General features: G+C 39.7%; 3 protein-coding genes across 3 annotated transcripts; all 3 read left to right on the plus strand.

The window, feature by feature from the left end:
• Positions 1–11,422: 11,422 nt before the first annotated feature.
• rgmb (repulsive guidance molecule BMP co-receptor b) lies at positions 11,423–23,639 on the plus strand. Its single transcript, XM_028033433.1, has 3 exons — positions 11,423–11,951; positions 17,392–17,933; positions 21,054–23,639. The coding sequence occupies exons 1-3, from the start codon at positions 11,834–11,836 to the stop codon at positions 21,810–21,812; spliced, it is 1,419 nt and encodes a 472-aa protein (XP_027889234.1). The 5' UTR covers positions 11,423–11,833; the 3' UTR covers positions 21,813–23,639.
• Positions 23,640–28,322: 4,683 nt separating this feature from the next.
• On the plus strand, positions 28,323–37,382 carry erap2 (endoplasmic reticulum aminopeptidase 2). The gene is made up of 22 exons (XM_028033429.1): positions 28,323–28,431; positions 28,652–28,729; positions 29,937–30,295; positions 30,406–30,592; positions 30,667–30,836; positions 30,915–31,053; positions 31,131–31,265; positions 31,363–31,483; positions 31,567–31,721; positions 31,831–31,944; positions 32,031–32,162; positions 32,456–32,587; positions 33,614–33,682; positions 33,761–33,936; positions 34,038–34,117; positions 34,204–34,387; positions 34,476–34,632; positions 34,717–34,901; positions 35,590–35,751; positions 36,274–36,414; positions 36,629–36,710; positions 37,002–37,382. The coding sequence occupies exons 3-22, from the start codon at positions 30,126–30,128 to the stop codon at positions 37,146–37,148; spliced, it is 2,838 nt and encodes a 945-aa protein (XP_027889230.1). The 5' UTR covers positions 28,323–28,431; positions 28,652–28,729; positions 29,937–30,125; the 3' UTR covers positions 37,149–37,382.
• Positions 37,383–37,783: 401 nt separating this feature from the next.
• Positions 37,784–56,020, plus strand: lnpep (leucyl/cystinyl aminopeptidase). The gene is made up of 22 exons (XM_028033428.1): positions 37,784–38,191; positions 40,462–40,556; positions 41,701–41,903; positions 43,156–43,267; positions 43,350–43,607; positions 43,696–43,886; positions 44,056–44,194; positions 45,804–45,938; positions 46,073–46,193; positions 46,285–46,436; positions 46,522–46,635; positions 46,729–46,860; positions 47,685–47,819; positions 48,651–48,805; positions 48,881–48,969; positions 49,054–49,237; positions 49,915–50,071; positions 50,268–50,452; positions 51,436–51,597; positions 52,293–52,433; positions 52,546–52,627; positions 53,327–56,020. The coding sequence occupies exons 1-22, from the start codon at positions 38,164–38,166 to the stop codon at positions 53,456–53,458; spliced, it is 3,102 nt and encodes a 1,033-aa protein (XP_027889229.1). The 5' UTR covers positions 37,784–38,163; the 3' UTR covers positions 53,459–56,020.
• The last annotated feature ends 881 nt before the right edge of the window (positions 56,021–56,901 follow it).

The raw sequence follows: 56,901 nt of genomic DNA on the forward strand, positions 1-56,901 counted from the left end.
TTAATCCACCTTCTGTTGGTCTATCAGATGAAATAATTGTATGTGTTTATGGAACCAAAAAAATCAATATGCATGTTTTGTGCTGAACAGATGACGGTGAAGAGGAAATGTAATATTCCTCTAAAACATACGTGTTCACATATGTTATTTTCCGCCTTTTTCTGACTTTGTGAGAACACACACACGAACACGCACACACAATGCGCCCGAGGCCGTCATGGTCAACGTTTATGGATCTCCAGTGAGACATGAACACATGGAACAGTCATCAAGCTTCCAGCTGCTGGTGTGGAGCTCCTCTCCATCTCCCTCTGAGATCCTTTCTGGGATGAGAGGCTGCATCTGGGGGCTGCCTCTTGGCTCTCTGGCCTGCTTCCTGTAAAGAAGGCCTTCTATTCATCGACAGAAAGCTCTCTGTGCGCTTGTGTCTTCATGCCTTAAAGTCTCCATGTGTCCTAGTGTGTGCAAAGCGAGCGCGTCTTTTGAGCGAGAAGGCAGAGACAGAGCTGTGAGAACAGCTGCGGACTCAGACGGTTATTCTGTCTGCCTCCTAAACGCTGGGATTTACACACCGCCCAGAGCCCAGACACACAGCACTCCATGCCAAGGGGAACATGCATATGCATGCAATCATGTGCACACATTCACACAAAAGCCCTTTCCTGCTTGCACAGCTTGCATCATAGATTTCAGATTGTTTCATCATCTGCTAGTCATTTTTCATCCTAAGCTTTTCACCTTAAACAAACAAATACCAGGCTGATTTATTCAGACAGGGCAAGAAGAAGAAGAAGTGTTTGTTGTGTACAAACTGATTTCCCCAGTTCAAGCTTTTACCTGTGATAACATGGTGTTTGCTGTTACTGATCGCTGAACAACGTTTCAGGAGCTTTTTATCCCAGTGAGGATTGTTTCTGTCTACAGTAAGCAGGAGAAACGTTCTGGCTTCCCACTAAGCCCAGTGCACATTATTAGATGATAACAGGAAAAGGCTTTTCTGGATATTTGAATTTTCTTAATAAATCTGTATATTGGAAAAACTAAAAACCTATTTTGATTATTTGCTTTTTACAAAAAGAGTACTCTAAAGATTTTACAAATCCCAAACTGTGTTTTAAAGTTTTAAAATCTATAATCACTAAGAATATTACCGTCTACATTTGTCAAGTCCATCATCTCATTTTCGAAGGTTTCTTACAGAATTAGACAATTAGAAAATGTCTTAAACAATTTTCTCCTTGCTATTATATTGTTAATAAAACTTACATTGTTCATAAAACATTCAGTGGTATTTAGACAAGATAAATGTCTAATTCAAGGCTTGGGATCCTTTGTTTTGCTAAGCGCACAACTAAATGCTGAATACATTAATTCCTGAGGAAGCTGTTTGGAGATATGCCACCTGCTGTCTTCACAGTGTGATTCCAAATCCCTCTGTCCCGACTGTGCTACCTGTCAGCAGACAGAGCTCCTTACACCTGCAGCCATTCACGCTAATGTGCGTATGTTTATGTATGTTTGTGTGTGCTCACAAAAGAACTGTGCAGGCATATTTACGGGCAGCGTTTTAGACAAGCTTAATGAATCTCCTGAGAGCAACAACCTGCCAACTTTCTCATGTTCGTTCTTGTCTTCATTGTTCTCACACTCTGTTCTCAGCTGTACATCAGCCTAAACCATGCCACTCCTCTCAATGCAACATTTCTTCCACCTTGTTCATAACTCTCTGGTGTTTGTGTCCATGTTCAGTGTCACTTAAAGTTCTGCTGGGTGTTCTTTAGAATGTGAAAGTTCTCCTCTTTGTTTCCATAATGAATATCAGTTTTTCTCAAATTCTGCAGTTGTCTGCTGATTAGGTAATTCGACTCAGTACAGACTCCAGCTTGCCCCATTACTTGATGAAGTGTCCTTGGGAAGGATTCAGCACTCAAGGTTTCACCAACTCTGCAAATTGCTACAAGACTTTTAAATGAGTGGATGCGGTGTGGACATGTGCTTCGAATATATAAATGTAGTTTTCAGTGATTCACTGGGATCTTGTTCTGTGACTCACAGCAATTTATAGTTGGTCTCTTTTATAGGCACATAATTGGTTTTGGGTCCAAGATTCAGCTTTTACAATGCATAAGTCTGGTAAAAACTCCTGCATTACATGGCATGATTGAGTATTGTACTGGTATGATGTGGCACAGTGTAGTAGGGCATCGTTTAGTGTTGTGTGCCATTTTATGCTTTAGCATACTGGGGTAGGGTATTGTTTGGTACCGTTGATGTCTCATGGCACTGTTTGGCTAGATTTGGAATGCCTTCGTGTCTTGTGGCATAGTATGGCTTTGTTGGTATTCAGGTTGACTGACTGCCTTCTGCAATTATTTTTACAAACTATCTTTACTGGATAATACACCAAAGTTTTAGTTGCTTTGGTGTAATTTAAAGCTATTTGATAGAAATAACTTCTGCTGACTTATGTAGAAGCCCTCAGTGAGGATCTATTAGCAACCTGCAGTGTTGTTGTTAAAAGTACTAGCTAAATGTTTCATGATATAACAGCACCGCAACTACTTTGATAAGTTTACCAATACTTTAAGCAAGTGTGGTAATTTTGGTGCATAAATGAAGTGAAATTAAGTGCTTTTAATCGGATCAGATAATGCCAATCTGATTTTTATGCAGAAACATTAAACAACAGCGTATCATCCCAGCAGCTGCGCTGGTGAGATACAGAATCTTCTTCTAGTGAAAAGTCTTTAATTATACTTACCCATTTTAAATTAGTCATGCCTCAGCTCAGCTTGTCTTTCCAAAATCCATTACCTATGCCTGAGGAGGCCTTGTTAGGTTACAATGGATTGCTAATTACACGGCATTATGATACTTTGCTGTAATCAGAGTAATTAGGGAAATAAAAATCTACATGAGGTCTACATGATCGAGGAAGCAGAACAACCACGTCTGAGAACAACAACACAGTCAACTGTGAGCTTAAAAAATTCCCGTTAACGGTGAATGTCCCCCCGCCCCAACAGACAGCTTGTGTTTATTTACATGCAGGTTTCAAAGTTGTGACAGAGTGCACTGAGTGTGAGGAATGAAGCGTTTCACACTTATCTGGCTTTTGCACTTCAAATGAGATTGACACGGTGCAGGCGTCTAAAACACAACCATTAGATCTATAATGACTTTGTAGCCTAGTCCCAACAGAGAGACGACACACACACACACACACACACACACACATGCACGCACACGCCCACACACACACTCAGACAAAAATCATCCCAGCCCCCCAAAATCGTCTCTGTATTATGCATTCCACCCATCTGCCTCTCCGTGAGCGCTCTATCCCAAGGGGAAGAGATGGGAGGAGAGCGGGAGGAAAAGAGAGGAAGGCACTCACAGCTGGATTTGGGAAGGATGGGGGGAGATTGGCGTTCAACCCCTCTCTGTGTCTGCCTCCCAATCTGTATGTCTGTCAGGTTTTCAAGTTGAAGGAATGCAAGGAGCTCACCTGTGTTTGTGTTTCTTCTTTACAGACAGGTATGAGCATATGGCTGTGGCGTATGAGTGATTTATAGTTACCTATAGCTTCTGTGAATATGTGTGTGTGGACAAAGCTATGTGTTTACTCCCCGAAGGAGGCAGGAGCAGAAGATGTAAGCTAACCATCTGTAGGTTAAAAACACCCACAAGGCTTAAGGGGGTGCACATGTGTGTGCTTGCTTTAAAGGAAGAACAATAAAAAAAGTAACCAACTTTAATTCGTATGGGTAATTGAGGTGTTTGTACCACTGGATGAGAGTAGAGATTCAAAGAAAGCAGAATCACAATGATGTTCCTGTTGTGTGAACCCTGAAGAGGTTCACACATAAAAAAAAAACGTGTTTTTCATCACTAGATGATTGTTGATAAAATCACAAGACTTTGGTTCCTTGAAGCTGGCAGTGAGTGACAAAACAAGTTTGAGTACAGAGCGAGCTGGAGGCGAGAAGGGAGAAGTTTTTTTTGTCTTGCAGCTGCCAAACATTCAGCCTGAACCAAACCAAACTGCAACCCCATGATCCTCATCTGCCCTATTACATCCTTCAGCTGTTTCCGTCTTACAGCTCTGTGTGTGCAAATGCGGACGTGTGTGTGTGTGTGTTTGCTCAGGGAAAACAAAGGCCTCGTTGTGACTGCGCTGTCAGATGCAGCTGTGTACGCTTCAGATGTTTCTACACAAAGGATTAAGTGAAAGACGAGTGAAGTCTTGAGGTCTACAAAACAGGACTGATGCAGAGTTTAATAAAATAAATAACTGTGTCCATAAAGTCTTTTAATCTCACTCTGTGGTCAGAGCACTGCTCCAGCAAATCATCAGTTTATTTTCTTTGTCAAAAAGCAAACCCGCCGCATGCTAAAAAAGGAAAGTGTCTCTGGGGACCAAGGATACTTTCCATGTCAGGTGTTTCTGATGCTGTTGCAACTTAAAGCCACATAATTTGAATAAAAATGAGCATTGAAGTGTTCATTATTGGACGCGTGACTAATAGAAGAAATCAAATGCCGATACACTGCTTCAGCAAGATGAAGAAATAATTTAATTTAAGCTATTTGATTTTATTAACACTCTTTTTTTTTTTACTTGGTACCTTCCAAGTACCAGGTTGGACTCTTTGTTGCTTTTCTGTTTCTCACAACAGATTCAGAAGCATTTACTCAGAAATTTTTCTCTAAACCTATAAGATAATGGCTTCCCTCAAAATCTGAATTTTTTTTTAGATTGTTATTGTACCGAAGCAAAAACTATCATTCAGTTGCTGAAACTGTCATTTGCACACCCAGAATATGCAACTTTAAATCCCAAACGTGCTTGATTAATTTGAGGTCTGTTGACTGTGGGGGCCATAGGAGAACAAAGAACCCATTCACATGTTGCATTGTTTGGCAATAATCACCATCAATGCTCAAAGTCACATAAAATTGTTTTTCTTCCCCCTCCTGATGCTCATTTTGAACATCAACAAATTGTTTTCAGCAGGTTTTGGATGTTTAAATACATTGAGGTGTGATTAAACACATATTTGAACAGGAGTATGTTTTAATGTATGTTTCTTAAAAATTGAACGATCAATATCAACCAGGTAGGCATTGTTTGTTTGTGGTTTCTGTGACTTAAAGCTGCTTTATGTGCCTGCTGTATTAAAATCTCATTATTGAGTTGCTGCTTTGATCTGTTGGGACTTTAGACTTCTTTATGTCCTATGGTGTTGAGCACCATAGGATCCTATTGCCTCACTGTGGATCAGGGTTGTTCAAACACACCCCACAGATGTTTGATAGGATTCACATCTGGGAAGTACGGAGGTCGAGTCCAGGCCCTCTGCTATTTTTCCATGGTCAAATCTTTAAGCAGTTCGATGCAGAACATTGTTCTTCGGTCATTTGCACATTGCACTGCAATGCATTTTAAATGTCTTAAAACAATTTCAAACAGGGGCGTAAATCCCGGAGGGAATCCCGGGGGGAGAAGATTGGGGGGGAACCCCAGCCCCCCAATCTTGGAAAAGTCTAGAATTGTCCCTCCCAAATAAATTATTGAAAAACGTTTGCATTTAAATAATATCAATATAAAAAGGCAAAACAAACAAAGAACGAACTAAATCTGCCATTTATCTCAGAAAAAAATATATATTTTTTTAAGTCCCCCCCTACCAGTATTAGAACAATGGTTCAGTCCAAAGTGTGGGCGGAGCAACAGCAGCGCTGAGGAGCTAGCTGTTAGCTGTGGCTCTGCAGCACAAACATAAAACCCTCCAGTAAGTAAATACTTATAGCAAAAGACATGCAAACCTTTTATTTACATTCACTGCTCTATAAGAAGAAACACATTAACAATAAAGATCAGACTGCAGTTTGTTATTTCATTACTTTGGCTGAATCTTGATAAGCTGCCTCATTAGCAAAACTGCTACACTGCTTTATAGACCCAAGTTTTTTTTTGTCAAAGGTAGCAAACATCTCATTCATATTTAACTCTTTAACTTTTAGTTAATTAGAAGAGTTTGAAACAGGAGGGACGGGCTGAGCAAGTGGCCGACAGCTCTGTGTGTGGGAGCCGAGAACAGATAGATAAAAAAAAGAAAGCTATGACTTTATTTCTCACTGTCTTCAATGTAGAGCCTTTAAAACCACAAAATGAAATCTGAATATTTTTCTATATAAACCCTGGTGCTTTAAGTGTTATGTTTAAGTTATAATAACCCCCCCTCCCGCCCCCCAGATATTCATGTCTATCTACCTGCTGTTTCTCAGTCATCCAGGACATGGTAAAACAAAAAAAAAGCTTAAAAATAAAGCAACTTAAGTTATAATTTAAACACCCCATAACTTGTATTGAGAGGAATTACAATAAATCAATGTTTATGAGGAATTTTATTAAGAGTAGTTTCTCAATAAAGCTTTTTTATTTAGAACGTTACATTTTTTGTAAACGTGTAGCAGAGATTAGATCAGTCAGACTGAACAAAACTCATATCTAAGCAACATTTGAATTTTAGTTTTACTTCTCAACAGGTTGCTTACTTAGAAAAACACATTTGATGTGCATTACTAGCTAATCAGTTTTGGTCCTGCAGCTTAAATGTGGTTTAAAAAGTTTTTAAATTTTACGTTACATTTCACTGTAACCTTGCTGACCCCCCCCAAATTGGTCTTCAGAAATGTTCCTGTTTATGGTCCCCCCCATTAGTGAGATGGGATTTACGCCTTGTTTTCAAACCTAAAAATGTAAAATACAGCTGAAGTAGCAACACTGATGCAACATGTACGAATAAAAGGGGAAAAAGCTGTGTAAACTGTGGTGTGTGTGTTTTGTTACGGTCTTTGAGGGTGACGGAGAAACATTATTGTGATAATCTATGTTTCTCACACGGATATGAGTTCTCTAAAGACCTTAATCATTTTTATTTTTTTAGTTTTCCCTTTCTGGAACGCGAACACGGGTGACGCGAATCCAATGGAGTAAATGTTTGAGGACACAGGATGGCGTGATAAGATCCACTCAGGTAAAACACAAGACAAGCTTGGTCCTAGAGAGCCATAGCTATCAAACAGGCTATTAAAGGATGTTGTTTCCACTCACATTACTGCGGGCTTTGATACTTTGATGTTATCTGTTTGATTATCGTCTTACATCAGGAATTTAACCCCACACACCTGCACTGCCTCCTTTTACTTTTACCACACGTGTTACTGTTCAGGTGGTTGAGTGCTCTGTTGTCTCACAACGAGAATGAAAAGATGGGCTGTGCAACTTAGCACAATATGTGGAGTTGTGTGAAATAGCAGACCTAAGAGCAAAGTGTTTTAGTATTTAATTTATTATTATAGTTTATTAACATGTGTCCTGCCTCTTCCAGTGGCTGGTCCTGAGTTTCTCAAAAGGGTTGGGGATGACCAACCTCTCCTTCTTATCAACTTATTGATGTGAAATATTGAAACTTGAGTCAATATTGATATTGACAATATTGATTGTCCACATTGTTCAGACGTTGTTGATGGAAAACTCTTAAAACACGAGAAGCTCTTCTCATTAAATCTTCCATTTTAAAGGTCTTTCAAAATTCCTGTTTAGATTTTTTCTGAACTTAGTTAATAGACTTTTTTCTTTTAGCAAATGGTCTTTTGCAAGAAAATTCTGCTTTTGCGATCCACTTTTTTTTTTTCAAACTAATGATGCAATACTGAATGAATCACTCCACCTTGTCCAAACTCAGCCTTTGATGTGTTTGCAACAATTCAAGCTGTTAACATTTGCACACCCACCACACACACTCAGACAACACACACACAGGTGCGTTGTGGAATTGTGCAAACTGTTGAGCGACAGTCTGTTTGGAGTAGGGGTGAAGTGAGGGGGTGAATACAGGTGGAGGAAGGAGGCAGAGGTGTGGAGGTGAAGACAAGCCCAACGTTCAGAAACAGACTGTGTGTCCGATGGCAGCAAATCAGCACGTGAGGTGATGCATAGGGAAGGGGGCTGTTGTTGGCATCCTCTGCTGCCTTGCCTCAGCTGTGTAAAACTGATTAGTTAAATTAGTACAGAGTATCGTATTAATCTTAATGAACAGGGCATCATTTGTTTTCTAGGTGTCTGTCCGTTTAAGCAGATGTGTGATCAGAATCAAATGTGAAATTAGTGCTGATTAATAGCACCATACATATGCATGTAATTGAATTAAATCCTTTGTGTTTAATGTGTGTGTGTGTGTGTGTGTGTGTGTGTGTGTGTGTGTGTGTGTGTGTGTGTGTGTGTGTGTGTGTGTGTGTGTGTGTGTGTGTGTGTGTGAAATGTTCACCTGTTTTTGTTGGGGGGGGTTCGGAAGTGAGCTACTCAGCTTGCTGACATTATGGAGAGAGAAAATGTCAATCTGTCGGATCATGGCTTGTTTAATGCAGGCCCCAATATTTGGTTTCCAGGATTTACAGCTGGCTGGCAAATTAAAGTTAAACAGCACTAAGTGTCTCAGCAGGGTGTCGGAGTGGACCACCAGGAAGCTCAGGCTGCTTTTACTCTGCTGGAAAGATGAACACATTTCTTTTATATGACACCCAAGTAGATCATTTATTGCCTTTACATGCTGTTGCTAAAACTAATGGATACTTTATCATATCTAAAATTTCCATGGGCTTGGTTGAAGGTAAGTACTTTTAAAAGATTACAAAGGAAAGACTTGTAATGACCTCTGCCACATGTGAAAAGTGAAATAATGTAGCATTACACCCAGTCTGACATACATTGGAAGGTGCGGTGCTGAAAGTTTTCAATATTTATCTGAATATATATCAAGCTGCTGTTTTGTCTGAGCAAAATGATTTTACTGCTAGCAATACCAGCAAGTCCAGGCAGATTCCTCAGACATTGTCATTGTCTGCCACATCAGCTCTTAGCTACTCAGACCCTCCTCAAGAAGACAACAATCTTCTTGGTTATGTTCTAGTACACTTTAAAAAAAACAAGAGCGATACAAATTTGGCCCGCCTGCACAGGTGGTTGACACAGATGGAGACTTTTTATTTTTAATTTGGGCAAAATGATTATCAACAAATTGCAATGGGAAATGACAAGTACGCACATTTTAGAGATCAATAAGTTAGATTAGGTCTGAAATACAGAGCCTAAAATTTCCAAACTCACTGACACATTAACTTGATGACTTTGTTTAAGTAATGGTTGATTCCCAATCAAAATACTGGGTCTTGTCCTCAACCCTGAGGTATAGGCCAAAGGTTTGTTGTTAGATTAACCAAAATAAATGATAGTGTGGATGTAAACAGTGTAATGGAAATTATTTTGTGGATAGGAACACATTGCTTAACACTATCTCTTGTCATTTTATTTATTCTACAAATTTTCCCAATTTTCTCATTAAAATGTCATAGTTATTAGTTATTTAATTAAAATAATACAAATAATAACCTGACATATGTTTTATTTAATATCATTCATACCTTGAATTATTCCAGATTTGTTTGAAAGTATACATGAACATAGGCATCATTTCTTTACACACTGACACACACATGCAGCCTTGTTTGCTGGTGAGATCAGAGAGTACTGCTGCAAACAGGAAGCAAATATAATCTAATAGAAGAGGCTGTTTGAGCTGCACACAGCATCTCCTCTGGCCACACTTACCGTGAAATCTCCATGAGCTTTAAAGTCACTCTGTGTGTGTGTTTATTTTTTTTTACTGACATGCAGGAAAAAAAAAAAAAAAAGAGTGACCAAATCCTTTGCCGGCAGTGATTTGAGTTAACATGCTGGTTGTGAGTCACATCAGAGTGAAACTAGTTGGATTTGGCTCACATAGACGCTCATAAACTATCAACTACAGAGAGGCTTTATTTACTGCAAAGACACAAGTTGAGCCAGGACGATAAAAGCAGAAAACAACCCTGAACGCACACACACGACACACAGAACCAACACAGATATGGACAATATATGGTGTGTAAAAGATTATCTAGGACTTCAGAAGTTCAGGGCTCCCTTTGATGCCTGACCTACTTTATATCCGTTAGTTGGGTAAGTTTTGGCACAATTTCAAACCTCTGTAATAAAAAAATAAATAAAACATTTCATAACATCCTAAAACACAGTGTGAAGTTATTCATTTATTCGTTAGAGGTAACAATAGTAAGGTAAAAGGTATTTCTGCATGTATTCAGTATCTGCAATGATCTCTGAGTGGTGTTTACACTGCCTGTGTGCCCTTTGGCAATCCTTTTGACTTGACTTTATGATTTATGAGGGGTGGCCATGTTGACTCTTTGGTGTCCCCGTCTCAAAGAACTTCTCTCATAGTGTGGATCATGAGGAGGAACATATTTTTTGTCTGCAATTTGTTCCAATATGGTTTAATCAACAAACAAAAGTATAAAAATATGTTCTTAGTGATTTAAAAGCAAACTGGTGAACTTATTTGACTCCATAAATGCATCAAAGCCTTAAAGCAGATTATTATTAAAATAGGAATAAATTATTTTAAATTAAACTCATCAGAGCTGAACCAAAGCACTGTACATCTATTATACAGATTGAGAAATAATTTAAGTTTTTAAAATTGTAACCTTGTGTACCTGGAGTAAAGAACATTATATTGCAATATTGAAGTAATCTGTCAAGACATCAGCCAGGATGTTAAAGATGGTAAAAAGGTCTTCATAATGAACAATTTCTCCATTACAGAGTACAATAATACCAAGATAGAAAGCAGCTTAAAGAAAACAAAATCTATTTCTACAAGTGGCCGTCACAAAGCCCTGATAAAATCTGAGGGCAAAGCAAAAAAGGTGTTTAGAAACAAACTTGGTCAGTTATGTTATGAGAAATGAGGCCAAGCTACTTCAAACTATTATGAGAGACTTTTGAAGATGCTGTTTTTATTTTCCAGTAGAACTTGGCACCTGCTCTCTTTGCCAAAACTACCTGCTTTAATGTCCAGGTGAGCCAACAAACTCACCTGACCTATAAACCACAGAGGGAATATGGAGAAGAAGAGGAGCAGCGCAGATATTGTACAAAAGATACATTTTGCAGTAGGTTGACATATTCTGTATTAAAAGTCTTGTTCTGTTATAAGAATATTAACAGAAATAGTCCTGAAATAAATCACTGGGTACCACTGAGTTTCAATATTCCAGTTGAAGAAATTAACTGTTCAATGATATTCCAAAATTATTGTAATACTGAAATCATCGATTGTCACTGTTAATACTGTGAGTCTTCTCTGCTAAAGTTGTCTCCTCTTGTCTCAGGGTAGGCGGGTTTTCCGCCAGCAGGGTTTGGTTGATTCTGTATTGATTTGTTGGAGAGCCAGAGGGGGAGGGGGGCGAGGAGGAAGAAGAGAAGGAGGAGAAAGTGAAAGGGGAGTGGAGTGGAGAGAGTGGAGGAGAAATCCCTGTTTGATGAGGGGAGGGAGAGATGTGATTGTTGGGTGTCGGAGAGGAGGGGAGAGCGATCATAATCAAAGAAAAAGTCGCACCGCCGAGCCAGCGAGCGCTCCTAAAACACGTGGAAGCTGGGAGAAAAGTACAAGTGTCGTCGGAGGAAAGTGACTTCGCACTTTGTTTTCTTTTTTTCTCCTTCAGCCTTCTCTTCCTTTCCCTCCTCCTCCGCCCTGCATTCCGCGGAGCAGCTGTGCTTTAATGCCCCTACGCACCCGAGAAGGAGAAGACGGAGAAAAGAGTGAGGAAGAAGAGACAGAAGAGGAGGTGAAGAGGCCTGGACACCACCCGTCCCCGCTCCCTGGGACTCTGTCCACTCTCCCCTCCTGGCCCTGCATGGACGGGGATGGGGAGAGCCGGATGCTGTTACCGCGGGGCTGAGCGCCTCGCGTCCCCGTCTGCGGTGCGCCGCTTCCGGCCGCTGCTGCTGCTGATCATCGGTCTCTGCTGCGGTGCTCACATAGGTAACTAACCCTCTCAAATCTTTAGGTCAAACCCGCGCCGAATCTGTCAATTTACACTTTACTTGCGCACTTCACTGTATTTTTAGGCAACTTTACATTATAGCACTTCATTTCAGTCCGCGCTTTATGAAGACTTCCGATAATTTATGAGTTATTAAGCGTTTGCAAGCGTTTTGCGTCGGGGCCCAGCAGTACTACTGCCTGACAAAGGCTCTCTCCAAAGCGGCAGTGCAGCAGTCTGAGCCCGGATCGAGTTTCTCCTCCTCTCTCCTGGGCCGTCATTCTCCTGTCTGCCCCTTAATGGCTCATGGAGGAGGGGAAGAGAAGGGGGAAACAGGGCTGCTACCTCTACTGCTGCCCATACATAACAGATGTATTGAAATCCAAGTTAACACTCAGACTGTAGTGTTGCTGGACATAAAGCAAAAAACACAACAAAGTGGTATTTAATTCTAACTGGATCATCTAGATTGGAGAAGAAAGCATTAAAAGTAATCAAAGATTCATTTAGTTTACCATTATTATATTTAAAGTTAATCTTTTATTGTGGAAAGTGTTTAACTTGCACATGTTTGAGCTGAGAATCAAATGTTCACCACAATCTAGCTTTTCGCCCAGCATTTTAATGTCTTTCTGTGTGTCTGCAGAGATTGTTTTGGCTATTTTTTGGCCAATCACACCTCCTGCATGTAGTTTAACACTGCTCGGCAGCGGGACAATCCCCCACTCTCTTTCTGCACACACACTCAGCCCTGTGGAGCACACAGAGCCCAGCTTGCTTGAAAACCCTCTCGGCACCTCCTGCCACACATGCCTCACCGGGAAAGAATGTGTATTATTTGGTTTAGTGAGACAAACAGAGCGGTTTATTTGCTAAAAGGTGTGAATAATGTTTTGTTTGTGTTATTTTTGTTGAGACATATGTCATCGGCTGACAGCTGTACGAGTGTTTGCACAGGAAAGCAATGAACGTCTGGATTAGTAGGAGCTTTTGTTGGCGGGGTTTAGGTGAGTGCGTGCTGGTAAAGAACGTGAGAGAGCGCTCACAACAAGGTGATCAATAAGCACTTCACAAGCTGTTCCTTCGGCCGAGAGAAAATCCCAGTAGATCAGTTTTTTATCTCATCTCTGCAGCTCAGAAAAGGTTAAGAGACAAAGAACAGATAAATAAATTTAAGTCTGGGTCTCCTGACCTCTGTCTGATGGTGGAGAAGCTGCCGGGATGCAGGGATCTGGTAACCTGAGGCCGGGCCAAGTGCAATAATAGAAGAAGTAAAGAAGAAAATTGAAAATAATAGAAATATAGGTATCATTCTGCAGAAGGTTCTGACTCCTATTGTGCCTTTGTTAGAAACTGTGTTGCAGGGGGATAACACAAACAAGCCTCTGAACATATGAGATCCTTACATAGAGGTTTCTTTATTCTCCTCTTAATAACATTTCTTTTCAGTATTCACCACCTTTACTGGCTTTAGCCTAAGTTCCTTATTTATATGCATAGATTGGCTTTTCTTTTGAAAGAACAGCTATGAATACCTAATAAGATTACGAGAATCCCCCGAGAACAAAGATAAGATAATTCTCTTTAATAAGTAACCGTAGATAGTCGGAACATATTTAATTATCACATGAAAATCTCCTTATGGAAACCCAGAATCCAACGACGGCGCTTCAGTGACTCATTTGGAACTGGTGCAAACTTTTCTTGAGAGGCTTCAGTCAATTGAGTTAATTGAATAAACAATAAAAGATGATTTTCCCTTCCGTTTATATTCATATTTATATTTGATCAAATATAATAAGGTAAAATTATGGTTCCAGAGTAAAGTGGGAAGTGTCTTTTATTAAGATTTATAGTGGAAAAGTGTTTGGAGTTGATCAGTCAGGCTTACCAGACCTGACTTTAAATGCCGTTGTTTTTACTAAAGGGCCGTTTTCAGGTCTAAAAGCTACACAAAAGATGTCTAAAGGCAGAAGTTTGAGCTGCAGAACAGTCTTCTTTGCAAGAAAAAAACCCCTTTAGCTTTTATTTATCATAGCTTCCAAACCTTAAACCATCTGAATGAGACTGAACTCCGTCCCCTTAGAGCCCTTGCAGCAGCGTTCGGGTGCTGCAGGTCTGATAGGAGGAGAAAGAAGGCAGGCGTTTGGACAGACACAATGCAGCCTCAGTGCTCAGACGGTCTGTGCAGCCTGCGCAGCCTGTGCGTGTACGTGCGGGCATATCTCAGGGTTGGTGTCAGTATTTAACAGGCAGGGGAGAGATTCTGAAGCCTGCTGTGAGTGGGGGCTTTGCATCTGTACCCTGATTTTTAAATTGCTTAAACTCGGAGCAGCACTGCCCTCACATGGTGGGACACAAGTGCTTCACACGTCCACAATCTGTGGAGATTGTGGACTTTGCTACTTATTAGGAATAATCTCTGTGTGAAACTGATGGAGGGTGCCTATTTTTGCCTGTTTTTTCTTCCTTTGCTCAGATATCAGAGTCATACCACCATTTTTTTTCTGATCACTGCTTGTGTTTGTGTGCAGCCGGCCCCCTCTCTCGCCTCCCTCTCCCTCTCTTTCTCTCCGGGCTAATCTAATAGGAGTACGCCGTGACTGATGCATTAGGTCTGGTCTCTAATCTCTCTCTGGCTCTAACTCTCCCTGTACATCTGATGATCAGTGATACAAAAGGCTGTTTTGACCCCCGTTCCACTTGGAAATGTGGAAACAGATATAAAATCATGGACAATTTCAGACCAAGAAATCAGTTCCCGATGGTGTGATGGTGAATTTTTGATCATGTGTTTATTCTTTTTAAAGTGAGGGTTACAAACACACAACTTATCGTAGTTTCCATAAATCATGACAATACATGGCATTCATTCCCCATGAACTTTTTCTCAGTTTGTCACGTTATGGCCGCAATCTTGAGTGTTTTATTGGAATATTTATGTGGCTGGCCAGCACAGATTAGCACCTAATTGTAAAGTAGAAGGAAAATGACACAACTATTAAACATATATGGTGTATCTGCACACGTAAAAAATGGACCATATTTTTCAGATTTCTGTTGAAAAATTGTCCAAAAACATGACTAACTGACATTTGGGCTCAAATAAATTCTTTTCAAGTTTCTAGATGAAGACATGGAAGGATAACTACCCCCAATGCTTGAATAATATCAAGTTTTCTGAAGTAGTCTAAATTAGACTTAGGTGTAGGCTTTGATTATGCCATCCTAACCCTGTATGTTTAGTGCCAGTGTAAGGTGAACTCGATGATATGCTTCCCAGATTAGTTAGTTCAAGTTTCTATCAACTTGCTGATTGTCTCCCGACAGCATAATCCTCCCTGCTCCATGTTTCAAGATGGCGATGATGAGTTCAAGGTGATGTTCAGTGTTGGACCCGAGGTCAATAAACTACATCTCTGTCTCCTCTGATAATAGCACATTTGTTGTGTGTTCTCCTTTAGCCTAGCGCAAAGTTCAAAACTGGCTTTTTATTGCTTTCTTTTAACGTCTTTCAAACTCCTACTTCAGGAAGAGCAGTGTGGTTTTCGTCCTGGTCGTGGAACACTGGACCAGCTCTACACCCTCAGCAGGGTCCTGGAGGGTGCATGGGAGTTCGCCCAACCAGTCTACATGTGTTTTGTGGACTTGGAGAAGGCGTTCGACCGTGTCCCTCGGGGAGCCCTGTGGGGGGTTCTCCGGGAGTATGGGGTACCGGGCCCTTTGATATGGGCTGTCAGGTCCCTGTATGACCGGTGTCAGAGTCTGGTCCGCATTGCCGGCAGTAAGTCGGGCTCGTTTCCGGTGAGAGTTGGACTCCGCCAGGGCTGCCCTTTGTCACCGATTCTGTTCATCACTTTCATGGACAGAATTTCTAGGCGCAGCCAAGGTGTTGAGGGGATCCGATTTGGTGGCCTCAGGATCTCATCTCTGCTTTTCGCAGACGATGTGGTCCTTTTGGCTTCATCAGATCGTGATCTGCAGCTCTCGCTGGATCGGTTCGCAGCCGAGTGTGAAGCGGCCGGGATGGGGATCAGTGCCTCCAAATCCGAGGCCATGGTCTTGAGCCGGAAAAGGGTAGAGTGCCTTCTCCGGGTCAGGGGGGGTGTCCTGCCCCAAGTGGAGGAGTTTAAGTATCTCGGGATCTTGTTCACGAATGGGGGAAGAAGGGAGCGGGAGATCGACAGGCGGATTGGCGCAGCGTCTGCTGTCAAGCGGGCGCTGTACCGGTCCGTCGTGGTGAAGAGAGAGCTGAGCCAAAAAGCGAAGCTCTCGATTTACCGGTCGATCTACGTTCCCACCCTCATCTATGGTCATGAGCTTTGGGTCATGACCGAAAGAACAAGATCGCGGATACAAGCGGCCGAAATGGGTTTTCTCCGTAGGGTGGCTGCGCTCTCCCTTAGAGATAGGGTGAGAAGCTCAGTCATCCGGGAGGGACTCAGAGTAGAGCCGCTGCTCCTTCACATCGAGAGGAGCCAGTTGAGGTGGCTTGGGCATCTGGTCAGGATGCCTCCTGGACGCCTCCCTGGTGAGGTGTTCCGGGCACGTCCCACCGGGAGGAGGCCCCGGGGAAGACCCAGGACACGCTGGAGGGACTATGTCTCTCGGCTGGCCTGGGAACGCCTCGGGATTCCCCCGGAGGAGCTGGAAGAAGTGGCTGGGGAGAGGGAAGTCTGGGCCTCCCTTCTGAAGCTGCTACCCCCGCGACCCGACCTCGGATAAGCGGAAGAAGATGGATGGATGGAAACTCCTACCTATGGCTCTATTTATGAAGTTCATAACTAATAGTTGTTCCCACCTGAGCTGTAGATCTCTGCAGCCCTTCCAGAGTTACCATGGGTTTCTTAGCTGGATGGTATCCTGTTCGATTTTTATTTGTAAATAGTTTACAGAAATCATGTTTCTTTCTTTTCCCCACTCAAAAGTAAACACTTCTTTTTGTTATTCTATCATATTTACATTATAATTTATGGTTAATGTGACAAAATGTGAAAAAGTTCTGGGGTTAGGAAATTTTTTTCAAATCTTTGTACATGCAGCTTACCAGCTCTTTCCTTCTCCATCTCTCTGTAAAACTGTTTTAAACTCTTCTTGGCTCTCCATGCAGTATTATCTCACTACTGGAATGAAGTTGCTTCATCGTTCCTGTCTGGGCGCTCTTTGGTTTATTACACTTTAGGTTTATTGCACTCACAAAGCGGCAGTACTGATTGATCAAGACTTTTAATTGGCTGCTGGTTCTTTTTCTTCTTTTATTGGGTTGGACTGTAACACCGTAGAGCTTTGCGAGTCTAAGATCAAAGACTCACACCAACCTTCATAAAAGATCAGGTTTAGATCTAAGTGATCAGACATTTATGGTTGGCTCGCTAATGCATACATATTCATTTTGTCTTTTAAAGGGTACCTCTGACTCTCTTTGTTTGTCCCGTTCAGGTCAGTGTCAAGTGGCTACCCCCCAGTGTCGGATCCAGAAGTGCACCACTGACTTTGTGTCCTTGACCTCCCACCTGACGCCCGCTGTGGATGGCTTTGACACCGAGTTCTGCAAGGCCCTGCGCGCGTACTCAGCCTGCACCCAGAGGACAGCCAAGGCCTGCCGGGGAAACCTGGTTTTCCACTCAGCCCTCCTGGGCATCTCAGACCTCATGAGTCAGAGGAGCTGCTCCAGAGATGGTCCAACTCCCTCAGCGCACCCCGAGATCCCCCTTGAGCCCTGCAACTATCACAGCCGCACCCAGCACACCCACACACACTCCCACTCCCACTCCCACTCTCACGGCCATGGTCACAGCCGCTCTCGGCCCGGGTACTTGTTCTGTGGGCTGTTTGGAGACCCGCATCTGAGAACATTTAAGGACAGCTTCCAGACCTGTAAGGTGGAGGGTGCGTGGCCTCTTATTGATAATGACTATCTGTCGGTGCAGGTCACTAATGTTCCTGTGGTTCCTGGTTCCAGTGCAACTGCAACCAACAAGGTGAGAAACTTTGAAAATACGACTATCTTGTGTGTTTTTCTTCAGATTTTTTTGTTCCTTTGACCATTAAATTTTAGATAGTTCTGATTTCTCCAGCAAATTTTTGTTCCAGCCTTCCTGTTATTAGCATTAATTATTTATATCAGGAGCAGACACAGTGTCACACTGTTTGTCGGAGAGAACAGTTTTGTAAAAGAGTGCTAAGAAATATTTGATGACAAAGACAAAGTGATTACAGGGTTAGTATTTTAAACTGTGTTTAGCATCTTCTGCTAGCACTGCGACATTAGCTGAGACTCCAAGAAGGGTTCCAACATTTCCAAGTGTTATATAAACAGACAGATGTTGAAATAATAATAATAAAAAAGATAAACAGAGCAACTTTTTCATAACACAATCTACTGATATTCTTGTTCGCTCTTTGGCTCTCTAGCAAACTAAATGAGTTTCAACTTCCTTTAAATTAGCATCTTACAACTTTGTGCTTTGTCTCAGGTAAAATAGGTACATTTGAATGTTCTCTCCTCAGTAGCAGTGCCAACACTGAAGAGTGTTAAGTACATAATACAGTCCATTAGAAAAAGATTGGATTTTTTATTTCCAGCTCAAACCCAACTCTACACATCTGTAATATCCTGGTATTTAGAGAAAAAATACTAAGAAAGTGAGGCAGACATAGTTTTTTACTGTGTGTTTGTTTTTATTTGTCAGGTTTCTTTGCCACACAATAAGAAATCTTATCAGTGGGAAACCAGAAAACACCCTTGCTCTAGTTAGCTCTCTTCCAGACTCCCTTTGTGTGTCTCTGGCTTCCACAGGCACACAGGTGCAAAGCAAGCGTCCTCGATCTTGTGACCGCCTCTTGTGACTGCAGCAGTGCAGCAAACCTAACTTGGTTAACGGCTACATATAGCCTGACCGCTAATTTGGCGGAATGAGATGCGTGAAAGGAGCCACTGTTTACTTACAAGCACATTTGGAAGCATTTGTGTGTCTATGTAAGGAAATATGGGCTCTATAAGTTCATAAGTAGCACTCCTTGCAGTCAGCTTACAGCTCTGTGTGTGTTAAAAGGTCCCTGTGCAACAGCAAAGATTTACATACACACATCTGTGCACAGCACTGCACGGAGGACGAGCTGCACAAGGTGATCTTTGTGGTGTTAAAGAAGCAATGTTGATGTTTCCCCTGATGATTTGCCCTCTCTAGCTTAGTGGATAGCTTTAATTATTAAAGCACATGCACACACACTTATTCGGTGTGTGTGCATACACTCGCGCATGCAGAGAGAGCAAAAAGCAGGTTTTTTACACTTCGCAGCTAAAGGTTTGACCTTGTGTCAGAGGTGGGGTGAGTTATTAGTCATGACTATTAGACTCGAACACACACACAAACACACATTTTCATATACACCCACATTAACAGCCCTCCAGGCTTAATGGGCTGCCAGGCCTCATTCCTCACGGCTGTCATGTGAACAAAGCAGCCATTCACCGGAACTATGATGCTGGAGCTAACCGTAATGCTCACACACCACACCCTGTATCCACCGCTGTGTCTGCACACCCCTGGAGCGTGTGTGTGCGCACGTGTGTGTGCGTGCATGTTCATGTGTCAGCATGTTTTTATAGCTGTGTCAAATTACAACTTGTTAGAAAGTCATCAAGTCGTTCCTGAAATATTGTGAGATGATTGTGGCTCACTGTCTATGGATTCGTTTTTCCTCATTTGAGTGATCAATGCCAAATCGAACCCAATATTTAGAATTTTTTTAGGTTTTGATTTGATTAGTTCAAAAATATTTTAAACTAATTTTATTCTGGAAAAAACTAATAAACAACAGACACAGACAAAAAAAAATTAAAGAAAGAGTTAGCAAATATGCACAAAATAAATCCTTGACAGTAACTACGCCCACAAATTTGACCTGATTCATGTTTATATTAAACAGGAAATTTAAATCTTTTCTTTTGCTTGATGCCAATCACTGCCAAGCTGGACGAGCTCAGGGTCAATTTGACCTTTGACCATTTTGTACGTATGCTCTGCTATCTTACTGCTTTATAGTTCCATTTTGTGTCTGTAAACCCCTGCTAATTTTTTATTTTAGTTACATAATTTCAGGAATTACAGAGTTAAATTGTGACTACAATGCTCAGTCTCAACACTCTCTAATCCTATTCATTTTTGACAGATTATGACCACAGATCAAACCAAACTCTAAACAATCTACTGCTGATTGATATTATGTACTTTTGGCAAACGGGCACATTTTCTAGTTGAAGCCTTTCAGTAAGTTACAGAAAATCAGTAAAGCTGGTACAATACGCTGCACCTGTTTTATTCAATTAACTTGGTTGGTGAAAAAGAACCAAAAAACGTGTCCAAAAACGGAAACAGTTGAAAAGACCTCTGGGTGGCATTTATTGTATTGTGTCGTAGCATATTGTAGCATATTGTAGCATATTGTAGCGCATTGTCTTGTATTGTATCGCATCGTTTATCATTTATCATTGATTGTGATTTTTTTTTAATCATTATAAGAATTAAGGTTTATTGTTGGCATGATAAATTTCAAATAAGGATGGTAAACAGAATAAATGAAGAACTGAGAGTATGATTGGAAATGTTATTTTTGCTATTTCCTCCACTATTAGTTCCATGAGAGTATCAATATGTTCAACATTATGGATAAATGCAGTTTCTGTGTAGAGTTCACTGATATAAATTATACTTTTTACAGCAAGTGGCGTCCTGGGGAAGCCTATTTCAAATGCGAATATTTTTCAAAAACAACATCAGTATTTGTGCTGCTATTAATGCCGTGCCATGCAGTCACAGCCATACAGTTATAAGTACCGTAATAAGTAAATAATATTTTTTTAAATCTTTATCACTATCAGAATAGTACCACAAAATATCATGATAATATTCTAAGTCCATATTGCCTACCTGCTCCCAACCACTGCTGTTGCAGAGCAGGTGGCCATACCAGAGAACTCAGATCAGTTACTAGTCACATCATAGAATAATTTGACAGGAATGACTCCTTCTTGAATTTATCACTCTGATTCTGAATCTTGACAGTGCAAACTATTTCCCTCCTGTTTCTCACTGTAGATCACCATCATCTTCAAGCCTTATGAGGGCTGCACAGACCAGAGGGTCTACCAAGCCGTCACAGACAGCCTCCCTGCTGCCTTTGATGACGGAACGGTGAGCAGCGGAGACCCCATCCACACCTCCTTCGGGGCTGACGGTGTGGCCGGGAAGGTCCGGGCTCTGTGGATCTCTGAACGCAGCCCTGGGCGCCACGTAGAGCTGCATGCTGGCTACATTGGTGTGACTGTAATCATTCGCCAGCTGGGGCGCTACCTGACATTGGCCGTGCGGATCCCAGAGGAGCTGGCTCAGGCCTATGATGACACCCAGGACCTGCAGCTCTGCCTGAACGGCTGCCCCAGCAGCGAGCGCATCGACCAGGCAGGACACCTCCCTTTGCCGCTTTCTCCACCTGCACTCGGCCTGCAGCAACAGCAGCTGCACCGGCCCAGCTACGCCTCACAGACGCAAGCATACCCCCATGGTGCCACACATGTTTTTGCCATGGACGGGGCAAAGGAGCGCTGCAGCGAGCAGCTGGAAGTCCTGGACATCTACTTCCACTCTTGTGTGTTTGATCTCCTGACTACTGGAGATGCTAACTTCACATTAGCTGCACACAGCGCCCAGAAGGACATGGAGAGCCTTCATCCACACCGGGACAGATGGAGGATATACCCCCGCGGCTCTGCAGCTTCTTACTTCCACTCAGACTCTCAGCTTATCAAAAAGCTCGCTCTGCTCCTGCTGTGTGCTCTGAGCGTTGTATTCATGTGAGAATGGCAGTCCCTGCGAGCCTGAATGCATGTAGGCCCGAGTATGTGCACTACAAAAGGAGCTTAGAGAGGATTTGGTTAGCTGAGCACTGATACTGAGCACTGACGCAGAAAAAAGCAGCACGGGGAAGCCTGGCAGTACTACCTGCATTTCACCTGGCAGAGTCCGAATCATCGAATGCAACTGACAATGAGAAAAATGTTTCCGTGTGGGTGAATCATCTGTAAATAGCTAATTTTTCTTCCTTAAGTGCACAGTGTGATCGTGTATAGATTGTTTTGTTTATGTAATTTTATGTGACTTTTTTTAAAATACCTCAGTCAGAGGAGGTTTGTTTTTAACAAAAGCACTTTATTTTAACATTTTTTACACAATGCCAGTCAGTGTTTGTTTTCTTTTTCACTGAAAACCAATAACTATTCAAGTATTGGTTGTTCCTTTTTTTTTGTTTGATTTTTTTTTTTGGCTCCTCTCAGAATGAATTGAATTCAAAGAGCTGCCATTGATGCTAAAATGAACCATTCTTCCAGCAGCTGATCTGGGTCAGTCAGCATCTCATCTAAAGTCATTTAATGTGAGCTTTTCTGTTGAATGTATTAGGTCTGTTGTTGCAGCAAACACCATCAGTACTACTTGTTTGTTATTTGATCCCAGCTGTGTGTGTGTGTGTGTGTGTGTTTGCAGGAGTTTTGGATGTTTTTTAACAGCTGATGAATGTTTGCTTTATTTTATGTGACTCACATTAGAGTTGTTTCAGCCTCTTTGCCAACATGTAATGATTTTAGTGTTTTGTTTAATCACACTACATAAAACAGCTTGTACTTTCCTGTAAGTAAGAACTTACCTTTCAGAACTTTCTTGGAACTTGCCAAGCACTTTCCCCAAAACTTTCCAAGCTCGAACTCAAAGTGTACTTTCTGGAACTTATTAGGCACCTACTTTCAACTTTCCTGTAGGATTCCAAGGATTTACCTGATACTTTCCTGCAATATTCTTGAAACCTACTGATTACTTTCCAAGAATTTGCAAGTTTATTTCTGAAACTTACTTTCACAACTTAGCTATATTATGAGGAGACTTCTTGGTATTCTCCAAATAACATCCAGAGTAAGTTTCAGAGAGCAAGCTCTGTGATTCTTGAGGTACTTGGTAGATTCCTGGAAAGGAACCAGTAATATTATTAAAAGTTCCAGTAAAGGCCCTATCATGTACCAGAGACAGACATATGTCACAGGAAAATACAGACTGCATTGCGCTGCGCTACCCGTTTTTGTTTTGATTTTTACCAAAGACAGATGGCATGTTATATGTACACATGAATCATGACTCCCCACCAAACCAGCACCTTCACCCCCCCTTTCTAAAACTTGGTACTGTAAACCAGTTAATCCTGCAGCAAGATGCTTCATATTGGGATAAAAGTAAAATACTGGAGGTATTTCAAGGATCTTCAGATCATGAAATGTGTCTGTGTAAGCACTGTGATGTGGGAATCAATGCCTTGTAGAATTTTCTGCCCCATCAAAAATGTAACGTTCTGTATATTTACTCCCAGTTTGATCCATCAGCTTTAGTTTTAGCCATTGTGTGAACTCCTTTCTTCATGTGAGTGTCGGTTTGGTGAAGAGTGACTGGTCAGTGTTGAAATTCCTTAACTTATTTATGAACGTAGTGTCCTGTAGAGGATGTTAAGCTCCATATTCTTGATGTTGGATAATTATTTAAATAAAATGTCAGATGTGATTGTGCTGCCACCTAGTGGTACTCCCTTGCTACGTCAGTGTGTTACTAAGAGCGCTCAAAAAACTAAAAGAAAGGAAGAAACAATGTGTGTGCTGGTCTTTTATTTAAATATGATAAAGTCAAAACAGTCATGCATTGTTTAATATTTATAAATTTGAACTATATAATCAGTAGCATAAGGCTGCTGAGCTGGTTGTTAATGTCATAATAAACAAAACCTCTGCAGTCCATGAGGTAAATGTGACAGATTTAGATTTAATGGCCAGTTTCTTCTGCAGTGCTGGAAGGGTAATGATCTAAAACACATTTTAAACATTAAATCACTGCTCATTAAACTGCAAGATATTGAATAAAACAGAATTATACAAAACGTAAAAACAATAACAAAGAAACACATACTAGACTAAGTCCAAAGTGATTTTCTTGAGTGGGATCTTAAGAGTCTAAGATCTCTACACTGTAAACATATAGCCAGTGCTACAATAGCTTAAAACTTAATCATGCTTTTGGAAAAATGCACAAACACAAGAGTACACCAAACATTTCAGACATATGTTTCCTGGTGTAATTTTTCCCAAATATAAAAATACATTGAATCTTTTGTAATTAAACCATCTGAAAGTTAAACAGAAATTCCATTCATTTCTATTCGTTAATTTTTAACATGTTCTTTTCATATCTTGTGACTTATTAAAACTAGACTCAGGAGCTCAACACATTTTGAAAAGTACACAAAAAAATGCAGGCATTAATCCACCTGTGTGAGGTTATGTTTTGATCAGATACCATCAGACTTGGCCTCACAAACAGGCTCTCGTTTCAACTGCCACAGTCAGAAACACCTGGGATGTGAAAAAAAAAAAATGAAAAAAGGCGCCACTACCGATTCAAAGCAGTAAACTCCTGAGGATTACTTCTTTTGTTTCTGTAGCTTTCCCCAAAACTCCCTGTAAACCGTCTTCGTGAAGTCAACCATAAAGGAATGGAACGCTCCTTTCTTCTTTAGGCGTAGAAATCATCTCAGAGTTGACAAAAGAAGAAGCTTCAGTTGCTCTGGTTTCTTTTCAGCATCACGTTCTGTATCCAAAGCTCTTCTTTTCCAAATATCTAAAAAAAATTGGAAACATTTTTGTTGAGATTTTTTTTCTCTCTTCATCTGGAAAAACAGATATAATTCACCAGGAACAGCTGGATTAACACAGAGACTTAGTGGCCTCTCTCTTCTCTTCATAAATAAAAATACTAGGTTTCATTTGCATTTTGAAAATTGGTAAATTTAAACTATTTATAAGTTCTAAAATAGTTAATATAGCCACTAACTCAATAACAGTGCTGCTGTTTTACCACATTTTTCTGAAAGAAATAAAATACAAAGGCTTTAACACCTATTATGATTAAAATAGCAAAAGAATGCAGTCTTAATCAAAAACTTAATTGGGATTACGTTGTAAACTGAAACTGAATCAATAAATTCAAGAAGGGTAAAAACCCTAAACTTCTTTTCTGAAAAAGGTTTTTAAAAAATGTTCCCAAGGTCTTTCACATCATACCTTTGACACCTACAGTAGCCTTTTAGAGGCAATAAATCACTCAATTTATTGCCTCTAAAATAAATTTGAAGTACAATGAAGTTTGGTTACAGTTGAATTAAACCATTGAAACTTTACATAAAAGGGCAAAACAAATTAAGATCCTAATTCAGAGACTTTATTTTAGTTCTTTTCAAAATTGACCAGACCAAATGAAACCCTGAAGTGGAGATACTCAATTGTTAAAATGGCTAAATGTTCAGAAATGAAGCTTATACTTTGGGATCGGATATCTTGAATCGCCATTTGTTACATGCAGTGGTGGCTGCATGTGGGATTTCCCCCCAGTTCAGGTTGCTGCTGAGCTCCAGCGGGTTAAGCAGGCCCAGCTGGTTTCACTCTGCCGCTTGATGAGCAGAGTATAAGGCTAGCTAGGAAACTGACTTTCAGGGCCTCTTGGCCAATTGGGCAGCATGTGTGCTGCAGCTTTGTGGTGCTGTGATTGAGGATTTTGTTGTTATTCTCCCCTTTCTTTCCTTTTAGGTTCTCATTTTCATCTTTGAGATTTTTCCGGATCCCCCTTAAAGAATAAAGCCTTTAATTTTACCCTCCTGGTTTTTGTCTCTTAATTTTTCCCTGGTCTATCTATTGTTACAGCCCCCCTCCAAAACCCCTAGACTGCCTTGGGGATGTAACACCATTGCTTTAATCTATTATGTCAAGGCAAAACTACCTGCCAGTGGCCCAGCTGCAGGAGTTGGGCATATTTGGATTTCACAGCAAAAAAAAATTAATTATAAATACATGAATGAATGGGTGCTGGGACCTTCTTGCATACAAAAGAACGTATTCCTCACTTTTAGATTACAAAAACCATCAAAATAATGAGTTTGGCCATTATTGAATTCACTGATTAAAAATTTCCACTCTTTTCCATTAAATGTGATGTACTTCTTATGAAGACTAATGTTATAGTGTCCTGTTTAATGACTCACTCTTACCACTTAACAACAAGATAAACAGTCATTAGTGCATCAAAGACTATTATCTTCATCAGAAGGAGCCGCATATACAGCACAACCACAGCGTTTGTCCTCACAGCAACATCTGGAGATCAAACCAGATGTAAACATGTTGAATCTGCTTAGCACACCAGCAAATTATCAGTGAGAACCTTTCACAATGCTTTACCTTCTCTCTCTTCATCACTGTCGCACATTTCATCTTCACCTTTAGGAATAAAAGATTTGGAAACTAACTCAAAGTGTTGTTGCACCAAGTTTATGACAAAATTCACTCAGAATTACCTGCTGAGGTGATGCAGTGTCTTTTTTTGGCTTTTGAGTGTTTCTTGCGGTGCACAGAGCAGCTGTAAGACGGCCAGTTGCTGGTGACAACCGTGATCATTGCCACAGCACTGTGGCCGCGATGCTTCCTGGTTACTGCGCCCTTGTATGGAGTGATGTTGGTGTACTCCTCATCAGAGGCTGACCTCCAGCTGATCTCCAGGTGACCTCTCCTGAAGTCACTCACCACACAGACCAGCAGGGTTAGGCCAAGCCTCTCACCTGAGAGATGGACTGGAGGGGCCAGAGAAGCCAGCACAGTACCCTCCACCCCTCCTGAGGCAGGAAAAGGTCACAAAGGTCAAAAAAAGTTAACTAAAACAAAACAAGGAAGATAAAGGAGGTTGCAAGAATGAGTGGCACAAGCTCAAAAAATTTCCCTTAATTGCAAAGATGAAGAAATTAATGAATTAATATTTTTCGTAGAGCAAAAATCAAAGGATTAAAAACAGGCAATGACAAACTAAATAAACTCAAAGCACTGAGGAAATACGAATAATTAAGAGTAAATTTATTTTAGGTGACATTTCTTTGAAGATCTGAGGAAACATAAATGGGCTAATAAGAAGAAAGACATATTAGAGGGAAAATCCTTCAGTGACAATGAACACAAAATCGAGATGCTCAGAAGCAAACTCCTGATAAAGAGCCTCACCAGTACAACAAGAGTGATAAAATGAGTAAATTAATCACAATAGAAAAAAATAGATACATACAAAAAACTGTGAAAAATTAGTAGAAATTCGAAGCAAGAGATACATAAAACTTCAGATATTATCGGACTAAGTGAAGGTTAAATTATGATTGTTTTATTTAAATAAGTAACGCTAAACACCAAGTCAAAATAGAGAAGTCTTAATTTTGCTTCATAAAACATCAGTGGCCGTTTCCCAACAATGTTGCCTCACCACAACTTTTTGTTCTTACTTTGGGATAACAACTCTATTAAATACATACAGCTGAATAATAATTTTGAAGCATCTTAAAATCGATTCCAAAAATGAACAATTAGTCAATGCAGACTTGAAAATTGGCGCAATGTGATACCGCTACACTTAATTGTGCATCAAACATTATTTCTAAAAATAAGATGCACAAAACACAGTTTTGAATTGGCTAAATAATGTAGCAGAAAGAGAGAACACTGTAATAAGCAGCAATACATATTTCTGCAAAAACACATCGTATATTTTTTTTGTTCACTACATAAATCAATCAATCAAATTTTATTTGTATAGCACATTTCAGCAGCAAAGCATTTCAAAGTGCTTTACATCATATCAAACACAGAAACACAATGCAACATAGAATCAATAATCAAAACACAACATTAAGTCAAGTTCCATCAATAAATTTGTAATTGATTACGTTTCAAATACAATCCTAAACAGGTGGGTTTTTAGTCGAGTTTGCATCCATAAAAGGTTTACCTGTTAAACTCCTAATGTGTTATATGGAACAAAATACCTATTATTCCCACTCACGCTCACAATCACAGTTTAAAACGATGTAGACAGCATTTTAATGGACTTCTGGCATAAAGAGGATAGTTAAAGGTCTTACCTGTCCATAGATAGATGATATGAAGATAAATGAGTCCTCTGGGTGGCTCAGTCATTTCTAACCTGTAGTCAACCTGACTTTTATGAGCCCTGGTCACTGCTTTCTGTAGGCGTGAGTTTGTGCGTGTTTGTGTGCCTTGTGTGCGGGTGCATTAAAAGAGGGCTTTGCCAGGAGCGTTGCATTGTGGGGGATTGGCATGTCTCATTGTTGTGACCTTATACTAACAATGGAAACTCCATTCACCATCCCAACACACCCACACCCACAAACCCCAACACCCAGAAATACAGACGGAGGAAAGGAGAAAGACAATATAACACAAGCTAAACATGTCAAGCGGTGTTAGGATTCATTAAGCTACAGCAAAGTGAGAAGAAGGCGTTAGGAATAATACTGAAACACCTGGTCAACCGCCTGCGTTTGGCTGTTACATCTGAGGTGAGATAATATCAGTAACACCTGCACACACACACACACCAGTCTGCAGAGCAACAAATATGAACACATAATTAATTTGGCTTCTTTCTACAACAATTTTTAATTTATAAGAAAACATTGTTGCCTATATCCTTACATCTAAAACTCCTCTATCTCTTCTCTCTCTCTCACACACACACACACACCCACACACTCATATAAGCAGTTCTTTTATTTTCAGTGGGCGGCATCTTAGAAGAGAAAGTGAAACTGAACAGCAGGAGCATCAAGGAAGCATGATGAAGCTAAACTGATCGAGGTAATGCTTCTTTTTTTGGTAATTCTACAAATCTCCTGCAGCAGGAGCAGAGACAAGTTCTAGCTCAATCCTAAAAATGTATTCAGGCTGTGGAAATATCAGAGGCTGTAACTGATAGCTTTAAATAGTAAGTTTGGTACAGTGCAGCTTTAAGTCTGTTCCGGCAGCTGCTGTCACCTTCTTCCCCCTTGCTCCGTCCTCTTCTTTGTTTCTGACCACATGGTTCGTTTTTGCTCACATGTTTGAATCTCTTAAAGGAAGAGACTGGCTATGGTCTGTTTTTCAGCCGAGCTCTATGTGCCATAATTAACTGAGCATGTGCTCAGTACGGCCCAGTTATTCTTAGCAGTTTTTTTCCACCTGCTCCAAGAGAATAATTTAGTCTACTTATTTTGGGCACTCAGACATTTGTTTCATAGCTACACAAGTGTCCAAAGTAAACAAAAATATCGAATTCTCATATGTTTATGGCACCATAGTTAAGTTATGTTTTGTTTATTTTTTTGTAATGTCACTTGAAGACAAATCAGGCCAAGTCACAGTCTTACACACAAAAAAATAGTTTGGTGCATTACAATTGCCTAATTTATTCAAACATAATCCAGTCCCATAGACCAATTTACGACACGGTCCAGGGCAGATCATAAAGTAATCCGAAGCAAATATGTGGAGATAATGGAGAGGAACATTATATTTTAGCAGGAAGTACTCTCCAGTAGAATAAAGTTCAACACAGAGCCATGCTCCATGTCTGACTGAGGGTTAAGGAGACAGGAACAAGATGCAAAAACAGAATGAGTGATTTTCTTTTGAAGGAAAGACTGTGTACAGTTAACGGCTGCAGTAGCTATGTAAATTTCTCTGACAAGGAAAGAAAGACAGCTAAACATGTAAACACTGAGCCAGGAGTTTTTTCTGCAGGAAGGAAAAACACAAAATCAATTCTGTTCTTTCTTTGGTGGAGCAGGAGCTCTGCCACAGTGTATCCTACTCTAGAACAGTTTGATACATTTTCCATAAACTTGTTCATAAATGTAGCTATTTATATCTATACAATCTGAATTTCAGTTCACTGAACCTCCTCTAAAATAGTCTGAAGTCCTCAGAGAAGAGAGGTTTGTTACGACAGTAAAATTAATATATGCACAGATACATTTTATTTCAAGAGACGTTTTTTACTTTTTCTTCCATTGTTTGTGTCTTTCAGGTTCAGGAGAAGAACCCCAGAGGATTGGCCATTTTATTTTCATTTCATCAACCATTGATGTTGGGTGGTCCTTCCTGTGGTTGACTCCATTGTTCGGGTTATGATTAAATGAGTTCAGAGCTAAGAGTCGACCTGTCAAACGGGTTGGCATCATTTTAATCAATTTCGTTCACAAACATTCCCTTAACAATGATTCCAGTCGGGCTTTTAGTGCTGCTGGCTTTCAATATTCATCTGGTTGGGTCTCAGGCCTCTCAGAGCTCACAGCAGGTAGCGAGTTCCCCCAGTCCCACGGCAGAACCATCTCCTCTGGGTGATGGTAATCTGTCCTTCCCCTGGAGCCGTCTTCGCCTGCCAAGGTAGGCTCTACATTTTTTTATCGCCACACTACAGAAACAGATGGGGAAAAAAACAAAACATCCGTATTTTGACTAACTCACTAATTAGCTGTCATGTTTCTGTGCCTCAGGTACATTGTTCCTCTTCACTACCACCTGCTTCTGCACCCCAACCTCACAACTCTCAGCTTCACTGGCACTGTGCAGATCCAGATCGATGTCCAGAACAATACAAACTGGGTTGTTCTACACAGCAAGGGTCTTCAAATCTCAAAGGCCACAATTTTAGACCAGAATCTTAATCATCTGTCTGATCAGGTAGTTGGAAATATAAGGGAGGATACATTTTATTTACTAACTCCTGTTGGCTTAACAATCTTCTGCTGTTTTAGGTTCTTCCAGTTCTTCACAACCCTTCCCACGAGCAAATAGGCATTTTTTCTCCACGGGTTCTCAGCAGCGGCCAGAAGTATTTCTTGTACATAGAGTTTGAAGCAGAGCTAGCAGAGGGATTTTACGGTTTCTATAAAAGCACCTACAGAACCAGTAAAGGCGAGACCAGGTGAGAATAGGTTTTCTGTTTCTCAGCATCATTGGAAAACGTAGCCAGGACACACTGTCTGCAACAATCTATTTTCAGATACCTAGCTTCCACTCACTTTGAACCCACAAGTGCTCGAATGGCATTTCCTTGTTTTGACGAACCGAGCTTCAAAGCCAATTTCTCTGTGAGGATTACAAGGAGCCCGGAGTATATTTCTCTCTCCAACATGCCAGTAGTGAGTGCTGAATCTTTGAAAAATGTTGCAGATGTTGATTGATGGATAAAAGACCTCAAAGTTCTCCTGGGTTTCAGATCAAGACAGTACAACTGAATGGTGACCTTCTTGAAGATCAGTTCGCCCCAAGCGTAACAATGAGCACGTACCTTGTAGCTTTCATCGTTTGTGACTTCAAGTCTGTCAGTGCAACAACTTCGTCTGGAGTGAAGGTCTTCATGATCCTCTACCCTGCTGTCACTTTTCTTTTTGCTTGAACTGTCTCAACCTTGAATTCTGGTTCAACAGTTGGTTTTGATTTCATTGTAGGTTTCCATCTATGCTGTGCCTGAGAAGTGGATGCAAACCCACTATGCTTTGGAGGTTGCTGTAAAAATGCTGGATTTCTATGAGGAGTACTTCAACATTCGTTATCCTTTGCCCAAACAAGGTAACCAATAATAATTCCTTTTCTTATTTCTTATGTATAATCTGTTACTTTTGTTCATTATTACATATTGTTTTCTCTTCCAGATTTGATTGCCATTCCAGATTTTCAGGTTGGTGCAATGGAGAACTGGGGCCTGACCACCTACAGAGAGACCAGTCTTCTCTATGATCCTCTCACATCCTCCATTTCTGATAAACTCTGGGTTACTATGGTTATTGGTCATGAACTTGCCCATCAGGTGAGAACATAAAAGTGCAGATCAATGATACAGAAGAATCATTGTCTAATGTTTCTTAGCTAGATTTGGACAAGGAATTTGAAATTAAATTTAGTGGTTTGCCCTGCAGTGGTTTGGGAACTTGGTGACCATGGACTGGTGGAACGATCTCTGGTTGAATGAAGGATTTGCCAGATACATGGAGTATATTTCAGTGGAGGCCACCTACCCAATTCTCAAAGTGGTAATATTTTAAATTCTTGACTAATAGACCACAATAGGTCCCTAAAAATAAGATTGATATTCATATTATCTAACTTCTTCTGGCAGGACGAGTATCTACTGCACACTTGTTTTGTAGCAATTGGTCTTGATTCTTTAAACTCTTCTCGGCCTATCTCGAGCCCAGCAGAGAGCCCTACTCAGATCGAAGAAATGTTTGACACCGTTTCCTATGACAAGGTACGATCTCTCTGTTTAGGTCACAATTCATAAGAGCCCAGAGTTGAGGATGTGGCAAACACAAAAATAACAAAGTAATAATTTTCATCACATATAGTTGCCTTAATTTGCAACTATTAAGGCAACTATTTTGAGTTAAAATGTTCAAATGATTTGAACATAACAGTAAAATTATTAACATGATTGTATTTGTTACAAAAACACTTTGTACATACTTTGAGAAAACAGAACATCCACACAATTTCAGGCTTGGCGTGTCATGAAATCTCATATTTAATGTCTAAACTCTTCAGGGAGCATGTGTCCTGCATATGCTGCGGCACTTCCTGACTGAGGAGGTGTTTCAGAGCGGGATAGTGCGATACCTTCGCAAGTTCAGCTATGGAAATGCCCAAAATCAGGATCTGTGGGACAGTCTATCTAACGTAAGGCGCCATGTTTTTTTTCTCTTTTATTCTGTGATCTTAAGGAACAGCTTGCTAAACAATCACCTTTATGAAGCAATGCTGTGTGTCTGTGTCATTTTATAGTTACAAGAGGACAAGTTTAGATTTGCAATTCTGCTTTTGCAGTTTTCTTCTTCATGTAGAAAAAATCATACATACATTCAATAGTTAGGATGAAATCCAAGGTACTGCTACCACTCATTTTTTTTGTTTACTAAAGCAAAGCACTTGATTAAACTACAAAAAAATAAAAAAAATTCTTAAGAAGATTGTGTGTCTCAACTGCACTGATGTTGCATTGTCTGTACATGGCATCAAAGTACAGCTTGATTTTGAAAAAAATGTGGAAAACACTGATGTAAATCAAAAACCATCTTGGATTTGCAAGTATTTAAGAAGAGTAGAAATTCCTTCTTTGGACTAGAATCTACTAGTTGTGAGCTAAATAGAAGCTCAAAAGTTAGCATCAGTGGTGATATTGAAATGCATTAAAGCAGGTGGCAACATGAACGTCTCTGAAGACATTAATAGTATGTGTGCCTTCAAAATATTTCTCATATTTACCAACTTCTCCCGACATTGTGGTAACTCTGGGTGTGAATTTGCATATAACATTTTCATCAACCAACAGAGGGACATATTTCAGTCTACATGATTTACAAATGTTATTTTTTATTTCAATTTCAGTGGCAGATTTTGTCATTAAAACAATACATTTTTCTGTTATAAATGGAAAAAAATCTTCCAGTGAAAGTGGCACTTTTTTAATCCATGTTAATAAATTACAGACTTAAAGCAAGCTCCTATATCTTGTTGAAGAGTTTCTTATAAGTTTTGTCTTATTGAAAGTGTACTAAGATATTTCCACTAGAAAGTAGACAAGCAAATACTTTAAGATTTTGTGTTATTGTAGTGTTTGCAAGACACTGGCAATGTTATTCAAATTATCTCCATCCAAAGTGAGATATGTCATAAAAAACAGAAATCTTCTCCATCATTTTCCAGACATGTTCAGAAGACTACTTCACCTCAAGCAAACACTGCTACAGCAGTGACCAGGCCTCCAAGAATGCAGTGAGTAAAACATCTTGATGTTACAACATTTACACAATATTGTGTTTGCTGGAACTGACAGTTTATGTCCTCCTACAGTATCTGTTTGCAGGGGAACACCTCAACCTGACAGCCATGATGAACACTTGGACTTTACAGAAAGGGATTCCTCTGGTTACTGTAACGAGGAAGGGGCCTCGACTGCTTCTTCGACAGGATCGATTTCTGAGGACAGTTCTTCCCTCTGATCCTCAGTGGCAAGCTGTACAACAAGGGTAACTTTATAACTATTTGTAGCTTAATGTGCTGTTCTCAGTTTGGGTTTATTTTGTAAAATGAACACAATTTGAGGTTTACATGCATTTTTTTTTAATAGGTTCCTTTGGCATATTCCTCTGACGTACAAGACTGATATTTCCAGCACCATCCACAGACATATGATGACTTCTCCCACAGGTAGGAGATAAAAAAGCATCCAATTTGAAATTCTGTTGGTTTTAATTTTACTTTGTAATTACTCAATACTTCCTCTTGTTATATAGACAGTGTACACATTGGAAAAGAAGCCAGCTGGGTGAAAATAAACTCAGATATGACCGGCTATTACGTGGTTCATTATGCTGATGATGGTTGGGATGTGATGGCTAAACTACTGCGGGAAAATCACACAGCTCTGAGCTACAAGGACAGGACTCACTTGATACACAATGCATTTCAGCTGGTCACGTAAGGAAGAAAGTTTGCACATTTTAAATAATAAAAATACTGTATGCTTGCAAAAAACTAAAAATGTTTGTTTTCTATCTTTGTAAAGAGCGGGGCATCTCCCACTTAATAAAGCTTTGGACCTGATTGGTTATCTACAAGTCGAGAAACACACAGTGCCTCTCCTCGAAGGACTGGCTTATCTGGAAGTTTTCTACCACATTATCGAGAAGAGAGATGAGCTCACTTTAACTAAAAACCTGGAAGTAAGAGAGCAAAACATAAAAGTATTTCCTAAACTTTGTCATCAAACATTATCTGAATGTGACTGTTTTCCTGTCTCTGAGCAGAAGTACATCCTGCAGTTTTTCCGTGCCGTCATCGACCAGCAGACATGGAGTGACAGCGGCACAGTGTCTGAGCGACGCCTGAGGTCGGAGGTCCTGTCTCTGGCTTGTCACCTGGAATACCCGCCCTGTCTGGAGCGTGCAAACCAACATTTCAAAGACTGGCTCCGTTCCAACGGAACATTAAAGTCTGTTTGAGTTGAACTATAACAAATGCTATTCTATACACACCACTCACTTTATTAAGAATTTCTCAGAGATTTTGGTCCATATTGACATGACACTTTATCACATTTGCTCTGGATTTGTGGGTTGCATAGGCCTATGCGTGATGTGAATCTCCTTTTCCACTACTAAAGGTGCTCTGTAGGAGTGAGATCTGGTGACTGCTGCGGCTCAGGGAGAACAGTGACCTTAATGTCATGTTGTTAGTTTGAGAGGTTTGAGGATGGTGACATGGTGCAGTATATGTGTTAAAGATGTATGGACAGCAACAATATTCAGGTTGGCAACCTTAATAGTCGACACAAGATAGAATGGAACATAAAATAACATGCTTTCATGTTGTTCATGACAAATTATGGCCCTAAAATCTGAACATTTCAGCTAAATCTAACACCCAATCTTTTATTGCCCAGTTTTGCATATAATTGCAGCCTCGGCTTCCTCTTCTTACCTGACTGGATTTGCACCTGTTAGGGTCACAGCTCCTCAATATTCACTGCTTCTGGGTTGATACGTTTGCATTCAAATATGGTACTCGGCAGATATTAGTATTAACAAGTGGCTGTTTGAGTTTCTTCTGCTTGACAATCATGTTAAATTCAAAGTCACTTCAGTCTCTAACTTAACTGTCTGTGCTTTTGTTCACTAAAGCTTACCTACAGATGTGGCAGAGACGGTGTTCTCAGTAGGAGCTCAGGATGACCATGGCTGGACCTCGCTCCTAAATACGTACAAGATTTCCCTCTCTGAAGCCCAGAAAAATATGATCCTCTTTGCTTTGGCAACGACCAAAGACACAGACAAGCTGCAAAGGTGCTGGATGGCTTTTTCTTGCTTTTTTTTTTAACTGATTGTGCTGCCATCATGTGGCAAAATAATTATGCCTATCACTGTGCATCTGCTTAGGTTTATATCAGTGGTCCCGAACCCTGGTTATCAGGGTCCACTGTCCTGCATGTCTTAGATGTGTTCCTGCTCCAGCACACCTGCCTCAAATGATTGAATTACCTCCTTAGCGGTGTGCCTTGTCTGCAGCAACAAGGAAACACCTAAAACCAGATTTTGAGGGTTGGTGTCCTACAGCTTTCAGATGTGTTTCTGCGTTAAAACACCTCAGCCAAATAATCAGATCACCAGGACTCCAGAGAACTAACTGCATGCCAAGGAGGTAATTCAGTCATTTGATTCAGGATATAGAATTTGGATTTGAAAACCCCTGACCTAAAACATGCAAGACAGTGGGCCCTGAGGACCAGGGAGCTCTGCTTTAGAATACACAAACGTTAAGTAAGGCTTGGTGTCATAAATGCTGGTCTTGTGTTATTTATTTTGCAGACTGCTGGCAATGGGTCTGGAAGGAGAAGTGATCCGATCACAGGACCTGTCTCGTGTTGTTTGGATGGTGGCCCGTAATCCGAAGGGACATTATCTCGCCTGGAACTTTGTCAAACAGAACTGGGACACATTGGTTGAAAAGTCAGTATGACTCATTTTCAAAACATGTGATGCCATCAAGGTGCCCCTCTTGTTTTTTTTTTTTAGGAACTGCTTGTTGCCCATCAAGCATCTCAGATGAATGATCTCTAAACCCGTCTGCAGTCCAGTCCATTATTTGCTGGAGCAGACCTGAGTTTATTAGTCTTAAGTTTTTGGATTTCTGAAACATTTCTCCTTTCTTTCTTATATACAGGTTTCAGTTAGGCTCCACCTGCATCAGGACCATGATTGTTGGGACCACAGGGCAGTTTTCATCTCCAGAGGAGCTCACTCAAGTAAATTATACCTTTGTGTATTATAGAATGCGATAGCTTTATTTTAAAGATTATTATTTTATTTTTTATTACTTTATGCAGATTTTAATGTTAAATTGACTTCAGATACAAAGCAATTCCAGTTAGAAATTGGTCATTCTGTGGGAAAGCATTTACTTGGACTGGTCCCTGCTGGAACTTGTTGAGTCTCTCTTGAGTATAATTCTTGTACCGGTACATAAATTAAGCTGAAAACTTGGTGTGAAGCTACTTATTTAAGTAATTTGTCTCTATATGTGTTTTGTCCCTTAGGTGCAGTTGTTTTTTGAATCCATCAAAGAGCAGGCTTCTCAGCTGAGAGCAACACAACTTGCCTTGGAAAATGTACAGAAGAATATTCGCTGGGTTCAGAGGAACTTGGAAACACTGAGAAACTGGCTGAACGAGCAGATGAAATGACAGCTATCTGGGGAGGAAAAAAAGCATAAAATATTTTGAGAATTTTTGTAAGTGAAACCTATATTTTAGGTAATGAAACAGTTTTGTAAATGGAAAATTGTAAATGTCTGGAATGATTTTTGTTAGAGTCATATGGTAGATGACAGGCTGTGGGTATCATGAACATTTTGTTGCCATTGTGTTTCAAAGAGAAAGCAAAGTTTAACAATTAGACAATAAATGGATTCACTACAACTTGTTGCATCTTTTTGTGTTGTTTTAACTGGGGTTTATTTTTTTAAAAGCAAAGGCACTCGAATTAAAGATGAAAACTATAAAAATAGTAATATTGAAAAAAAAAGCATAAAATAGGAATGCTATCAATTAATGTTCTGCTCAAAGATGAAAAATGATCACATTTATGTTAAATTGAGCATAAACAAGTGTAAAAACTATATTCTGTATTGATATTTAATTTTTACAATTACCTGCCTGCCACCAGAGGTAGATTGTTTCACAGTTTTGGTGGAAATGGTCGGTAACCCACTGTTTGTACTCAAACCCTGCAGATGCTAAACAAATGCATTGACCACTCTGGCACATTTGTATGTATGGCGTTCTAGCTCCGCCCCCTGATAGAATCATCCAATTAGATGTCAGCCCTGCAACTTGACGGAACGTCAACAACTGGTCAGGATAGCAGGAAAAGAGTCATTTAATCCAACTATAGCTAGCCTAACACGCAGAACTGAGGGTTGTTTTTGCGTTTTTAAGCAGCAAACTACAAAGACAAATCTATTCTGCTTACCCGTTTTCCTTAACAAGCCAACCATGATGGGTAAAGTTGGGAGCGGCTAACGTTAGCCGCCTGAATGCTGTTCAGCCTGTGACAGTGGGGGGAGGCTGCTGATACCGACTGTGAGCCTGCGGTGGGTTGTGGCTAGCCAGAAAACATCGCCTCGGTCGGACGTCCTTGAACGTCCAGAGTTTTCCCAGTTATTTCTGGACAAGAGGGAGTTTTTCCAGATAAACCACCATGGATTTGTTTGACAGTAACACTGCAGGTAAGAACGGAGGACGGTGAGTAGCAGCGTCTTTAGCTGCCACCAGCAGGCCAGATACTGACTGTCGGGTCAGTGTGTTGCGGTGACACGATGACAGCTACATTGACTGACTCTGCTGGATGCTAAGCAGATATATTTAGATATGATGAGCTAAACAACGTTGTGATTAGGATTTATAAGGTAGCTTATTGGGAAAAAAACAAACAGAAACTTGTTTTCCTGTTCAAAGTGAAAGCACTGCTGCGGTGTTTACTCCTGTATCTACTCAGGTTGAAGCCTATTAGTTTATAACTGGAAATGTTCTGTAAAGAGTTATAAAAGAGTTTCAACCCACTTATGTTGTCCCTGGGCGTTATTAAAGCAAACAGTACATCAGCTATAAAGCAAACTGTGAAGCAGTCAAATCACAGCAGTTCAACTTCCCTATTTTATCTCTAACAGATCTTAGTTGTGTTTGTCTCTTTTTTTGTTGTCGGTACAAGAGCAAACTTGTATTTCACAATCAGATTTTTGATCAGACAGTGAAAGAATGTCAAAACAAAACTCTAACTATATGGCTTTCCTCTACAGCATGTAGTGTTTATGTTGTGTACTCATGAGCAGAACATAGGAACAAACTGTAGCTACTGATCCATACGTAACTGTGGGTTTTTGCAAAAGTAACCATACCCTTCAAGGTTTTCTACATTTTGTCACTTTAAAACCATAATTTTTAACATATATTGGAGGTGATTTTATTTTAGAAATAAACACAATGTCGTGTGTTACTGTAGGGAAAGGAAACACCTCTCTGTATAGCTGCTTTCATCGTCTCATCAACTCTTAACCAACTTCCTTGTCTCAGCTGAATGCCCTACAGCATGATGTTGCTGCCACCAGTATGCTTTGCGAAACTATACAGTCATGTGTGTTGGTGTATTGCAAACCTCTCTCTTCTCCAAACAAAATGCATCATAGTTTGTGGTCATAATGTGGTAAAACGTTAAAGCACCATGAATACATTTGCTAGGTTTGACAGTAGGGTAAAGATGCTAAATGTTTTGAGTAACATGAAAGCCACAGTCAGCAATATGGGCCAATATTTCTGCCGCATATTTACATATTTCATTTAAATTAGTGATAAGAAGCCTATTCACTCCCTGTCACACTCTCACAAACATGTCTTTGTGGTTACATTTGTTGTATTTTACCGTGATAACGTAACAATACTGCAAAGGTGTTAAAAGTGATGGCATCCATAGCATAATGTGACTGACTGGCTATTATTTTTGTCATAAACTCTTCTGGACATTACACAGCACTGAACTACTTAGCTCCTTGCCTATTAATAGATGTTCATACCACAGCAGCGTGGTCCAGACAGAGCGACTGTGTTGAAGTCATGTCAGAAACACTATAACTAAGCAAACACAGACTCAGATAATACTGCTTTCACTTGCTTTGGCTGCTGACATATTTTTGTGGAGGAAAAAGCTGTGTTTGTCGTCATCAGCCTAAAGTGAACTGCGTGTCTTTAGAAGGTGTTTACACTTTCTGCTTTCCACTGGCATTCATCAGATATATAATACAATGCACTGCTCATCACCTACAAAAGCATGGCTAGATTGTCAGGACATAGTGCATAGTATCTTAGTTATGGAGTTATTGAATTAGGAAGCTGACCATGCTTCTGATTGTTTCACAAATTACTTTGGGAGTAAAGAGTCTGTCTGGCTGAAAATGGCATGCATTTAGTCAAACAAAGCTTTATTCTTTTCCTGTTGCTGAAGATGCATTTTGGTTTGAGGAAGTGAAAGTTTTTTTCTGTTCAGCCTTTGCACATGAAGCAACAGAGACGGTGAATCTATTGCTTGTGCTTCAGCAATCGAGGCGTAACTGCTGTACGCCTCTGTAGTCGCTCAATTTTGTGGCAGCTAAATAAACCACCTCGGTGAGATTTGTTCAATGATAGCCATCTTATTTATATGGGAACTAAAATGTCTGTGCAGGCTGACAAACCTGTTTTATTTAGCAGGGGGAAGAAAGGTAGAAAGTGTGCTAACAGGAAACTGTAAAAACGCAGAATCAAGTGTTTATATTAATACTGCATATACAGTATGTCACCATGTTATGAGAAAATTCGCCCCTCAAAGTCTGCAAACATAAACAGATCAAGCTCACTTTGTGCCGATGTAATTCAACATTTGTATTCTGCTCGGGTATACCTCTCACAAGCACAGCTCAATTTCCCGTTCGAGAATCACTTGTTTTCTTTTCTTTGTGCTTCACAGAACGAGCTAACCTGCCGAGGAACATGATCGAGAACAGCATGTTCGAAGAAGAGCCTGATGTGGTGGATCTGGCCAAAGACTCCAACACATTTCCAGTATGCCGGTTCATATTTTCATCATTGAAAACAGTTAAAATTGCACATTTCATAACATGATCTAGTTGTTACCAAACAGATGTGCTGGTGAATATGATGAATGTTTGTAACAATTTGCAGAACCAAACAGCATAATGCCCCCTCCTATTGTTTTTTTTTATGCATTTACACTGAAACTCGATCCTGTGTTGCCTTGCAAAAACTTTCATACTTCTAGTTTGTCACTTACAACAAACTAGATCATCAAAATATTTTCTTGGGATTTTACGTGAGAGACTAACACAAAGATGTGCGTTCTTGCAAAGCAGGATGAAAATGATACCAATGTTGCTTGTATTTCTTTTCAACCCCACCCACCCTCCGGGACAGTACTTTGCAGAACTATGTTTCACAGTAAGAGATGTAAATCTTTTAGACCCTAGAGAGTGAAGTTTTTCCCCTTTTTTGTTTGCAAAACAGCTTAAGCTCAATGAGTTTTGATTGGAGACGTCTGTGAAGATCAGTTTTTAGGTCTCTCCACTGATTCCTAATTGGATGTATTCTGTACTTTGACTAGGCCATTTTAATACAAGAATATGCTTTGATCTAAACTACAGTTAATGTTCTTCTCTCTGCTCTTTATTTCCAAGTCGTTTGCAGTATGCAACAAGCTTTATTCCAGGATCAGTTATCTAATGAAACCAATTTCTTTGTCCCTACTGAAGAAAGGCAGTCTCACAGCATGATGCTGCCACCACCAGAACTGTCGTATTTACACAGAGATTAAATTGCACACAGGTGGAGCCTCTTTTTTTTACACTGCTGGCATCTGAAGGCAACTGGTCGCACTGGATTTAATGTCAGTCAAAGTAAAGAGAACAGAAAACCTTTAGGATTTTTATTTGTTAAACTTTCTTAAAATCCATTCCTACTTTTCCTTCCACTTCATATTTATCGCTCATTATGCTGGTCTGTGACAGAATCCCAATAAAATAATGTGTAGTTTGTTGCTGTTATATGGAAAAAAATGAATAAATACACAACAAAGGCAACACCTGTAATTTAGTTATTATTTTTATGTGTCTGTGCCTGTTGTCTTTCCACTGATAGTTTACACTGAAAGGCATTTTTTTTCTGAATAATCACACAGTGATTTGTCCTGTAGACATTTCCCACTCTTGACCCGGATGAGGTGGCATATGAGCCTCGCAGCTCACGGTTGCTGGTGCGTGGCCTGGGAGAAAACGACATGGATGATGATGAAGAGGACTGCGAGTCTTCTGCACGTCTCCTAGGAATGTCCTTTATGAACCGCAGCTCTTCTCACAGGTCCAGCTCGTCCCCTTATGTCAGGCAATCTCCACCAAGGTAACACTCAGCTCTTTGCTGTTGATATCTTAAATAATTTCTTTAGATTTATTATCTTCTCTTAGGAGATAGTCACGGTTGGATCCTGGTATATGTCATTGTTAAGTGAATGTTCACTTCTTTTTCAAATATCTGTATTTGAAGTGATGGTTAGAGAAGCACGAAATGTAATTTTGTGTCCAATTTCTTGCAGCAGTTTCTTGCTGTCCAGGGATTTTTGCGGATTATGTCTTTATATACATGCCTAATATATAAGTGAAGATTCCCACTTCTGATCCGGACTTACTGTTTGAGATTACTTTATCTTCTACTAACTGCTTTTTTACGGAAAAAGGCTGTAATTCATACAGCTTAGTTTGAACACAGGCATTTTATTTGACTTGTTGGCAATTACTTCAATAAATAGAGATATTGATCATGAGTTTTCTGGCTGACACTGATTTCCTGCTTCTTTTGAAGTCTGATCTGCCTATGTCATTTGTTTGCTTAGCAAACACAAAGAGTGCCTCGAAGTGCATGCTGTTGGTTGATGCATTTATTTACCAAAAAGAGTGGGACTTCTTAGTTTTTATGCACTTATTGTCTTGGAAAGAATATTGAGACTTTCTAAAATTTAATCTGCCAATCATCAATCTGAGCCGATCGAGGAATAACTGTCAGACTCCGAGCTCTGAGTGATTTATTGGTGGGTCTCTAGTAATGAAGCTTACTGAATATAAATGGAGTTGAAGTTGGATCACTAAGGTGTTAAAGGAAAATTCTCCCAAGTAAACGTGTTATATTTTCTATTATAACAGTAATAAGTAGATTAGTAAGAAAATGCACGGTTTTGATTTAGCTTTCTTACAACAGGATCAAAACAACAAAGTGCTTAACAGTTAAAATATAAATAAATAAATCATGGAAAAATGTAAAGCATGTGATAAAGTTATCCCGTCATCAGGGCTTTAAAGGAGTAAAACATTGAAGTCAAGTGGATATAAACTAAATGGCGAGCCAATGTAAAATGGCTAAAACAGGATTTATATGCTGTCTGAAAAAATATTATGCATTATTAGGTTATTTATTAGGTTGACATAATATTTTTGTTGTCTTCCATGTGGGTCGTAAATTTTTACAGCTATTTTAAAGCGTTTAAGACATCTATGTAACTAAAACACTGTTCTACTTTGAAAAATTGCAATCATATGACATACATATATGCACTTCAGTTGATTAAAAAGGTAATATTGATATTTTTTTTTGTTTTCAGGTCATGTTCACGACCCTCAGCTCGTACAATGGTTGTGTGTGTGTTTCTCCTGGTGATCGTAGCCTCGTTGACCATGGTGCTGTACTTCCTACCTGGCTGCACCTTCACCAAGGTAGGGAGAATAACTCTTAAGCGGTATACACATTTACCTGTTTGACTCTCTGGCTCACTCTTTAACCTCTATCCTTCTACAGGCTGGTTGTCCTCAGCCAAATAAGACCACACCCCTGGAGCCAGTCTACCCTAATTCCACAAACGGAGAACTGTTTCCATGGGCTGAACTCCGACTGCCTCACAGCATACGACCTCTCAGCTATGACCTCACCTTCACCCCCGACCTTGACTCCATGACCTTTACTGGCAAAGCTGCCATTGAAATGTCTGTACTTCACAACACAAAGCGGATTGTGCTCCATGCTGCTAATCTCAACATTACCAAAGCTACGTTTAAGGTTGGGTTGAAAGGGGATTGGTTAAGTTATTAACTTTGGACTTTTCTCTTTCCGTCTTGTTGCTTATTGGACACGTCTTCTCTTCCAGCTGGGCAGCGGACAGGCCCGTGACGTGACTGTACTGGAGTACAAACCCCGACAGCAGATTGCTGTGAAGTTCCCGGAGGAGCTGAAAACAGACCAACAGTGTGTTTTGACATTTGAATACAATGCTAACCTCTCACACAGCTATGATGGTTTCTACAATAGCTCATACATTGATCAATACAGAAAGAAAAGGTAAATTTTATGAATAATATTTGTGTTAAATTTATTCGTGGAGGACATTTTGTTAATGTCTCTTGCTGGGACACTAATGAAGGCTATGAAGACAACAATAAAAAGCATGTTTGACTTTTCTTATTGATTCGAAAACTCATGCCTAATAACCTTCATCTTCTATTCATAGAGTTCTTGCAGCAACACAGTTTGAGCCACTTTCAGCCAGGAAGGCCTTCCCTTGTTTTGATGAGCCGTCTTTCAAAGCCACCTTCCTGATAAAAATCAACAGAAACCAAAGCTACATGAGTCTTTCCAACATGCCTAAGGTATTGTTCAATTAGTGATTTACCTGTAAGATAAAAAGGGTACAAGTAGAGTGCTCTGCTTCCATTAAAAGGAAGTGAAAAATGAGATCAGTAACTCAGATGAAAGTCTAAATTGAATAAGAATAAGAGGAATTTAACTTAAATGCAAAAATCTTCTTAAATTTACTAATTTAAAACAATTTGCTAAATAGTGTCAGTGCATTCTGTGTGTGATTCTGGTTCAATTTGAAGTAATTCATATTTATGTATAAAACATTTTTAATTAGAATTAAGTTGTTTGTTATAGTTTAAATATTTGTGTGCTTTCTGTCAAGGGAGAAATATTAAGAGTTTTAAAAATAAACCCAACCCTTGGCGTCATTTCTCATAACCCCACATGAAAAACTCTCTGCATCTTGCAGCACAGAAAAAAACCCCATAAAAATATAATCCAAATTAATCCTTTATTTTATACATGAGAACTTGTTGAAATTCTTCTTTTACCACCACCTACAGGTATGATTGCCTCAAATTGTTATCCTGCAAGAGTTTGACGTGTTCAGATGACTTTAGTTGGTTTGATAAATCCTGTAGTTTATGATCCCTCCATGTCCAGTTGTTCAATGTGTGATCCCTGATCTGTGAGTCATGAAACAAAAATCTGCACAAGCAGTGTGCTTGTTCAAAAGCCAATTATTTCTAAATCCGTGAAGACGGCAAAAGTTGTGTAGTTTCTCCATTTTTCCAGTTTGCTTGAAAAAATGACAACTTATATATTTTTTAGAGTTATAAATTATTACAACAGACAGAACTCAGTTTTGTGTTGCATATGTTTTGTTAAACTGCTTAAAAATCCTTTACAAGATCTACAATTAAAATCAGTGTTTATAGACTGTGTAGATAAACATAACCGTATTTTTCTCACTGTCTGACATTAACTCAAAATGTACTTTTCTTGTTTGAGAACATTTACAATTGCCAACATTTTTTATATTTGCTGAATGCCAGAATAACGAAAGACATAATTTACTACTTTGCTCAGGTGTAGGTATTTACATGCACTAGGATTACTATGTCTTCAAACAGTTTGGGAAAGCTGTTTAAAGCTGGTGAGAACAAGTACCAACATGGGCTGAAAGGCCACCTGGTGATTAAAGAGGCCATTACTCAAAACACAACATATAAAACAGATTAGTCATGGGAGACATGTCTCCTGGTGGGATAAATCAATAGTTTAAATGTTCCCATGAAACCCAATAACATTTGTTATATTTGAGGAAAAAGGGGGAAAAACCTGTGGCCATCATGTTTTGTGGGTGTTTTTTTTGCAGGAGTGACCAATGGGCTTCTCAACGTAGATGACATACTGATAACATTTTGTGGAAACCTTAAGGCAAAATTTTGGCACATCAGTCTGAAAGTAAAAGCCCAAGCCATACATCCGGCTGATGGATTGTACCAACTAAAATTTTTTTGTAGTGTGCACTACTGTCTATACAATAAATAGACAGATTTGCAGCTCCTCATGTGGACACAGTTTTTATTTCCTTACTTTCTGATTTTCAAAACCACCTTTATTTCCCTGCATGTTGGCCTTGTAGTTATTTAACTCTAGCACTCTGCGTTTCAGGCCAAAACCACACTTCTTTCCAGTGGCCTTGAGCAGGATGAGTTTGAGAAGACCAACGTCAACATGAGCACTTATCTGGTGGCCTTCATAGTTGCTAACTTCACCTCTGTCAGCAGCAGTGCTTCAGGAACAAATGTAGGTTTACAAATGGCCATGTTTGGCTGTGGGTTCAAACCATAATCATCAATAATTAATTTGAAAACATTGCTTTGGTGTTGTATTTTACTTTGTGTCTATTTGTGATGCATATCCACATCTGTTGGTTGTAGGTCTCTGTATATTCTGTGCCATATAAGAAAGAACAGACTGGCTTCGCTTTGGACACAGCTTCCAAACTGCTGCAATTTTACAACAAATTCTTTGAGATTGAATACCCACTAAAGAAACTAGGTGAGCAGAACCACTCACCTGTACAACGTTTATCTTTCTATACCTTTTTGTTATCATCTGTCACACTTTTGCTTCATTTCTGTTTTGTCAGACTTGGTGGCCATTCCTGACTTCCTGGCAGGAGCCATGGAGAACTGGGGGCTCATCACTTTCAGGGAGACCACCTTACTGCTGGACAACAACTCCTCCTCTTTCGAAAAACAAGTAGTAGCCTCTGTAATAGCCCATGAGATCGCTCATCAGGTAGTTATTTTTATTTATTTATTTTTTTTTGACACCAGGAGCAGAGTGTGATTATGTTTGGTTTGCTGGTCCATCTCTGTTTCAGTGGTTTGGAAACTTGGTAACCATGAGCTGGTGGAACGACCTGTGGCTCAACGAAGGCTTCGCCACCTACATGGAGTACATGTCACTGCAGGAAATAATGCCCAGTTTTGACACTGTAGGCTTGAACATTTGACCTCTGTGTACATAATATTTCTGGCGGATGAATTTGAGAACTTTTTCAATGAGTCTTGCTTGAATTGTTTTGCAGGGTTATTTATTCCTGACTGTGCGGTTCAGAGCCCTGGACAAAGATGCGCTAAACTCCTCCCACCCTGTGTCGACAGAGGTTAACACGCCAGAACAAATCGAGGAAATGTTTGACTCAGTCTCCTATGAAAAGGTACAGCTTTGAGTGTTATATAAAATACAAAAAGGTGTTTGACCAAGATTTCTTTGTCTTGCTTCCAAGAAGGGTTCACTTTTTTTTTGTTTTCTGTCACAGATGTTCTGATCTGTATTTGATTGGGCTTGCTAAATGTTTTTTTTGCTTTTTCTTTAACTAATTTTACACTTATTCTAAGTTCAGAACCTGATTATCAACAGAATAATATACATTTATTATGTTAGATCCTTAGGAATATACATGTTAATGTGTTTAGGGATTAATAATCTCTAATTACTCTGATAGGTCACTTCTATTACATTTAAAAGATAATAAAAGAAGTATCTCTCAAGTTTTTGCTGGATTATTTTCCAGTTTCTTGAAGAGATGTCTTTCACATATTATTCATCTGCTGTTGATGCTGGCTTTTTACCTTATGCTGATTCTTTGTCCTCCATTTGCCTGCTTTCCTATTTTTAAGCCAACTCATCACAATTTGCAATTATGTTTAATTACTTAAAAAACGTTAACAGGAAACAGGTTAAAAGCAGCCAAAGTTCAAAGAAAAACTATAAAAGATGTTTAAAAAGCACATAGAACTATTGAACAAGATAACTTTTAAAGATTACCAGAAAGCCTGGCTTCGTAAACGCAAAGTATAAAGATACATTAGGGTAGTTTATAACTTGTTTAGTTTACTAGAGACTCCGTGTTCTTTTGCCAAATATTCATATCCAATTTCTTAAGAGAAATTTCTCTGCTGGACCTCACAGTCAGCTGCAGCTGTGGCTAATGATCCATCTTGGTTTTAATTGTTGGTGTTTTGTGCCTCTGCTCTCCAGGGTGCTTCAATTCTCCTGATGCTGAATGCATCACTGCCAGAGGAGCAGCAGTTCAAAAAGGGCATTATTCGGTATCTGAAATCATTTAGTGGATTAAATACAGAAACGGTGGACCTTTGGAACAGCCTTACACAGGTATGCGTTTGCCTTTACATGGGGTCGATATGTGCACGGTTATTTAAATGATGTCTTAGTGGGTAATCGATTGACTCTTATCCTCAACATGCATGTCCAACATGGATACATCTAAATTTATTTCATTTTCAATGGATGCATTAACACTGAAAGCTCCTATTTCAGTTTGCAAACACAAGTAGTAGATTTTCTGCTGGATTTTAAACTGGTACTTCTGTCAATTTGCCTGCAGCTTTTTGTTTTTATCATTCTTAAGTTGATTAAATATTAACAAATGAGTTGCTTTTAGTGCTTAAAAAGAAAATAAGAATGAACAGGTTGGCCCTTAAAGAAAAACTGGAAGAGGAACATAAAAACCTCATCACTGCATCTCTGGTCAGAGATCTTTGTCATCACGTCTCTTCCATGCAGACCGAAAACAGTACTTTGTTTCCTGTAACAAGAACCCTTTTTTGTTAATTTTACCATTTGGAATAACTAGATTAGTTTCCCAGGAGCTTTACACTTTATATACAGTACATATGTTTGTCATATGAAATATTTGGTAATGACTTTTGCATAATATCTCTGAAGCTTTGAACTCTGAGCCATCAGTTCACTGATTAGGTGTCTGCAAGCGTAGCGTTTCCTTCCTGCTGCCTGTTCATCACATATTGATCTTTATCACCCAGTTTGGTTTGGTTTTAAACTAAAGCTGCATTAGAGGATCTTGAACTCTGTTAGCAGATGTTTGATTTTTCCTCTATATATTCACCAAAATCTTAATTATCATTCACCTGTAACACTTCAAATGACTCCTTCTGTCATTTTACTTATTTTCTGCATGTTGAGGTTTCCAACCCGCGTAAGAATATTTCTGAGATGATGAGTTTATGGACATCACAGAAAGGCTTCCCATTGGTCACTGTGAGTCGCAAAGGCGACATGGTGACCTTCTCCCAGGAGCCTTTTCTGCTCACATCTGACAACACCACAAAAGCACCCAGGTGGGTTTCATCAACACACTCATCAGTAAGACAAATGCAGCATGAAACCCAACGGTGCTGCGATCTCCGTTTCAGACAGTGGAATATTCCCATCACATTTGTGAACGACAGCTGTAGCTTGGCCCCGGCGTGCAGACAGATGTTCAATCTGAGTAAAAAGTCAGGTACAGTGCAACGCTTAACCCTGCCCTAACACTCTCTGTCACATTGTTTTGGACTCTGCAATGACAAATGTTTGTGTATCTCAGAAAGTTTAAAGGTACCAGAAAGCGTAAAGTGGCTAAAGTTGAACTACAAGAATACCGGCTTCTACATTGTTGACTATGGACAAGATGGTTGGAGTGCTATTCATGACGCTTTGTCCGAAAACATCAACGTTCTCACAGCTGAAGACCGAGCCTCGGTCATACATAACATCTTTGCTCTCTCCAGGTAAACATCTGAATATTGTTTTTTTACTTTGTGAGTGCACCAAAATAAATTATGACATCAAATAGTTAATTTGCTTCAGTAATTCAACTGGTGAAAATCATTGTCACAGAGGTGACCAATCTTTGCCCGTTTGGCTTTAACTGTTCACCTCAGCTCATCTAAATTATAGTTACTGATCAATCAAGTGCAGATAAACCTGGATCATTCAGACAGGCATTGTTACTTTTGGTAGGGAGGGTAGATGTCAAGTCTTAAATCAGCATCTCCATATACAGTAACTAACATTTCCTGGTAAATGCCTGCGCTGAATTTGGGCTTGATAAAACACAGCAGACCAACACCATCAGATGACTTGTCTTCCCAGATAAACACTAATTGTCAATTCCTCCAAATCTGTAACCTTGATTTACAAATTAAAATTTAATTTCATCTGATGATAAGAGGACTTTGAGCGCCTGAGCAACAGCCCAGTTTTTATTTTTTCTCCTGACCTCTGGTAAAACGTGTCTGCTGCTTTCTCTGGTTCAGAGTTGTGTTGATTCACTTGAATAAATTAACATTTCAGTGATGTTCTACATAGCTAACATGCATGCATAGTCTGTGATTAAATAAGCAATTTTACTCCAATATTTCACTTCAGTGTTCGACCTTTTCTCCCTGCTTTGTTTGGTCGTTAGACTGGGACGTGTCCCTTTTGTACGAGTATGCCAGCTGTTGAGCTTCATGCCTAACGAAACGGAGACGGCTCCTGTGACAGAAGCTCTGCTGCAGCTGAACAGCATCTACAGGCTGCTTGATAAAAGGCAGGAGTCTGACTTGGCAGCTCGAATGAAGGTACTTTGTAAATGAGTGCTTTGGAAAGTCAGTTGGTGTTTAAATTTAATCTAAACAGTAAAACTAATTTTTTTTATTGTCATCCTGAAATTTAAAGGATGAGCACTTTAAGTTATAAACTACATTACTTTTGTAAAATAAGTCCAAATGTTGCTGTGGAATAGAGTTATTTATTATTTTTTTCTCTATGCAACAGGATTACATTCAGCATCAATTTGGTTCTCTGATGGAAAGTCAAACCTGGGAGGAGGAGGAGAGTCTATCGAAACAGGAGCTGCGCTCAGCCCTCATCTCAACGGCCTGCGCTCTGAATGATGAAGGCTACGTTGCCAAAGCCAAATCCCTGTTCAAAAACTACACAGACTCCAATTTTACCAGCAAGTAAGTAAAGAACTCAGGAACTCGATCACGACAAGAAATGTGGTCGTGGTTTGTGATCGCTTCACAAAAAATACCTTAACATCCTTTTGCAAACAGAAACAGGCTTTTAATTTTGTAAGAGTTCAGAAAATGTGTAATGTTCAGAACAGAGGACCCGAAATTTCAGCCAGACAGAAAATCGAAAAGCAAAGGGTTTATTGATAATCAGGTGTGGGACAGGCGACCACCAGCACTAGGACAGGAACCCGAGGGCAGAGAACCAGGTTAGTGGATTTTAATCTTGGGTATCAAGGCTCAATAGAGAAAGCCACTAACCTTCTCAAGGTGCTGTAGAGAACACAGGAAGGTTCCTGGTTCCTCAGGAAAGTGGTGGTGAGCCATTTTCTCAGGGCTCGGTTGTAGAGAACAGAACACCTCTGCAAGATGGAGACTGAGCCAGAGGTTAAACACTGGTAGCAGGTTATGAGCTCAGGGGAAATCAGAATTCGGAGGTCAGGGGACAGAAACAGGTCAGGCATGTGAAGACAATCTCAGGCAGACAAACCCAGGGGCGAGGCAGAGGTCAAGAGGCAGAAACAGGGTCGGGTCCAGAAATCAGAAGCCAGTGAAGTATCCGACGTGGGCTAGGCAAGGCAGGGAAATCCAGGAGACAAGAAACGTGGTCGTGATCGTGGTTAGGCAAAGGAGGTAACGCTGGATATCTACTCACACTGAAGGCTTTCAAAAATCTGGCACCATCTGCCTGCCGGAGAGCTGACTAAAACTGCTGGTGAACAGGTGGATGACATGAGCCTGATTGTGCTGCAGCGCAGCAGCATGCAGGTCAACCAGATGAGCCTGATTGGAGAGGTGAAGGCTGAGGAGAAAAACAAAGCAGGCAGACGGGCCAGAATCATGACAAAATGTGTGTTAGTAGGAAGAGGAAAGCAAGAGTCCTAAAAATAAATATTCTAATGTTTGTGTTTTCATATTTACTTCTGTAGGATCCCAGGTGATTTGCAGCAAGCTGTGTTTACAGTGGCTGCTCAGTCAGACGACGGCTGGCAAACTTTGTTCACCTTGTACGCAACTACCACCAATGATGCGCAGAAGCGAAAGATACTAAAAGGCCTGGCATCCACTCAAGACCCACATCGTATTGCATGGTAAGGGTCTGTGTGATTTTATATATATTTAAGCTGAAGTTCACAGCAGTTCTTTAAAGTCTTGCACATTTTACTTTATAAACTTAGGCTTATTTGGATTTCATGTCATAGACCAACACAAAGTAGTGCATCATTCTTGAAGTGTAAAAGAAATGATTAATGGTTTTTAAAAATCTTTGCTTGAAAATCATTTTCCTTTTCTTTGATTCTGCTAAATAAAACCTAGTGCAGTCAAGTTGTATTTAGATGTCAACAAATTAGTAAATGGAATCACTCTGGTGGAGCTGCAGAGAACAAATCGGTTCACAACTATTGCTCTTCCACTCCACAAATCTGACCTTTATGGACAAATAATGAGAAAAACATTGAAATAAAGTCGAGTTTGGAGTTTGCCACAAGCCATGGACGCAACAAACATGAGGAAGGAGAAGGTCTTTTGGAAAGATGAAACCAAAACTGGACAGTTCGTTCTATATACAAAACAATACAGAACCAAGTCTACAGCAGTGACAAGAGAACCGGGTCAGAGTTGTCAAGGAGATAAAAAGAAACTCAGGCCAATCCTGGAAACAAAAGCTTTTTGCTTATTTTTATTCCTCTCCCAATATCCTTCTTTACAAACATCTTGTTGCATTGTGGAATCACTTAGGGTTGCATTGTTTGCTGCTAAAGTCTCTTTATTTTGATCTGTGCAGGATTCTCAAGGCCGGTCTGAGTGGGGATATCATCCAGACACAGGAGCTGCCTCTGATCATCAACACTGTGTGTAACGGATTTGCTGGCTATTTGTTTGCTTGGGATTTTATACAAGTAAACTGGGACCGCCTCATAGAGAAGTAAGTCTCATCAGATCCCTGTCTTAAAATACATCCCAGGATTAATTTACCTGCTAATTAAAGGATCTGGACTTCTGAGTATCATTATAGCTTCCTGTGCTTCTGGCTGCAGGTTTCCTGTAGGCTCCTTTGCCATTCAGACAATCGTCAAATCCACTACCTCCCAGTTCTCCACACAGGTGCATCTTGATCAGGTATGTAAATATTAGAGATGTACAATATGGTTTCATGAGATTGACAAACACAGATTAGCGCACAATTGTGAACCGGCTCTGTTCTGATACCCTGAGATAAAACTAAGTGTAGCTTATTGGCTTCACAAGTCACTTAATTAGTCATTTTTCTCTGGTGGGATCAGAGTTAAAAGGGAACCTGTAGATACTGCAAAATACTTGACTGGGGTGGAAGTTTAATGACCCAAAACACACAACCAGAGCTACAATGAAACTGTTTAGATCAAAGCAGATCCACGTTTAAGATTGGCCCAGTCAAAGCCCAGACTGATGTACATTTGGACTTTTATGGCAGTTGTTGTCTCCTTTTAATCTGACTGTGCTTTAGCTATTTTGCAAAGATGAATAGGTAAAAATGAGTAAAGATGTTTGTAGAATTATTTTCAAATTCAGTAAAAAGAAACACAAAAATACTTCCAGCAGTGTCTGATTTACAAAGTGTTGACTCACTGTGGCTAAATGCAGATTCACACCACACTCTTCAGGGGTTTTAATTGTTAAAACCATGTATGAGATGCAGTTCTACCCTACTTGTTATGTTGGTCTGAGTTTTGAGTTTGTAATGTGACAAGAACAAGAACAAAGGATATTCATACGTTAAAGTCTGTAAACCTGCTATGAATGATTAATAGTCCTTGGATCACTTTGTGTCTCTTGCAGGTTCAGGCGTTCTTCTCCAGCCTGAAGCAGCGCGGCTCTCAGATGAGGAGTGTGCAGGAGGCTCTGGAAACCATCAGGCTGAACAAACGGTGGATAGAAAACAACTTAGAAGCTATGAGAAAATTGTCTTAGGAAGGTTAAGTCAACCTGAATCTGCCCCGATAGCGAGCAGGTGGGGGTGCATCTTCAAGACAGCAGCAGTGTTTGCACTATTTTTGGACTCTGTCCCTTAACTCCCAGTATCCAGATCAGAGCAATAATCAAAAGCTCCTTCTGGATGAAAGGTTTCTGAGATGAGTCCTGTCAGTTTTACTTGATAGCTCAGGGTGGTTCTAATTGTCCGTCTGATTGTTGTCAGACTCAACACACACTCCTTGTGTTTTATGCTGTCGACCAAACCTCCTCCGCAGTTCTCATCTAAACCTTGTGCTTTATTAGACAATCATGGTTCAAAGATTGAAACAGACCTTCTTTCGCCCCTTGCTGCGTCTCAAACACCCAACCATTTAGGCTATAAAATATTTCAAAACATCCGATTTTATGTACGAAGACGAGGCGGCGCGACATTCGTCAGCAGTGCGGAAATAAGAGATGCAGTTTTGTGAAATGGATCCCCATCACTCCTGTAACTACAGAGTTTTGCCATGTTGATGCTAGTCAGGCTAGTTGATTAATTGATGGTTTAAAATGCCAAACTCTTTTGGTATCAGTTGAATGTAGTAAGAAACCTTCCCACTGTGTGCAGTAAAGGATGTACTGAAAACCAGTGCAGGTTTAAATCACCCAATGTGTCTTACAGCAGGTGAGAGCAGGCAGCCAACACTGGAGCCAAACGGTCTCTTTATTTAGTTTCAACTCTGATCCACCTGTTTTACTCTACTTTTGTTGCCTCTAATCTCTTTTTTTTCTCCTTTTTTTTAGTCCATACCTGTGTAAGGCTGTAACAATAATGTAAATACTGTCAGCAATGTGCTTTTGGAAGTACTATTTTAGACATATTGACTTTTAATATTTTACAACTTGATATCTGTTGTGTTTGTTTATAGTGTAAAGTTTTATTTTGAGTCCAGGTCAAAGCTTTTTTTTTCTTTTTGTTATTTTCATATTTCCTTATTTAGACAACCAAAAGGAGGTCGTTTGCTGATGAATGTTGTGTTACAAGGGCTACTGTGCATATTAGAGATATCAGGCATCTGTATTTATCTGTCGATACTTATTGATAATTTGTTGTTTATTAGTCTAAAAAACGCAGAGGTTGCGTGTCACTCCTCGGAAGTAGTTATTTATTAACAGTCTTCACATGTGACTCTTTGTTTTCTGAAATGTTGTTTAAAGGCAGATGCATGTCCAGAGAGGTACTTTCTTCAGATTCATTTCCTGTTACGTTTATCATGGTGTCATTTTGTTTCACACGTTAAAAACGGTGGAGTTACATAATACTGAGTGCCATTTATGCCCACAAAGGCAACTCAAGATATCTGTGAAATGCTCCTCCTAATGGTACCTTTTGGACAAGGCGATTCGATGAAACCTCTGCTATTGATGGGTTCTGTGGTGCAAAAGGTTCTTGAAACGTATGAAATTGCTTTGTAGCATTTTCCAGATCTGGATAAGTTAAGGAAAAAAAAAAGCTTGATCTTACTCTTTTTCTTTCTTACATTTTCAAAAACAAATTGACATTTATCTATATTAAATTCCCATGCTTTTGTCTTTGACTTGCCAAATTACATATTTAACATTTTAGCCATGGGTATCTTGGTTTTGCATAGTGAAGAATTATTATTGAACTCCCTGTTTGGTCTCCAGACAGCATTAAATTCAGATTAAACTGAACCAGTGGTTCCTAAACTGGGTTTAACATATTCAACAAAGCACAATAGCTGATATTTTTTTAGAAATCTCTTGAAACAAAATAAAGACACCAATTTTTTTTTTCTACTGTGCTTTAAGTAATCTGTTTTTAGTCTAGGATTTTACATTATTGGAACCGTCCAAACATTTTCAAAACGGAGCTGATCGAAATGAGTCCAGATCCTACAAATGCATTATGCTTATGTTACTCCAAAAATCAGTGTTGAGCCTACAGATAACATGTGACGACTATTCAACTGGTACAAATAGATTTGTAGTAATTTATTTAGAAATGTAGAAAAGTCAAGTCTTTAAAAGTGTGAAGCTAAGAAATTAAGACAAAAACAAGTGACTGGATCAAACTTTGTAAAGCATCTCATCACAGTTTAAATCTGTGTAAAGATTTTTTATATTTCAGCCAATTATTTTGTCCTCTCACTGATTCTACTTGCTGAAAGGATTTCGTTCAGTTTTGCTCAGATATCTTTCTGTTACGTAAGAGCGCCATGCTCGCATTGAAACTGTAAAACATTTTGTTTTTGCACTGAGATGATGTCCTTCATATCCTTTCAGGATTTTATTGCTTGAAATCTGCACAGATTGTTCAACTAAGCTACTTAGGAAAAACATTTAAAATTGAAAGAAATTGAAAGGGAACTCTATTTTCACCAGTCAGATTTTCCCACATTGTTCATCTGTCCTTTTTTTGTTGCATTGTTTTTTTCTTTCTGTCAAAAACTGCCCAAAGTTTAAGTTCCTGTGCTTTACAAGCCTTTTTCATGAAGCAAACTGTTTCATTTATTATCATTATTGACACTCCGAATAAAGCTAATTTGAATCCAACTCTTCTTTGGTGACTTTCATTGTACAACACCAAATGTTTATTGTAAAATATAAAAGAAAACTACATATATTTACATGTAAATATGATCACATGCATATTCTTTCAGTATTAGAGCGTTTTTAGCATCACTGTTGAGATTTCTTCTTGACACTACACAATTTTTATATAAAATTCTTTAATTGTGTGATTTTTAATTAAAATTGGTTTAATTTGCCCATCTTTTCATGGCTTTCCCTTCAGGTGTCATTAATGCATTGGACATTTTATTATTTACAGATGTTCAGCACATTGTTACTGATTTTAAGTTGGTTTTATTTATTTTCTGTGTTTGATGTTATCACACTGATCTGCATTTACCATCCTTCAGAAACATGCTGGTTCTGGTTGGGGTTAGATAGTTTTGCTTTTCAAATCTACTCGCATCACTTTTGCTTATTTCACATGCAGTTGTAGCCAATCCCCTTCACTTCAGGTTTGATGGGATTTTTCTAAATTAAATAATTTAAATCAGAAATGTAAATGATGTGAAAAATGTCTGTGAAAGCAGCAGAACCACAGAGTAACTGGATACAGAGACACACCAGAACATATGAAACACATCAGAACCACAGAAGCCCTGTCAAAAATAAACAACATTCTGTATCTGAACAGTAGATGGCAGCGATGCTCCTAAAAATGTCATTAAGTTTGGAGTAATGTAAGTTAGAAGCATTTTTGAATTGTACCAAATGCGTTGACCAGCAGAAAAATCTTAAATGGTGGCTTTTGTTTATCTTTTACAACAGTAGATAAAAGAGAAACAGCTATTTAAAAAAAAAAAAATAGATGAAAAGAACTGACCTTGAATATTCACTAGAACATTGAAAAAGTCCTCTGGTGA

This window comes from Xiphophorus couchianus, chromosome 12 (assembly GCF_001444195.1).
Source record: "Xiphophorus couchianus chromosome 12, X_couchianus-1.0, whole genome shotgun sequence".
NCBI lineage: Eukaryota > Metazoa > Chordata > Actinopteri > Cyprinodontiformes > Poeciliidae > Xiphophorus > Xiphophorus couchianus.

What these genes read in the sequence shown, in the direction of transcription:
- rgmb (XM_028033433.1), top strand. Translation starts at nt 11,834, where the DNA reads ATGGGGAGAGCCGGATGCTGTTACCGCGGGGCTGAGCGCCTCGCGTCC. An exon ending in CTGCTGCGGTGCTCACATAG is followed by an intron (nt 11,952 to 17,391) that starts GTAACTAACCCT and finishes TGTCCCGTTCAG; the next exon opens with GTCAGTGTCAAGTGGCTACC. An exon ending in GTGCAACTGCAACCAACAAG is followed by an intron (nt 17,934 to 21,053) that starts GTGAGAAACTTT and finishes TTCTCACTGTAG; the next exon opens with ATCACCATCATCTTCAAGCC.
- erap2 (XM_028033429.1), top strand. Translation starts at nt 30,126, where the DNA reads ATGATTCCAGTCGGGCTTTTAGTGCTGCTGGCTTTCAATATTCATCTG. An exon ending in AGCCGTCTTCGCCTGCCAAG is followed by an intron (nt 30,296 to 30,405) that starts GTAGGCTCTACA and finishes TCTGTGCCTCAG; the next exon opens with GTACATTGTTCCTCTTCACT. An exon ending in CGTTCCAACGGAACATTAAA is followed by an intron (nt 34,902 to 35,589) that starts GTCTGTTTGAGT and finishes TGTTCACTAAAG; the next exon opens with CTTACCTACAGATGTGGCAG.
- lnpep (XM_028033428.1), top strand. Translation starts at nt 38,164, where the DNA reads ATGGATTTGTTTGACAGTAACACTGCAG. An exon ending in ACTCAGTCTCCTATGAAAAG is followed by an intron (nt 46,861 to 47,684) that starts GTACAGCTTTGA and finishes TCTGCTCTCCAG; the next exon opens with GGTGCTTCAATTCTCCTGAT. An exon ending in AACATCTTTGCTCTCTCCAG is followed by an intron (nt 49,238 to 49,914) that starts GTAAACATCTGA and finishes TTTGGTCGTTAG; the next exon opens with ACTGGGACGTGTCCCTTTTG.